This window comes from Styela clava, chromosome 4, assembly GCF_964204865.1.
Source record: "Styela clava chromosome 4, kaStyClav1.hap1.2, whole genome shotgun sequence".
Lineage (NCBI taxonomy): Eukaryota > Metazoa > Chordata > Ascidiacea > Stolidobranchia > Styelidae > Styela > Styela clava.
The window spans coordinates 20,786,942-20,859,030 of NC_135253.1; the positions used below are offsets into that span (position 1 = coordinate 20,786,942).

A 72,089-nucleotide genomic window follows, 5' to 3' on the forward strand; every position below is an offset into this window, starting at 1 on the left:
AAGTTTTGTACATTTCATTTCTGATGTTAATGCCCATCATATTAGAACTTAGGACTATCTTTTTTCAATAGTTTGGGGTTTTGAGCCATGCTCTACAAGGTGGTGGTCTTGAAATCCTGAAATTCTCAATAATAAAAATTAGGACTTAGGCCCATTCCATTCTTAACTTAAATAGTCCTGAGTCCAGCTAAAATTTTTATTATTAGGAAATTCAGGATTTCAAGACCACCACCTTGTAGAGCATGGCTCAAAACCCCAAAATATTGAAAAAAGTGAATTGTCCAAAAATGTCACTTAGGTCACTCACTTCTGTTCTCATCCGGCGCAGAGTTCCCCAAATTTAGGTCCGCGGACCCGTGGGGGTCCGTGCTGACAGCACAGGGGTCCGCAACGATGTGTAAAGAGTCTGGTAGATCCATAATGATTGTTTTAGTTTTTTGGTTGAGCGTTGACAAATATCCATTGCTGACAGAAAGCCAAATAAAATTTTATTGCTTTTTGCAACGACCCACGTGTGCGAGACATCATTTTCAGCTTTTACCAATATTCTCAAAAAGTTTAAGAAACCCTGTCCTATATTACCTATTTCACAAATAAACATAAACATGTTTTTGAGCAACTCTTCATCCGGGAAAATGAAATTTCAGAATGTAAAATTTTTCAAGGGGATTTACTCATAGCCAGGTCATTTGCTTGTCCTCGGAGGTAAAGAAGATTCATTTCTGAAGAAAGGACACCACAGAAATGCCCTGAAAATTGACTTACGACGTATCATAAGTAGGGCAAGGCATTTTCGAATATCTGATGTTTTCAGAACCGAATCGAAAATTTTTCCGAATCGAATCGAATCTCGAATACTTGGAAGATTGAACTTGTATTGACTATTTTATGGTAGTGAGTATTCCAGGCACATAAATTAGTGAAAATACGTGATGTATCAAAGCTGAGTGTTTACACACAGCAAGTATCATCAATACCTCCCCCAGAAGAAAGAGGGTACTACTCCCTTAGTATATGTACCAGGGCAAATACCATTATATATCTTATTTTTCATATATTTTTTTCATTGAGTTATAAAATTATTTCACGTCATGTTATGAGTAAGATTTAGTTGTTGCTAATTGTAAACATTTTATATATTTTATGAAATTTAGAGTTTTAATTTATTATATGAAGTTTTTGCACTTCACTTTACAAGGGCAATAAAATATATCAAGAAAATACGTCTAAAAGGCAGAGGAAGTCCTAAGCATTACAATACTCAGCAAAACCCTCAAACTTCCAATAAGAAGAGTGCCAGCATAAACCAGCACCATGGCGTGGCATTTGTTAGAAAAGATGATAGAGCACTCTGCTGCTCATTCCACACTTCTTGGGAAATGGTGGATCTCATTTATGTTCGTGTTCAGGATCATAGTTGTTGCAAGTATCGGAGACACAGTGTACAGCGATGAACAGGACGAGTTTACCTGCAATACTAAGCAACCGGGTAAGTTCAGGATCGCGAATTTGAATCTCCTCGAAGATGGGGAAAAATTTGAAATATCTTCCATAAACAATGAAAGAAATAAAATATACGAATATTTTCAGAAAAAAATATGTTGATACTTATTCTAATCATATCATATACCACTCTATCTTCCAGCATTTTTCCACAGGCAAGAATCGCTTATTTTTTGAAAATTGTTTTGTGTCTTATGCTCGCCCCGTAGTATTTTAAGTTTTAGTATCTCAGCTTATATTACATTTATTGTTTTTAGACATTGAAGTTGAAAAATTCCCTGAATTTTATATGTAGCGATTTTTTTGTTTAATAAATTGATGTAAAATGTTTAAGTAAGTGTCTGCGCACTTTTGTCCTGTACCAGACTATTCTGTAGGGCATAGGCAATTTCTCATAAAACGTGGTTTGGTATCTCAGCGCATATTACATATAATGTTTTAGACATTTAGGCTAAAAAAATCTAGAATTTCATAGGTACCGATTTTTTTTGTTCAATAATTGGGTTCAAGTATTTAAGTGCCTGTCTCTCTTTTGCGTTATACCAGACTATTCTAGACTAATTTCTTATAAAACGTTTAAACAATTTTCTTTTTTTCAAGGTTGTAAGCAAGTGTGCTACAACATGTTTGCGCCGATATCACACATTCGATTCTGGGCATTTCAGATATTGGCGACTGGGACACCAAGTGTGGTAAGTATTGGATTCATCAAATGAAGGAAAAAGGTTTTAAATCTGAAAAATGGAATAAAAAGAGTTACATAACGCTAAACAACTGATTGAATCATGCACTTGTTGGATTTCGGAATACATATCTCAAAAACATAGCTTTTGCGCAAAGAGTCCTATACTACTGGAACTTTTGGGCACAATCGTGCCCAAACAGAAGTGTTCAAATATTAAAAAAAATTTCTTTATTTTCGTGGAAGTAATTAGAATATATTTGTGTTCTTTTTCGTTGAGTCATCCAGTAAATTTTTTATTCTAGATTTTCATCATATTCGCAATGCATAAACTTGCGCAAGTTCCTAAAGCGCCAGAGGGAGACGACAAACACAAAGAAACTGGTAGTCAAACTGCTTGGAGATATGCTATTAAGAAAAAAGAGAAAGAACGAGAGAAGAGTAAAGATGATAAAAAATCAAGCGAAAAGAAGAAAAAAGAGTAAGTGTGGAAATGGAAACTTTTCGCGACTCCGAAGTAAAGGAGAGTAATTTATGAAGATTTAACTGGCTACCACTGAAATGCCAATAGCTATTGAAATCACAATATTGAATTAATATTACACCAGTAAATAATCATTAACAACAGTACAAGCCAATACCACTTAAAGAACAGCTATGGAATAAAATCCACATAACCTATTTCTTAAAAAAAATAATTTTGGCCTATGTAACAATTTGAAAATTCCAAAAAAGTTTTTATGTAAGTGTAAAGCGACTGGCTTCAAAAAGGGGTCAAACTTTTTTGAATCATTCCAATTATTATCAATGTTCTAAATCAAATATCTGTAACTTTCATAATTATAACGGCACTTGTTATTAGGTATCGGTATTGTTATTTGGGGCGACACACCACCGAGCCACTTTTTGAAATTTGTATTGGTAAAAGATTAATTTATCCTGGGAAAAATCTATGTTCATATTTCAACTTATTTTCCTGTACTCCCGTAGACCGATTATGCAGTCAACTTTTTTCGTTAAAAAGAATTGTGCCATTGGTTTAATTTATCACCGATTGGCTTTATCTGACTTTAGCTTTTGTTCTACCAGCAGCGGCTCTCGTGTCCAAAAAGATCTGTTTTTTGTCTACTTCAATACCTGCCTTATATAATTACATTGAACTATGTTTGATGTTATTTTTTATTTCATAGGAACATCTATGTCGATACCAATGGTGTTCCGAAAAAGGGCAGTGTAAGATCTAGTGAGATTGCGTTGTTGCATTCAAGAGAAGTGTGGCATGATAATACTTCGTCTATATTTCCAGAAGAAGTTGAAAAGGTAAGTGAACATTGCTTTAAAACGTGTAGGATAATAAACAGCATTTCAAGTAATGAATGTGCAAAATTTTTGGCGGCAGGCCATATAACCAACTTCGGACATCTAACCGGGATACACAAAAAATTTAGTTTAATAATGCTTGAAAAGCAAAACAGGGGACTGCGGCTATTGCTTAGCCTTGCAGTGATAAAGGCATTAGGCAAAAGACCAAATATTTAACGCAGCGAAAAGAGCAAACAAATTATGTATTTTTACCCGCGTGTGCGGCTTTGTAAATTGTCGGATTCGGATATTATGCTTGGTGGAGAAAGAGTCAGAGTGTCGAAAAGGGCCATACGAAATGGCTGGGCGGGCCGAATTGTGGCCCACGGGTCGCCTGTTGCACATTCCTGATTCGAACGTTTGGTCTGCAGTAGGTAAAAATATGTCGGTTGTTGATACAACAAGATGGCCACTAGTCTCGGTTTAGAAACTACCAACTAACTCGCATCACATTATATAGCACAATAATTTTTTTTAAATCTGTGACTTGTAGAATTTACTTTTCCCTTACATTTTAAATTGTGTCGAAACTATGATATATGACTTCGTTTTGAAATATTTAGGATGCCGTGCATTTTTCTCGAACTTTCGAGGAATTTATGACGTTATTTTATTATGACTTCATGATTTTGTAAACAATCATTTTAGTGAAGCAGAGTATTATAATACGGCGCCATTTTTCTTTTCCAGATCTCTCGTGAAACCAAAATGCGTCGAACAAAACGAATGGTCGTGCGCACTTATCTATGCAACGTCATATTTCGGACAATAATAGAAGGAGGATGTCTATTTCTCCAGGTTGGTATAAACTCTAGATATGTGAACGTTTTATCAATGCCACCTTTTTTTAATTGTCCTACAAGCCCATAAAAAAAAAATAGTTTGGCAAAAAAGGCATGATCAGATGGCAAACCACGGCCTCTCGATTACCAGTCTATGTCGGGTATGGGATTAGTTACCCAGTTACTTGTTTTCAGATGCATGGACTTGATGGTGCAGAAACCCACGCAGGGATATCAGAGGCGCAATGGCGAGTGTATTTTTAACGCTTAGCAAGCAACTCTGATTACCCTGTGTTGGTTCGCATGTTCGAATTCCATGTGAGGTTAAAAATTTGCGAGAGGATTGGTAGACTCCTTAATTTTGTGTGTCTGCTTGAGCTCCTTATAATAGACCTACGACCAGTGGCGTGTCAAACTTTTCTGCTGCCCGTGAATAGTTTCAGATTACGATGGCCTTTATATCTAACTTCAAAAATAATTTGGGGGTAAACAAATTATAGATGTTGTTATACATGAGAATAAACAAATTTGGGGTCAAATAAGATTAAAATGGTTTTAATATTATTTAAATCATCAAACTAAGCAACAAACTCACCCCCATAACGTGCTGCCCGGGGCGGCTGCCCCCTTGGCTCCCCTCTAGAAACGCTACTGCTTACGACGCCAAATAATTGACTTAAATTTTACCTTTATTTCAGTACTATCTATACCAGTGGTCGGTTCCCGAGTTCTACGAATGCATTCGTTACCCTTGTCCAAAAATTGTCGAATGTTACATCTCTCGTCCAATGGAGAAAACCATATTTCTACACTTCATGTTTGCGGTGGCCGTAGTGTGTATTTTCCTAAACATCTTGGAGCTGAAATTTCTTGGATATAAGAAAATAAAACGAGTTTTTACACCGGTACATGAAAAGTTTATTCCACCATCTGTCATCGAAGGTACCTACCCTGTTCATAGCCACAATGGCATTAATCACCGAGGATTACACAACCGCGAGAGGGTGATAGAGCGCAATCCAAAACATGCACCGCCTGGTTACTACATTCCAGATGTTAACCCTCCCGTGGAAAGATACCGCTCTCCCGCTTCCGGATTTCCACCAATCAGAGTGGGCGCAGCGAGCTTCAATACGTCAGAAACGGGTCTCACTTCGGACACAGATTCAATGAGCTCAGACCCCAGTTTATACCGACATGCTCATTAAGATATCACGATGACACAAAAGGCCAGCAATAGATTATCAAAAATTAGCAACAAACTGTCTCGCTAGTAATAAAAGTTAATTACGTGTACCAGGTTAGGGTTAGGCCCTTTTTTACGATTTGTCTTATTTTATTTTAGTTCTATTACGAGTCGGATACTGTCTGTGTTAGCCAAGTGAATATACAGGTTTCAGTCCCTTTACACAACTTGATGTAAAATGAGCGAACAAAATTAGTTACCTCCAAATTGGTACACATACTTCTGGAGCACGACTGAAGACATAGAAGTACATTATATTATGAAGATCCTCTTCAAATATTGGACACTGAGGATTATTTTTATGCAAGTTTCTTGAAAAGAGAATTTATCATCCCTCCGACGAAAGCGGAAGGAGTACTGGCAGACTAGTTGCCATAAACAGCTGACGTGCTTGTAGTCATAATATAAATATGCATTTGTTAGGCATAGTGTATATTTTATGTAAATATTTTCCTTTTTTGCGCTAGCGAAAACTGCCTTTTTATTGTTTGAATTATTTATCTTATTCAAATATTACAATTGTACCATATCGTATTTTTATGTGCAGCCTTGATTTCTGGTTCTGTTTTCAGTACAATATGCCATATATTTTGTTTTAATTTACCTTGTGCCAAACCATGCAGGTAGTATAGCACCTTTTCTATTCAATGCCCAGTCCTGCCACTGATACATGAGAAGCTGTTTTTTATTGGAAGAACAAGGAATATTTCTCATTCTCCGATTCTCCCCAATTTATTACACCCTTGGTGAGGTGGGGGCATAGGATTTGAACCTGAGACTAATCAACTGCGATGTTATCACAGTTATCGTATCTTACGAACCATGAGGCTTCAAACATTTTTCATTTAAGAATGGATCGTGCGTCTCTGTTTAGATCACGTAGTGCTTCGTTGCCTACAATCAAGAATGGAATACATTCACAACTACAGGTGTAGGAGCTAGAAAAACAGGAAATTTGTCCAACAGCCATTTACATAACGAAGAATAACTTTTACGAAGTTTTTCAAATGCATATGTTGTATTGCACAGAATATTACAGAAACCAAATAAAACTCAAGGTATCAACCTAAAACAACCTAGGACTTAAAAAAAATGAAAACGTATCGAAAAAAAAGTAAGCAGGCTTTTTATTCGTGATCTCATCTGATCTTCGAATGTTCTGATTTTCTAGTGCCACTCTATATTTATGGTTTGAAATAAAGCGAAGCATTTGACTATTTCATATATTGATATATTTATAACAGCAAAAAACATCGCTTTATTTGAATCCAGTCTTTAGAACGGTCGTGAAACGATCCATGTTTATAAATAGGTCATCATTAATAAAAGATATTGTAGTGCCTTCTGTATCTTTCATATTAATTAATTTTTTTTATGTTCTTCGTTATATATTTCCAAAACGGGAATTCAATAGCCATAACTATATTAAAGCTAAATAATTATCTTATTTGCCTAATCTGCTATATACACTTGATTTGCTTTCATTATTTTTCTTGCAATGACATTTTGCAAACAAAATGAATTCTCAGCAACCTGCTATTTTTATGCTACTAATAGCCAAATATACTTCTGTGCTGCATTTATATTTTTTTTAATTTAAAATGCGATTTTTCGTTGTGAAATAACTGTATCAACCTATTTGAGTTTGCGACTGACTGAATTAATTTGCCATGGTTAATACTTACTGTATTGTTGGCAACCGTCTATTTTTATGAAACTCGTATTTTATTTAAAAGTAAGACTTTTTCTGTTGTGACATAAAAGTATCAATTTATTAGTGGAATCCTTTCAACTTTTGAAGCAATTTTTAAAATTCAACTTTTTATGGAGCTAGAATGACTCACGCATATGTTTGAGTATTTTTTTCAGTCACTTTGTTCGCTAAATTTTATACTTTTAAAAACTATTCAAAAAAACCAGATGGAAATTATTAATGCTTATCAAATTAGTGTCAAATTTGTTTTATTCCCATAAATGTGCCTTTTGATGATTTTTTGCCAATGATAGCTATTTGTAACTACCGTGTAAGTTGGTCAGCTTTGCAACTTTTGCCAAAGATTGTGTTTACATATTATTATGTTTTCTTGTAATATTTTTCCTGAATAAAATATATTTGCTGCTTGTCATATCATGAACACGGAATTCCAGCAATTTCGCTCATCAAGGTGAGATTTCATATTCATGCGTGAGAAAGTAAATACATTGATAGTTAAAAAGACAATTAAAGACAGTTATGTTTAACACGATTTTGTTAATTTTTGGGGCGCACTTAGTAAATCGCCGCTCCGCCCCTTTATGGAATCATAACTGGACTCGTAACCACTAACGTAACTACTAATTTTTTATTTTAAAACGTGGCGGGGATGTTTTATTAAATCTCACATTTTTGCATTAGTGGTGGGGTCTTTGTACAGAATATATAATGTGGCTAATTGCTGGTCTTTAACTATCTTCAGCATTTTGCGTCGCATGATTTGAACCATTGGCACCTTGTGTTGTAATTTAAACAAATAATTTGTTGACAACCAGTATAAAGTAAACTATCCTTCAAGCACGTACTTCGTGTACTCTCGGCAGTGTCGTAGCCAGGAATTTTCAAAGGATGAGTTCTGAAATTGTTAATTGCCAAGTTTTACCGTATCAGTTAGCGGGGCCGATTTTGAGGGTCTAAAAAGCGTTTCAAGCCACGAAAATTGCTATGTATGATAATGATACAGACCTAAACCCCCCAATCTCCCCCACCCCATCCCTCCTGGCTACGCGCTGCCTCTCGGTCGATCTTCTTAGTGTTACATGTACATATAGCATCGGCGATTGTAGCCTGCAATATATTATTAGTTCGTGTAATCCAGTCATTTCCCTCGATCATAAGAACTCATTTACAACTGCTAAGGCCATTATATACACGTCATATTAGTGTCACGTTAGGGTTAGAGCTAGAAATGCAGATTGCGCTTCAAAATCAATCAATCAAATTCAAAATCATTCCTACCCCGAACCGTAACCCATCTGGATAATTACTAATTTGTTTTTCTGAAATGTGGCGGGGTCTCTGTACCGAAAGCGAAACAACTGCTTTTCTTAATTAAGTGATTTCTCTTCCGCCTCCATCTGGCCTGTTTGATAAGTGTTAATTGCACCGTCGACGTATTGGCGCCGAGTGTCACACTTTTCACTTTCTTGTTTCTGATGTGTCGCGAAAACGGTTTTTCTGCTTGCGCAAATGCTGCACCGAAACCAAAAAGACGGAACTACTTTTCTTAACAAAGCGATTTCTCTTCGACCGTCTACTGCCTGTTTAATAAGTGTTAATTGGATACTCCTGAAGTATGCGAACCAAGATGGCGGACACCGGAACGTAGTATGTGTACCAGGTTAGGGTTAGGCCATAACGTTATTCCAATTTTCCTTATTTTAGTTCTATTATGATTTCAGAAACTAGCCGAATGACTCCTGTAGTATATTTACCTAAAATTATGACCTAACCCTAACCTGGTACGTTCCGGTGTAGCGTACCTACGTACCATCTTGGTACGTATACTTCAGGGGCGCCGTTAATTGTACCAACGACGTCTTGGCTTCGAGTCATCACACTTTTTGCTTTCCTGGTTCCGATGCGTCGCAAAAGCACTTTGTGACATCTTGCAAGTGTCAAAAACCTGAAAATCTACACGCGTGTTCATGCACATCGACCCATTCGTTTGTGAACAAAGTTACAAGAGTATTATCGTACTTCGACAACAAAATGAATTTTAAGCGAGTTGTATTTTCAATATTGCCTTTTCCAAAATTTAAGCTACTATTGGATACTAATTTAGTTTCACATTTGAATTTAACAAATTGTAAGATGATATTTATGACGTCATTAAAAATGCTTTATTTATATCGCTTGGTGTCACTGTTGAGCTCCCTCTCTCTTTCTTGCTTGTGCTACATGCTGCATAGTGCTGTGATTTAGGATGTCTTTGTTATATCCTAATATACTCAAGTATCCTGAACAGTTGTGTGTTTATTCACGAACAAACGCAAATATTTCTAAAGTATTGAACTTTAAATGTCTTACCGAGCTTGCGAGTAAACTTCATAACATGGGCATCATTGAAACTGTTAACGAATTCGTTTTGTCTACGGGCAGAAATATTTAAAATTAATTACTCAATATAATTGATTTAATTGTATAATTTTTTGTTTGTAAATATTGTATATTTAACTATAATATGTTTGTATAGCACTTTAATTCGAATTGATCAATGACGCAAAAAACCACTGAAGTTATAAGCGCTATAAAACATATAACAACAGTAACAAACAGAGACTTATTTACCGTTTTTTTTCGTGTATAATATGCACACGTAGATAGTACGCATCTAGGTTTTAGTACATTTTTAACGAGAATTTTTCAAACTTCATGCATAATACGCTTATCAAAATTACGTCCTCTCTTGTCTTGTCTCTTGTTTTCTCTGGAGGTTTCAGGCATTCTTTCTGCTTGGCTTTTGGTAACTATATATATCTGGTAATATGTCTCATGTATTTGCCTGTGAAACATCTGCCAATCGTGATGTGATGTTATTTGACATTGAAGTTTCTTGTAAAGTTATTTGTCCCTCCCCCTTAAAGCTGACAAGGCTTGATATCAGAACGTGTTTTCAGACGCAGCCCTTCAGAGAGAAGAGTCAAAATTTGAAGCTTTGATTGAATTTTCATTTTGAGTACAACGCAACGATACTTGAAGCGACGTATCTATCGTATGTGAGCTATGGGCGCCGTTTGGATTGGGGTACTAAAACAAAGAAACGTTTACATGGTAAAATGTTTCAATAAAATAATTTCAAACTGGAAATAACGGCAACTCGTATTTTTACTAAAATCATAAGGTATAAGCTTTCAAGTTAACAATTGTCGATCGACGATCAAGAGACGCATTTTTTAATTTTGCCTTTTGCCGTTGGCGCCATTTGTAGTAGCTACGTCACTAGCTACGTGTCTGTTTGCTTTTTAATACGTTGATATTTAATTGTTATATGATTTTACAAACTCGTTTCAGAATGGATGATTTATTGGTGGCAAAACCCAAGACCACGTTGATGATTGAAAGACAAATTCTTATTAAATTACTATCAGGAATACGTTTACCATTTTTGAGAATGTTTTTTGTTCACAAGAAAAATGATAAGCAAAACATTTAATCCATATGCAAAAAAACTGTATATACCAATTTGCTACTTTCTTTTCCTATTTATAATTTCGAAGTGTTTCAAGTAGTCAAAATCAACACAAGGAAAACGGCACTAACTAAAATGATACTCCGTTAATATTTTTACATGAAACCCTTTAAAGGACCAAAACAGTCTCTGAGAACGCGGCCAAACACTGCTGAAGCAACAATTTCTTGTTACGGTAGTCTGTGATTTATCCGACCAGAAGAATTCGCCTTCAGTTGCTACAATTTCAATTGTTATGTCACACTCTGTGCTAATTGATGGTTGGTTTTACTCTAATTGGTATATGATATACCACAATGACCGATCGAGCAGATATCTTATAATGTATATGTAATAAATTAGCCGTAGACAACATTATTATAATTACTTATCGATCTTAAGATCGGTAAGTATATTGATAGGTATTTGTCTGTATGTCTGTCTGTCTGTCTGTGTGTCTGTGTGTGTGTCTGTTAGATGAACGCGATATCTCGCGAACGCGTTGTAGAATCTGCTCCAAATTTTGCATGTGCATGCATCTTACCTCGGACCAGAAGCCTATAGATTTTGGGTTAATTATGTCGTATAATTAGCGAGTTATTAACTAATTACCGATCTAAGATCGATAAGTCTTCGGTCTCCGACCGATATTCTCGTTATAAATTTTGCATTGTTTAGTCGAATCATGGTAGAATCATGGTAATACATTTTGACTTCTCTATCTATATATCGAAGCATTGATCCATAGTTACTCTATAACAGGGCTACTTATTAAAGATCCGTATACAAAACTTTAAAATTATTGTGGTCCGGTTTTTTCAGAAAAAATATTTCACATTGCGCCTAGATATATTTCAGTGCCTAGAACTTTCATTTCAACAGAAAATCACGTGAAAAACTATCCGCAAAAAAGTTTGACATCCTCAACGCCCGTTGTAATATGATTAAATTAACCTCTAAAAATATGAATAAAAGGTATTTATCAAAAATATTCTTTCACGTATTCAAAGTTATTGAGGTCAATGCTCCAAAATAAAGAAACTGGTGCTGTCCGAATGGAATATTCGGAAGGTCCGAATTCGTACCGCGATCCACCCAGTTGCGTATGCTCTATAGTCTATGAGATCCTGTTTGCAGAATAGCAATATTAAATAAGATCAAACTGTATCGTTTTTACAACGGGCATACAGAGCAGTATACTAAATGGTGAAGTCACTTTGTGATAAATATGAACCGAGTTATATGATTGACTAACGGCTTCAAGATTATAGATAAATAGTACAAAGTTTAACTTAAATATTTAGACAACGGGCAATGGGTTTAAGCGTTACAGTCACTCCGAGTTCTAATCAATGTGAAATCTATAAATATTGTAACATTGCCAAGACGTGATTCGCTTGCAAAAAATGTAAATTGGTAAACAACGATTCGGTAAATTAGGTATTAATAGCCCAGTTTTTTTTTTTTCTTCAAAATATCAACTAATAAAACATTTCGGTCCGTGTTTTGAGTTTAATTATATAGCTCAATAAATACCTTGTGGGTATTTAGGATATTGAGCCGATAGATTTTAGCGTTTTTTGGTAAATAGTACAATTGCAAACGCCTAGACATGAAGCAAGTTACGGTTCTGTTCGCTATTTTGATTATTTTGAATGTTTTCTCGGTTGACTTGAAGGGAAGAAGATTGGAAGATGGATCTAATGCGGTGAAATTAGAAGGGGTATGTAAACTTTTTATTTTTTATAATTTTAGATTGCAGACCACTGATATAATAAAAAATTTTGGTATTCTTATAGTGTGTGTACCAGATTAGGCCATAATTTTATTCTGATTTTCCGTATTTTAGTTCAATCATGAGTTCGTGAAATTTTTGTGTTAACCAAGTGAATATACCCACTACCTTTCAGCCACTTTACACAACTCGATGTGAAGTAGGCGAACAAAGTCATTTACCTCCGTATTGGTACACATACTTATGAAGCGAGAAAATTTATTTGTGCCTAAAATACTTATTCTATAATTTAGATCTAAAATCTATGAAAACATAGTTCATTAACATAAAAAATGAAGTATCGCCGAAATGAAAACACCTATACCGATTAATTTCTAGTGTAGGAGGTATCTACGTAAAATTGCAACCGTGGCAAGTTTTAAAGGCGCCCCCTTGATAGTTGACTAACAGTTTTCAACGACTGTTTTTTATTTGATATACTTTATACCAGGGGTGGGGGACGGTTTTTTAAAGCAGGGGCCAAAATATTTGCCTACTCAGGCTTGCGGGCCATGAATCTGTGATGTAAAAAGTTTCATTTTATGAACAATATTTACAGTATTACAAAGCTTGAGTGAAAAACAATATGCCTCGCACTAAAACTAATTTTAATCGCAATCTCAACAAGTTACTTGAGCTATTTATTACTAAAACATTACAATTAGGTTTCAATTTGGTTGTGGCAGCATCAGGCGGGCAAGATTGAATTATCCAACGGGCCGGATTTGGCCCATGTCTGTTTTATATGTTACTATTCAAAACAAACACTGGTTTGAAATATCTCCAATTTGAAATTATACGATGAAAACTTTACTCGTGCTGCGCCTAATTCAAACGGCGCCCATACCGATCTTGCACAAGGGCATATGAAGGCTAGTGAGGCTTGTGTAACCCCAACTTATCATTACTTTGTATCGTGAATTTTTAGCGTTTTTTAATTAAGTTATTATTTTTAAATAAAAAATTTTTTCAGCCTGCTGGAGTAAGGAATGTTCCGGAACCTCCGCCGTCAGGAAAAACTGGGCCAACAGACGAACATTTTCCTCCCAGCCCAATTGTAGGATAACAGAAAATCTTTTGTTTTATTGAGATGTACTACGACACAACTTCATAAATAAAAACCGTTATACAAAAAATTGCAGATAATAACTGTCTACATATTATGATTTCTTTGTGATTTATGACTCATGGTGACACGTTTTGTTAATTTTTATTGTTCCACATCCTCTTGACTATTGAATTATGTGACTGCTATTTTTAGCAATCTACTAACAGTTTTATAAAATAAGAGTGTTTTCACAAATTAGTCGTAAACATTGTATATATTTCCTGTGGACTAATTTAGCTCATTTTACATTAAATTTTGCTTACCGTATTTTGCGGACCATAAGACGCTCTACTATTTCTATACTCAAAAATCGACCGTTGCGCCTTACAGTCCGATGCTATTTATGTACGGATAGAGGCAATTTATTGACAGTGCGCCCTATAGTCCGTAAAATACGGGATTATTGCACTAATGTCACTATCTTCTTTAACTGGCTTAACAAGCTCGCACTTTATTGATGTGTTTACGTGATACCAAGTCACGGGCAATTCTGTCTTGTTGTTTAATTAACACACCGTTTTATATCGACCAAATGTTCACATAATACAGTAGCGAGCCTGATCCATTCTCTGTATTGAACGTCTTTTGAGTATTTTTTGTATCAATTTATTTTGGAAAGTGTACCGAAATAAAAAATGGTGATCAACTCGTTTGAGGTATATTTGTTCGATTCGACTCAATGTAGCTTACTATGGGTACTACCCAGGGTATTCCCGTAATGTACCAGGTTAGGTTATGCCACGATTTTATTCCGATTTTCCTTGATTTAGTTCTATTAGGAGTTTGCGAGTAAACTCAGATTTTTATTTAAATGCAAACAAGGACTAATTTAATTCAAGCAGTGTCGGATGGTTATCCTCTTATATTACATGGAAATGCTATATAAATGCACATTGTTTTGAAAAGTACGACACTTTGCTGAACAAGGGCCGACAGTTTTCAGAAAGAAATGATTTGGTCACTTCGAATGCTTCGGTTAAGAGTGAAAAATTGGTAGGTGTGAAAGCGCTAAAATTTTGGAACTTTGACTAAATTTTGATTTTGAGCATATCGCAACGATACTTGAAATACCATGTAAGGCAGCCATGTGCGCCGTTTGGATTGGGGCACTAAAATGGCGAAACGTTTTCACCGTTGAATGTTTCAATAAAATAATTTCAAACTGGAAATATCGGAAACTCGTATTTTTCTTAAAGCATGACGTATAAGCTTTCAAGTTAACAATTGTCGATCGACGATCAAGAGACCCATTTTTTAATTTTGCCGTTGGCGCCATTTGACGTAGATACGTCACTGGCTACTTGTCTGTTTGCTTTTTAATACGTTGATATTCAATCGTTATAGGATTTTACAAACTCCTTTCAGAATGGATGATTTATTGGCGGAAAAACCTAGGACCCCGTTGATGTTTTGGAGACAAATTAAATTACTATGTGAAATGCGTTCACCATTATTGAGGATGTTTTTTGTTCACAAGAAAAATATGGGGCAAAACATTTTAATCCATATGCAGAAAACTATAACAATTTGCTATTCACTTGTCCTATTTATAATTTTGTTTAACGTAGGCAAAAGCAACACAAGGAAAACGGCACTTACTAAAATGATACTCCGTTAATATTTGTATATGAAATCCCTTATAAGACCAAAACAGTCTATGCTCTATGGGAACGCGCCAAACACTGCTGAAGCAACAATTTCTTGTTACGGTAGTCTGTGATTCATCCGATCAGAAGAATTCGCCTTCAGCTGCTACAATTTCAATTGTTATGTCACACTCCGTGCTGATTGATGGCCGATTTTACTCAAATTGGTATATGCCACAATGACCGTTCGAGCAGATATCTTATAATGTATCTGTAATAAATTAACAGTAGAAAACATTACTATAAATTTTGTATTGTTTAGTCGAATCAAGGAAGGTTTTACTTTTTGCTTTGTTTCGCATTATTTGGAACGAATTGTACATATGAATCTTTTCAAATAGCTGTATAAATGCTTGCAATTGTTGTTGCTCTTAAAAATCGCCTTCCCCCGCAACTGATAGTGCAGATAATTTTGAATATTCATTGATTAATTGATTGAACATAAAGAAATCGCTGGTGCTGATATCCATTTTGATTCATGGTAATACTTTTTGACTTCCCTATCCATATATCGGAGCATTGGTCCATCGTTACTCTATAACAGGGCTACATTTCATGATACAAACAATTGAAAATATATTTCAACAACAAGGATAAATCCGTATACAAAACTTTAAAATTATTGTGGTCCGGTCTTTATAAAAAAAATATTTCACATTGCGCCTAGATATATTTCAGTGTCTAGAACTTTCATTTCCACAGAAAATCCCGTGAAAAAATATTCGCAAAAAGATTTGACATTCTCAACGCCCGTTGTAATATGATGAAATTAACATCTAAAAATATGAATAAAAGGTATTTATCAAAAATAAACTTTTACGTATCCAAAGCTATTGATGTCAATGCTCCTAAATATAAAAAAAAAAACTGGTGCTGCCCGAATGGAACATTCGAAAGGTCCGAACTCGGACCGCGATCCACTCAATTGCGTATGCCCTATGAGATCCTATGCAAACAAGCAATATTAAATAAGATCAAACTGTATCGTTTTTACAGCGGGCATATCCAAGTACAAAGCAGTACACTAAATGGTAAAGACACTTTGTGATAAATATGAACCGAGTTATGTAATTGACTAACGGCCTCCAGAGTGTAGATAAACAGTACAAAGTTTAACTTAAATATTTAGGCAACGGGCAATGGGTTTAAGCGTTACAGTCACTCCGAGTTCTAATCAATGTTCAATCTATAAATATTGTAACATTGCGAAAACACGATTCTCTTGCAAAAAATTGTAAATTGCTAAACAACGATTTGTAAAATTATGCAATAATAGCCCAGGGGTTTGTTCTTCTGAAAATTTCAACAAATGAAACATTTCGGTCCGTGTTTTGAGTTTAATTATATAGCTCATTAAATACCTTGTGGGTATTTAAGATATTGAGCAGATAGATTTTAGTTTTTTTTGGTAAATAGTACGATTGCAAACTCCAAGACATGAAGCAAGTTACGGTTCTGTTCGCTATTTTGATTTTTTTGAATGCTTTCTCGGTTGACTTGAAGGGAAGAAGATTAGAAGATGTATCCAATGCTGTGAAATTAGAAGGGGTATGTACACTTTTTATTTTCTAACTCTAGATCAGGGCTACTCAACTATTTTTACCAAAGATCCGAAACTTCAAAACATAAGGAACTTAAAAATTATTTCCGGTGTTTTCCAGAAATTATATTTCGGCATCCTTAAACGCGCACTTTCTCAGGCGGCTAATGACTATTAGCTAATCAAGATTATTTATTATGGTGTTATAAGGCCAAACTTGCTTTCCAGTAGTGAATGCGTCTCCAGAATAAATGTACTTTTTTACATTCTGTTTGTATTTACTGGAGTCACGTCTTCATTTCAACGCAAATTTGATCTTCATAATGCTGTAACGTACTGTCTGACCAAGGTCCGACTTCTTCAGACACGCTTATTTCATCTATGATAAGGAAAGCGTAGCATGCACATAAGTAATGGTTATTAATTAATATTTTTTTTGACAATAGGAGATAAAATTGAGTTTAAATTGAATACACTATAAGAACAATAAAAAGTCAATATAAACTCTCAATTAATGAATATTCTGCCGTTCAGCGGAATTAAATTAAAAGTAAATTGAAGACTCTCACGCAATACCTATCCACTTGCGCAAAGGCGTAGGGCAGTGGTTCTCAAACTCTCAAGCTGTGTACTCATTTTAGAATTTGTCAAGTCTCGCGTCCCACCTCGAAAATATCTAGCTAACAATACGCTACAACAACAGATAGTAAGGCGAATGTATGTTTTTATTCAAAAAACAAGTTGAAAATACGTGGATGGAACCGTAAATATCCAAAATAAAGAAATGTAAATATTTAAAATTAGGCGGCTATGATCGAATATCGAATTTTTATTTATTTTTATTTAGCTTCCCACCCCGTGAAAAATTGCCTATTTCCCTCTTGTGGAGCGAGCCCCACCGTTTGAGATGGCGTAGAGCAGGCCTGCCCGACCTTTTTCATCTCGCGGGCCCATTTCACATAACGAAATTCGTTGCGGGCCGCAAACGTTAATACCAAACTTTAATACCAGCCAATTTCGTTAGAATTTACATAATATATAATAGGCAAGATTATTAACATAAAATCACTCAAGGGAATAATTATTTACTGGTTACTGATTAGTGCTGATGAAATATTCGAATATGAAGTCGAATATTAGAATAGCAGTTTACTATTCAAATATCTAGTAACACGGGGCGTGGACATGACACTCGCTGGTCGCTGATTTAAAAAATCGAACATTACACAACGCACTTGTGGATTTTTGACGACCACCCGAGAATCTGCACAGAGTTTTCATTAACAAACGAAGACGTATTTTCAATGGCTATGACAGTGTCTCAATGAGCGTAATGGGCACCAAAGTCGCGGAAACTTCAAGTTTTAGTGGGCCGTTTCGTAAAATTTGAAACATCAATACAAGTATTTAGTGAAAAAAACATTACAATAACTTCTGGACGAATATATAAACTAATTTAAAAACGTAGAATTACCATTAAGTCTACTTTATCAGAATTATTGACAGATACGCAGTGACGATATTCCTGGCATCTTATTTAACGCAAACATAACATAAACAAAAATACAAACATAAAAAAACGAGTCCCGGAGTCAGCAGCAAATATATTGTTCACTATTTATTTTACTTTAGTAATAAAAACGATCAAAGCCAACACGAAATAAAGTATTCAGAATGAAACTAATTTGGAAATTTAAGTTCCAAATTCCTTCCTATAATTGCGCTCAGCGTTCGTCGCCAATGATTGCACATATCTTTGTAGTTCGTCGAACATAACGCACAGTACTGCGAAAAATGAAAAAAAAAACTTAACGTCGATGTCCATTAGGTAGCAAGACTTGATGCACACGTAGAAATAAGAATCGGCATCCGGATGTAGATATAGATAGCGGGAATAATCACACCAAATTCACGGAACATATTTGAGCCTATCTATATTAGATAGTGAAAATTTGAAAAGTCTGCTTGCAAAAATTATTGGGCGGGCCGCAAAAATCAGTCAGGCGGCCCTGTGCGGCCCGCGAGTTGGGCACCCTTGGCGTAGAGCAAGGGAAGGTAGTTGGTCTTATGTAACACCAACTGGTTATTACTTTGTGTTGTGAGTCTTTAGTTTTTTTTTCTATATTGAAGTATTTTTTTTCTAGCCTCCATATGCAGAACCTACGCCAACATTCCGTAAACGGAGAACCGTACCGCCAAAAGAACCTTTACCTCCTGGCCAAAGGAAGTGATAACAGGATTCTTTTGCCTCGTTGAGATGTACGACAAGACAACTTTATAAATAAAAACTGGTATATAAATAATAGCAGATATGGACTGTTTAAATATTGGGATTTTATTGTTATTCGAGCTCATGTTGACCTATTTCGTTATATTTTTATTGTTCCACATTTTGTTTTTGACTGCAGAATCAATTGAATAGATATTTTTAGCGATTAAAAATAAAAATTTTCCTTCTCAAAAAAGACGTCAAGATTTTGTATATTCATTTACGCTGGACTAATTTTACTCTTATATTCAAGTTTTACTTACCGTATTTTGGGGACCATAAAGCACACTTTGTATGAATAAATAAGATGAGTGTTATGGCCTGTAAAACGCGGTATTTTCATGCTAATATAACTTTCTTCTTTATCTGGTTTGACAAGCTCGTACTATATTTGTGTGTTTACTCGATATCTAGCTGCAGGCAATTTGTAAGCATTACTGTCTTGTTATTTCATGCACAGTTTTATATCGGACGAATGTTCGGGCCACATATTAAAGTAGCGAGCCTGATTCAGTTTCTATATTCAACGCTCTTTTTTGTATCAGGATTTTTTTTGGAAATTATAACATAATAAAATATGGTGATCATTTCTTTTGAGTTATATCTGTTGGACTATATCAGGGGTGTGCAGCCTTTTTCGCAAGCGGGCCAAATATCAATAACCGGGTGAAACCGCGGGCCGTGCGTACATTTACCACAGGCTTTCTATTAGTTGCAGGCACAAAATGATGTCTTTTTGTTATTGATCTCATGTCATCATTAGGGATCCTTGCAGAATGATGAGTTGAAATGCATAAATTCCTTAAAACTGTAATTCAAATATACTGTCACACCCAATTTAAACGAATTCAGTGAGAAATTAGCTGCTGGGTTCTTTTCCCGACTACTTTTATCCAAATCTGCTTAAATGAAAGTGCTTGCAATTCGAAATGACGCCCATTTTAGAAAAAAAATATGTTACCGAAAAGTGCCATATTTGAAGCCATGACTTTTTTTAAATGTGGAAAGATTGAGATGTTTTCAGTAAAATACGCCAAGATTCATTTCAAATAAGTTGCCGTTAAATCTTCTTCTAGGTTTGATTTAGACAAAATCAACCGATTGGCTGGAACCAAAACTCAGTCAGCTTTTGTATCTTTTAATATTATTTTCTTTAAACTGCTCTCCAGTACACATATAGTTTTACTCAAATCATAACGTATAAGCATCTCAAGTTAACAACTGTGAAGTTAACTTAGGTTACAAATTGTCGATCGGCGACTAAGAGACGCATTTTTTAATTTTGCGTGGGCGCCATTTGACGTAGATACGCCACTGGCTGCTTGTGTGTTTGCTTTTTGATATGTTGGTATTCAATCGTTATATAATTTTACAAACTCGTTTCAGAAGGGATGATTTATTGGTGGAAAAACCTAAGACCACGTTGATGTTTCAGAGACAAATTACTATGTGGAATGCGTTCACCATGCGTTATTGAGGATGTGTTTTATTCACAAGAAAAATAATAAGCAAATCCTTTTAATTCATATGCAGAAAACTATAGCAATTTGCTATTCTCTTGTCCTATTTATAATTTTGATTACCGTAGTCAAAAGCAACAAAATGAAAACGCCACTTACTGAAATGATACTCCGTTAATATTTTTATATGAAAACCCCTTATAAGACCAAAACAGTTTCGGGGAACGCGGTCAAACACTGCTGAAGCAACAATTTCTTGTTACGGTAGTCTGTGATTCATCGAACCAGAAGAATTTGCCTTCAGCTGCTACATATTTAATTGTTATGTCACACTCCGTGCTAATTGATGGCCGGTTTTACTCTAATTCGTATATACCACAATGACCGATCGAGCAGATATCTTATAATGTATCTGTAATAAATTAGCCGTAGACAACATTATTATAAATTTTGTATTGTTTAGTCGAATCAAGGTAGGTTTCACTTTTTGCTTTGTGTCGCAATATTAAGAACGAATTGTACATATATATGAATCTTTTCAAATAGCTGTATAAATGCTTGCAATTGTTGTTGCTCATAAAAATCGCCTTCTTTCGCAACTGATAGTGCAGTTAATTTTTATATATTCATTGATTAATGATGAAGAAATCTCTGAAACGGGTTTCGATATTTATTTTGATTCACGGTAATACTTTTTGACTTCCCTGTTCATATATTGGAGCATTGCTCTCATGTTACTCTATAACAGAGGCGCAGTTCTTACCACTTCGTGGCAGCACCCTAACCCTAACCCCATGTATCCATAAGAAAAACGTTTCAACTTACCCAATATTTGTCACCAGAAGGGACAGCCCTGTCTTTACGCCCACCTGCCGAGGTTACGGCAGCAAAATTTTACCTGCCATTGGTTTCAATTTGCCGCGCGGTAAGGGCAGCTCGTCGTTGGTTTGTGGCAGCTAAAAAGTCAGTCGCCATAGGTTTGGCCGTAGCGGCCATGGTATGGAAATACCGCCATGGTTTTGCGGCAGCTGCAGACGCCACAGAATACCTAAAACTGCACTTGCTACAACAGGGCTACTCAAATATTTTTACCGAAGATCCGTGTACAAAACTTTAAAATTATTGGTGTCCGGTGAAAAATCCCGTGAAAAACTATCCGCAAAAAAATTGAGATCCTCAACACCCGTTGTAATATGAAATTAACCTCTAACGATATAAATAAAAGTTATTTATCAAAAATAAGCTTTCACGTATCCAAAGTTAATGAGGTCAATGCTTCAAAATAAAGAAACTGGTGCGGTCCGAATTGAATATTCGAAAGGTCCGAACTCGGACCGCGATCCACTCAATTGTGTATGCCCCATGAGATCCTATGCAAAATAGCAATATTAAATAAGATCAAACTGTATCGATTTTACAACGGGCATATCCAAGTACAAAGCAGTACACTAAATGGTAAAGACACTTTGTGATTAATATGAACCGAGTTATATAATTGACTAACGGACTCCAGATTATAGATAAATAGTACAAAGTTTAACTTAAATATTTAGACAATGGAAATGGGTTTAAGCGTTACAGTCACTGTTTACAATCAATGTTAAATCTATAAATATTGTAACATTGCCAAGACATGATTCTCTTGCAAAAAATGTAAATTGCTAAACAACGATTTTCTAAATTATGCAATAATAGCCCAGGGGTTTGTTCTTTTGAAAATTGTAACAAATGAAACATTTCGGTCCGTATTTTGAGTTTAATTATATAGCTCATTAAATACCTTGTGGGTATTTAAGATATTGAGCCAATAAATTTTAGCTTTTTTTGGTAAATAGTACGATTGCAAACTCCAAGACATGAAGCAAGTTACGGTTCTGTTCGCTATTTTAATTTTTTTAAATGCTTTCTCGGTTGACTTGAAGGGAAAAAGATTAGAAGATGTATCCAATGCGGTGAAATTAGAAGGGGTATGTACACTTTTTATTTTCTAACTCTAGATCAGGGCTACTCAACTATTTTTACCAAAGATCCAAACCTTCAAAACATAAGAAACTTAAAAATTATTTCCGGTGTTTTCCAGAAATTATATTTCGGCATCCTTTTTAAACGCGCACTTTCTCGGGCGGCTAATAACTATTAGCTAATCAAGATTGTTTATTATGGTGTTATAAGGCCAAAATTGCTTTCCAGTAATGAATGCGTCTCCAGAATAAATGTACTTTTTTACATTCTGTTTGTATTTACTGGAGTCACGTCTTCATTTCAACGCAAATTTGATCTTCATAATGCTGTAACGTACTGTCTGACCAAGGTCCGACTTCTTCAAACTGTTAAATAATGAATATCCTGCCGTTCAGTGGAATTAAATTGAAAGTAAATTAAAGACTCTTACGCAATTCCGATCCACTTGCGCAAAGACGTAGAGCGACTTTTCAAGCCATTCCCCATTTTAGAATTTGTCAAGTCTCGCATCCAATCTCGAAAATAACTAGCTAACAATCGCTACAAATAACAAATAGTAAGGCGAAAGTATGTTTTATTCAAGAACACGTTGGAAATACGTGGATGGAACCGTAAATATCCAAAATAAAGAAATGTGAATATCTAAAATAAAGCGGCCAAGATCGATTATAGAAAATAGTTTTATTTTTAATTTGTTTCGCGCCTCGTGAAAAATTGCTCATTCACCTCTTGTGGGGCGAGCCCCACCGTTTGAGATGGCGTAGAGCAAGGTAAGTTAGTTAGTCTTGTGTAACTCAAACTGATTATTACTTTGTGTTGAGTTTTTAGTGTTTATTTATTAAAGTAAATTTTTTTCTAGCCTCCATATGCAGAACCTACCCCAAAATTCCGTATACGGAGAACCGTACCGCCAAAAGAACCTTTACCTCCTGGCCAAAGGAAGTGATAACAGGATTCTTTTGCCTCGTTGAGATGTACGACAAGACAACTTTATAATAGAAACTGGTATACAAATAATAGAAGATATTGACTGTTTAAATAATGGGATTTCTTTGTGATGCGAGCTTATGTTGACCTATTTCGTTATATTTTTATTGTTCCACATTTTGGTCTTGACTGCAGAATCAATTGAATAGATATTTTTAGCGATTAAAAATAAAAATTTTCTTTCCCAAAAAGACGTCAAGATTTTGTATATTCATTTACGCTGGACTAATTTTACTCTTATATTCAAGTTTTACTTACCGTATTTTGGGGACCATAAAGCACACTTTGTATGAATAAATAAGATGAGTGTTATGGCCTGTAAAACGCGGTATTTTGTGCTAATATAACTTTCTTCTTTATCTGGTTTGACAAGCTCGTACTATATTTGTGTGTTTATGTGATGTAATGCTGCAGGCAACTTGTAAGCATTACTGTCTTGTTATTTCATGCACAGTTTTATATCGGACGAATGTTCGGGCCACATATTAAAGTAGCGAGCCTGATTCAGTTTCTATATTCAACGCTCTTTTTTGTATCAGGATTTTTTTTGGAAATTATAACATAATAAAATATGGTGATCATTTCGTTCGAGTTATGTCTGTTGGACTGAATATAATGTAACTTATGAGCTGACTATGGGTTTAAATCTAGTATAGGAGGCGCAGTTGTCTAGTTATCGCATGTCCATCTATACAAGTTAAAAGTATTTGATTTTTGAAGAAAATCGTGTTTTCATAAATTCCAACCTGTACAGCCGAACCAAAAAAAAAAAATGAGTCAATATAAAATCAAAACTGGTACAGGCTTGTGATCCAGTCCAAAAGATGGTCGCTGGTCCATAATGAGAGAAGATAAAAAAAAGTCTACTTCTGAAAAATGTTACCTAAAAAAATAAATGGGTTTACTACGGCGACTTTTATCCCGCTTGAAGCAATATATATCACTTTCCCCAAACATCTTTCACACTCATTTATCATATACTTGCATCTATGATACATTTTCAGCTCCTACCAATACTATGACAAAATACAAGTCGAGAGTCGGACATGCGAGTATTCTTGTTGCAAATTGCTCCGAGAATTGATAAATTGTGCAGTGAAAAGTAATCTCATTCGTCACATTAATGTGTCGTTTGCGTTTTAAATGAAACATTATCTTTCCTCATTAGTTAGGCACACATATTGATACAGCATAGTATGGGTGTCCGTCAAAACTAAGATTCACAAATAGGGGTCCGCGGCCCAAAGAGTTTGGGAAACTCTCTTTTATCATATACATCGATATATTTTAAATTCCCTTTATTCACATTTACATTTAGTTTCTGATGTCTTTATAAATATATTTAACAAAAGTTATTCAACTCAAAAATATCTTCATATCACTGGATGGCGCATTCTTCATTTCTCGGATTTTCGGGTTGCTGTTGTTGACGACGTCTGTCATTTTGATTCTGTAAAACAAATAATAATCAACTTACCAAAAGATAATTCAAATAAAAGTTTGTTTCTGTAAATTTTTGTGTGTTACTAGGGCCCCATTTATAGATTTTTTTTAATATGGGTGTTCTATTTCTGGCTCAGAACAGGGGTGTGCAACCTTCAATACAGGAGGGACAGATACAATTAACTGGGTAAACCTAGCTTTCTAGTAGTTGCAGGCAGAAACTTTTGAGTTATTGGTCTTATGACATGCGTTGTTCGCTTCGCACAAGCTAGTTACCTATCGATTTCAAGCGGTAAGTATGTTGATGGGTATTTGTCTGTATGTCTGTTAGATACACGCGATATCTCACGAAAGCAAGATTGAATCTGCTCCAGATTTTGCATGTGCATTCATCATATCTCGGACCAGAAGCTCATTGATTTTGGATGAATTAGGTCGTATAATTAGCGAGTTATTAATTAATTAGTGATGGGACACAAGGTGTCACTATGGAGTAAGAGCGCTGATTGGGGAATCCCCTAACTTTCGATCGATAAGTCGTCGGTCTCTGACCGATATTCTCGTTATGGTATTGTAATGTCATAGATAATAAATTGGACTACGGTATAGAAAAGTCGCAAAGGTATTGAAATCACTTGCATAAATATCGGGCCGAACATCATTCAAAATTGACACTACTCCGCGAGCCGCACAATTTTTCTTTGCAGGACGCAGGTTGCACACCCTGGCTTAGAACACACAACCTCATTTTGCCGGCCAGTGCATTTCGCTTTAGCGGTCAACACTATATTATTCTGTACGTACGTACGATTTATATATATTTCGGTTGTTTCTATCCTAGGATTCGGACCTCCGACATCTTCACTCATCTCATTCGGAATTGCAAACAGCTACAAAGTATGAGTTGAGCATAAAGTTTATCAAACTATAAATGATTCGCGATGATCGTCTTTTTTGTAACGGTTTTAGTTTTTGAACATTCAAATTTTAATTACATAAATTTGTTCGACTTTTTTTTTATTCCACCTGTATCAAAGTCAGACTTCACGGATGTCGCTGTTCGATAACCAACATTGGTTTTATTCGCGCCACCTTTCAGCATGCCTTTTTTGTGTTTTTGTATGTTCATTTTGGTGAAAAGTAAACTATTGACTGACTGACGCCAATACTTATTTTCGTTCATGGGTATGGTGTATATGTGAACTCATCATGTTTATCATGCACTATTTTGGGATTTTTATGTGGAATTTGCTTACCCGTCCTGTATTCGTCCAGCATGAATAGTAACAAAGAAATGAAAAAAATTTGTGGCAAATGACGCCTCATTAAGTTGGCTGAGACTGAAATTGCAAATGGCAATTACTGTGAACTCATGATGTTCATCATGCACTGTCTTTGGATTTTTGCTGGATTTGTTTACCCATCCTGTAGTCTTTCAACATGAATAGTAACAAAATACAAAATATATATCTTGGCAAATGACGTCTCTTTAATCTGTTTTTGGGTACTCCCGTAGTACGTGTTTCAGGTTAGGGTTAGGCCCTATTTTGATTTTCCCTATTTTAGTTCTATTACGAGTTCGGGAACTGTGTGTGTTAGCCAAGTGAATATACTCACTTTTCAGTTCCTTTACACAACCTGATGTAAAGTAGGCGAACAAAATTAGTTACTTTCATATTGATATACACATACTTCTGGTTTTAGTGTATTGCTAATACATATCGCGGTTTATACTTACATTTTCTCTGTTAGATGCACTAGATGCCGCCATGACTGCAGCCGCTCCAGCTAAAAGTGCTCCCCCGGTCATCAAGGCAGAACCCCAGCCAGAGCTGTAAAAACAAATACAGTATATTTAACAGTGGCAGTATATTTAACAGTTAGATGCACGCGACATCTCACGAAAGCGAAATTGAATCTGCTTCAGATTTTGCATGTGCATTCATCATATCTCGGACCAGAAGCCTATTTATTTTGGGCGAATTATGTCGTATAATTAGCGAGGTATTAATTAATTAGTGATGGGACACAAGGTGTCAAAATCTGTTATTTGTAGCTTACTGTTAAGTAGGTATTTTTGAGGCGGGCCGCGAGACTTGACAAATCCTAAAAAGGGGGCGCGGATCAAGAAGTTTGAGAACCACTGGACTAATATAAATCAATATAGGAGTGAGGGAAAGTCAATGAGACGGTTTGAATATATGATGAACCAGGGTCTTTCGTCTGATTACCAATTTAATATGGATCGTCATTATTCAAATCGTTCCGGCACTTGATATCGCAGTTGAGCAGAGGATTTAAAAGCAATAAACCAGTATTATCAGAAATACTGCGGATTGTGAAGAGTTGAATTTTATACCCAGAATATTCAAACCCACTTCGACCTCGCAGCACAATAAGTAGCCGATAATTAATTGAATCTTGCTCTCCTGTATCAAAGGTTGCACACCCATCCATGCCCTAGAGCAGGGCTACTCAACTGGCGGACCGCGGTCCGAATCCGGACCTTTCGGGTATTCGATTCGGACCGCGCATATTCTTGTATTTTGTATCATTAACCCCACTTTTGAATAATCTTTATAAAATCACTTTTATAAATTCAAAAATATCTATGAAAAGAAATATAACACCTTAACAGACAATCTTGATTAGCTAATAATCATTAGTCGGCGGAGGAATTGCGTGTTCAAGGATGCCGAAATATAATTTCTGGAAAGTCCGGACCCAAATATTTTTAAAGTTTTGTATGCGGACCTTCGGTAAAAATAGTTGAGTAGCCCTACCCTAGAGTGCCACGGAACCCTGGTTAAAACCACTGCTTTATTGTGTATATATACATCGCTTTATTCCATTTTCTTTCCTCCAAACAATTCGCACTTACCCCTGATCACTCGTAGCGACATCCTGCCCTCTCCGATGATCTCCTCTGCTCCCGGGACTTTGGTATACAGACTGTGTCCTGCCCCTTGCAGCCTCATATATCTGAAACGAATGACATAATAATTTTAGATTAATATTGAAACGAGAATATCGGTCAGAGACCAAAGACTTATCGATCGAAAGTTAGGGGTTCACCAAAACAGCGCTCTTACTCCATAGTGACACCTTGTGTTCCATCACTGATTAATTAATAACTTGCTAATTATACAACATAATTCATCCAAAAACAATAGGCTTCTGGTCCGACATATGATGAATGCACATGCAAAATCTGGAGCAGATTCAATCTCGCTTTCGTGAGATATCGCGTGCATCTAACAGACAGACAGACAAATACCTATCAACATACTTACCGATCAAAATCGATAAGTAACAAGGAAATCTTTAATAGCTAAAAGAACATCGTTCATCGAGGGATTTTTATACAAAAGAGCGCATGTTGGGTTTGAAAAAATTTTAATTAAAGAAATTACAAAAAAGGCTGTTTTTGAGCTGGTTTACTAATCAAAGTTTGAAGAAGTATTTACCAAAATATTTCAATAAATAGTTAGAGAATAAAAGTTTTGTTCTTTGCATCGTTTGATAACATCAGCTTTGACAGAAGTTGTGGCAAAAATTGTCTGATCAGGATTTTACGCTTGATGGGGAAAAACCCGAGTGTCTAAAATGGTCATATTAAATGGCTTGTCGGGCCGGGTTGTAGCTCATGAGCCGCCTGCTGCACAACTCTGGTTTTAGGGCGACAGAAATATTTTAGGTCTTATACTCCCGCATGTTCGAAACCTGCCAACAAAGTCATAAAGCAACTCACGATAAATATTGTTGCACTACACACCAGTAAACACCAGTTAACTGCGGAAGTTGAAGTCCATTTGAGACAAAAAAAAAACAGCTTAATAGATTCAACTTAATTGAGCAGGCAAACGATTTTTTATCTACGTGTTTTGAGAGAACGGTTGCTGCAACAATAAGGTATTTTATTTAGCAAAAAATGCATGATACTCACATCTTCAATGCTGTGATGATATGTCTTCACTCCTCCACGTAATCGAATACTGACTCCATCATTATCTGACGTATTTGGGCGCCATCCTGGGGGCGATGTCTAGCAAGAAAATAATATAGTTATGAAAATATTTTGCTTTGTGTTCGCTGTAGTATTACTAAAACTCTTATTACTATTATACTTACACATGAACACGTGCATAACAAACTACTTTGGCTGGCACAAATACGATTTGCATATACCACTGTCTCAGGACCCTCTAAAGATTAGACAAAAGAAGCAGTGGTATGCATAGGTAGGGATGAATGAAAGGTTCCAAAACAGGCGAAGGGAAGTGCATATCGAGAAATATAGCTCAATCCAAAGGTGTGCAAACTGTGGACTGTGGAAAATTTGAACGGACCCGCGGAAAATATAAAATGGTGCCGGTGAAACGAGTTTTTAATTTAGTTTAATCTGGCACGTGCGAGTAATCCCTAGGGATGGCGGAATCAAGTTCGGGTTCGATTACAGAATCGATTCTTCGTGGAATCGACTTGAATCGATTCCGATGCATCGAAAATTTAGGAATCGGATATGAATCGAATACTTGTAAGTACTCCCAATCTCGTTGTTTTGCAAAGCCTATACCCGAGTCCAATGTATTTATTATCTATGCCTATGAAGTCACAATGCCCTAACAGCTAATTATGGCGAAACACACAACGCATGTATTAAGATCAATAACCAAAATTGTGTGCCTGCATTACTAGAAATCCTATTTTAAATAAGCTTGAGCGGTTTTAACCAGTTATTTGTATTAAAGGTTGCACACCCCTGGCTTAACTGATTCTGGTATTACCGGTACTATAAATTTACCATAAAATTAGAAGTATCCCCGAACGTAGAAAATTGTTTACCTCTTCTACACATATATCATTTACTTTCCCTTCATATTCCAAGACTCGAAACATGTAAAGTCGACGATTATTTTCAGAATACCATGAACCGTTTTCGTACCAAACAGAGATCGGCTGGAAAGGGTAAACAGAAGTCTCTCCGCGCAAGATTTCACCGATAACTTCATGAATATTCTCGCCATTAGTAAAGTTAGGCGCAATATCGTCTTGACTGAAGCGTATTTCTGAAGGCTTCATGTTAGATTGATGATAAAACTAGCCAAGCTATAAATCTTTTCCTCTAGAATACACACTAATATAAATTAAATACGAGGGAAATATAAAAATTTATTCAAATAACATATTGATAAAATAAATGATGATGAGTCTACAAATGAATTTAATGTAAATAAAAATACACCATGAAGTTATTACTGGTATTACTGGCGAGTAACACCGAAGTATTAGGATTTGGTGTAAAACAGTTGTTCACAAACGGTGGGGCGCGCCTCGCAAAGTGGGCGTAGACAATTGAAAATAAACGTATTTGGGTGCTCCCGAAGTATGCGAACCAAGATGGCGGACATCGAAACGTAACATGGGAACAGGTTAGGGTTAGGCGATAATTTTTTTCCAATTCTCCTTATTTTAGTCCTATTATTAGTTCGAAGACTAGCCAAGAGCCTCCCGTAGTATTTATACCTAAAATTATGGCCTAACCCTAACCTAGTACACATGTTACATTCCGATGTCCGCCATCTTGGTTCGCATTCTTCGGGAGCCACCGTATTTGGTAGATTTCGTCTTTCTCGCCTTATTTTAGACATTTACATTTCTTTATTTTGAATATTTACGTTCTATCCACGTACTTTCAACGTGTTTTTTGAATGAAATATAATTTTGCCTTACTATCTGTTATTTGTAGCTTGTTGTTAGCTATAGATAGATATGGGGCGCAAGACTTGACAACTTCTGGAACGGGGGCGCGATTTAAGAAGTTTGAGAGCCACTGGTGTAGAATATGGGTTAAATACAGAAAACTAACACAAAAATATGATAACTTTTAATAAAAAATTGCTCTCGATTTGATTTATGTGACATTAAATTTTTCTATAACTTATCCACATAATGAGATAATAGAAATACCACCACTAGTCTTTATTTTAAAGGTACTACATATTCTACTGCCCGAATGCAGCGCCACGTATAGTTATTAGATCACTGTTATTTGGGGAATGCGCATACTGTATTTGCCAGCTTAAAATCATTACACAAAAGCGTAAAATATCAAAAAATACAGGCACTATACAAATACGATTAAACGACTCATACAATTCAAGCAATAAAAATTTTATCAGTCACAAACTATAGTCGAACATACGGCGAGATGCTGTATGTTTAATTCCCCTAATGTAAAGTCAATTAATTCAAAGCCAACACTATGTTTACCTATGTGACTGCAAAGTAATTTGATGCGACTGCAACGTCAATCGAAATTCAGCTCTCGGTTAGGGGAAATTCCCTGAACAAGAAATACAACTCAATTTATGAATCCCAAGTGTCTCTCTATCTGCATATGCGAGACTTTCACGGTTTAGGCAGGCAGCCTTTCATCCCTTCTGTCTGGTAATGATAATGCCACACCACGCATTCCTAATGTGCAATTATGAAATGGGAACACGAATTTGAAAATAATAAGATACTGTCTATATCCAACTTTATGTTTTGGGTACTAGGAACCAAATATGTCATATTCTATATATTTAAATACAGTGATACTTGAGTTCGGAATTACAGTGTGGAATCGCCTCTCACAATCGGGGAGGAGTGTTTGAAATTTCAGGGGGGACACCACAGGCATACCTTCCAGTTCAAAATTAAATATGGTAATAATACTGATTACACCAAAAATAAATATTTCTAATAAAACAGCAAGTAACTTATCTTGCATATCTTCAATAAACACTTTGGGGTTAATAAAACTTCGAATAAAAATTCAGGGGTCTACAGGGAAAAAGGTTGGGAAACCCTGGCCTTAGAGGTCAATTTACAGAAACATAACTCTTGTGCATATCGTCATAGATTTCTGAAACTTTTTGGTATAATCCCACACAAACAGACGTCAAGAGTAAACATAATTAAATAATTCACTAGAAGTAATTTTGGAGTTCTGTTTTTTTTTTGGGTAACCCTATGTGTGGATAATATAGCTTTTGTTTCCAAACACCCAAATAACAACAAAACTTGCTCACAGGTAACATAACCAGAAAAAAATATCTCTTGCAGTGCAATCAGTTGCCTACATGCATACATATTCGTCGAAAAATTCGCTTCCATCAATAAACTAACTATTCTCAAAGTATATAAGAATACCATAATCCAATTCCACGGAATAATTCGTGTCAAAGAAATGCTCGGTTCTTATATATTTTTAAATACTATATCGTTTTAGCACTCTTGTAAAAACGGGCACATATGGATTCGAGTAGGTGGGAAATAGACAAGAAGAATGAATATGCAGTTCAATAAACCCCCTGTATTTTTTATTAAAAAGGAATCTGTGCACATTTAGTGCGTAATTTACACTATACTAATGCAATGCAAATTAAAGACACTTTTCTAACATACTTTACCTTTGTGGTCAAGCAAGTGTTCGAATTTAAAATGATTGAATTCAGGATATAGGTAATAATATGAACGGTTAATAGATTTAAATACTTATTCCCTATTGACTAATATAGCCCATGGTGCACAGCACGGCCGCGGTTGCTTACGAACAGGCCGGATTTACCATTGGGCTAAGTATAGGCTGAATCCTAAAGGGTCCTTGGCATTCAATTTCGAACTACAATTCATTTTAGGTCGTGTTTAAACAGTGAAGGCTTGTACCAGATTCAAAATCGAATTAATACAGATATTTCTTTGATTTTAAATCAGGGTAACAATTCTTGTTCTTATTATTTACCGTTAACAAATTACATAAGGTACTCCCTAAAACTTAAAACGAAATCGATTTTTTTCAAGTGCGTAGCCGAGGCCCTCTCAATGTCTAAATCCGACTCTACGTACGTATCCTACATACAAATGTGCTTGATTCTTTACTTTCCTGACTATCTCATCGGCATAACTGCTATTGCCTGATCATTGCGAACGTACTTACTGACCGCAGTCTGACAGAAATGCGAACAACAAATGTGAACTTGAACGATTTCTCGTTAAAGGGGAAGTCCCTCACGTCACAATTACGGCATCATGTAAATTTACATCAGTTGGGGTTACACGAGACTAGGCTAGTCATAAAGCTACCTTTCCTTTGTCTACGGGTGCCGTTGCGCTTGTGCTTTTTTAATGATTTGGAGCGAACCCTTGAGGAGCTGTTCCAGGGTTTTGACGAAGGTCCTTGGAAATATTTCGAGCTCTTGGATTTCCAAATTTGCAATTTCGTACTTTCCAAAAAGTTTGTACTCTTGTCTATCGAAGGCGGTTTGATGTTCAACGAAAGCGTATAGTGACGTAGGGAATCGGCAGGCTCGCAAAGAACCACTGCGCTGGTGGATCGTTATGATGCACGCATACTGTAATAAGAATAAAAATGACTGTACTATTTAATTCAAGAATCTTGCTTCACACTGACACAAATGTTTTTCTGTAACGTTCCATCTGTGAGATGTTAGACTTTTCTAGACAAGCATATCTCAACTATCAACCTTGGTCAGACGTTAGTTCTCAGAAATACATCTGTGGTACTACCGTAGTGTGTGTACCAGGTTATGGTTATCTAGGCCATGATTTTATTCTGATTTTCCGTATTTTAGTCCTATTACAACTTCGGGGACTGTCTGACTATGCCCCCTTCCCATAGGCTCCAGTCCCTTTATACAACTTGATGTAAAGTAGACGAACAAAATTAGTTACCTCCAGTGGTGGGATTCAGCCGGTTCGCACCGGTTCTATAGAACCTTTTCCCGGAATTTTATGAGATGAGCGAACCGGTTAGCATTACTGGTTACTGTCAATGTTCTGTTTGTAACAGAACCGGATAAAAATTATAACTTTTGTGAAGGAACCGGCTGACAAAAAATTTGAATCCCACCACTGGTTACCTCCATATTGGTACACACACTTCTGAAGCGCCAATTTGTGTTAGTGTGCAGCTAGACTTTTTAATTGCATATTTATTATTCTCTCGTGGTCGATCTTTACAAACTTAATTAGATATCTAAGCTTGGGTGTCGCTTCTCGATAACCGGTTTTTGTTCTCCACAATCTCTCTTCCCCAGTAGAAATGTGTGTTGAATTTTATTTATTTTTACTCAATTTCGTATGTTAATTTTTACTGAATAAAAAAAGTACCATAACTATCTATCGCGCAAAGTGTTCACTCACTTTTCTCCGTAAATGAAGCTGTGAACGAGTGGTCACGGTAAACAGAAAAAATGAAATATTTTTGAGCTATGCAATCATGTGAAACGAAGTCATATCCACAATTTATGAGCTATCAATAAAAAATTGTGCCACTGTCTTTTTTAGCAACAAACCGAAGTACTCCATGGTTATCGTACGGTGTTTCTCCAAAAATAAGACCTACCCCGAAAAGAAGACCTAGCCTGAATTTTAAAAAAGAATTCTAATATAAGCCCTCCTTTCCCCTAAAACAAGACTTAGTCAATGACGCGAATTTTTTTTTCGACCTAGGTAATAGCAAGAAATTGGTACTCTCGAATTTTCGGGTGATGTCTTATATTTTCATTTATCAAAAATAAAATTACAACTTAGAAAATTACGAGATTTTCAAATATACAAAATATGAAAACCGAGATCATTTACTTATAAATAAATCGTATTCATAATTTAAAACGTGTAGGTGAAATTTTTTGGACCTCCTGAAGTATGCGCACCAAGATGGCGCATAACCTGAACTCAGGTTCTGTACCAGGTTAGTATTCAGGTTGTGCAACTAATACGGCTCACGGGCCGGATCAGGCCCGCGGAGTAATATAATCCGGCCCGCGACGCTTCACTGAGTTATAGTAACAAAACAGCTGTTTTGGCAATTATATTCTTTACGTAACAGAATTTATTGTGAGGCACGTGTAGACTAAATTACATTATAACCCAACAAGTATAAAATTCTGAGCCTATAATTTGAATATATATAATTAGAAAAAATGGCAACCAAACGCAGAAATGTTGATGCTAAGTGCAAAGGGTTTAATGGCGCCGAAATTATTCAAATGTTTTTTCTTTAAATGCAATGCGATGACGAAATAAATTTATATTCTATTTAAGAGATGTATCACTGATTGATTTTTATTATGAAAAGTATCATCTGTTCGGATATCAACTTTCTGAAAATATGTGCGGCCCGCCAATAACTTGCAACCCTTATCTGGCCCGCGAGCGACAAAAGGTTGCCGACCCCTGAGGTATCTCATAAATATGATATGAATAATTTAACATCTAACGTTAGCCCTGCTGTTGATAAATTATACAAAATACCGAACTGAAAGTGCACGTTTTTCTAAGCTTCAAATAGTACTAAGCCCCGGAATCGACGCAAGTTTTGTCCAATCCGCCTGTTTTTTGCTCCATATTTATGCTATGTCTACCAAGTATGTTACCCAGCTTTACATTTTAGGGATGGTGTTTCCAAATTTAGGTGTTGATAGATATTTACAGGGTCTATATAAAAAAGCAGTGGGTCTTGGAATTCATCTGTTTATTTCCCGCAATTAGTTTTAACAGCAATCTATGGGGGAAAACAAAATGTTTTGTGAGTATATACAAGCTGATTTTGCGGTTCTGTACTGATTGGTAATTGTTTCCAGTCCCAGATATCATATTATGTGTGAGATGCCACCATTTAACAAAATATAACAAAGAGCCTATGCATTATTATATCGCTTTAGTATTCGATTAATCATCATAATATCATCCGTATGTCAGTAAAAAAATCTCCCGGTTATCCGAATATCCGCTATCCGGGTATTCCAATCTTGAAGAGCTTTGGCTCAAGATAAGTTTTAGGGGCCAAGATAGCGGACACTGCACGTAGTATGTGTACCAGGTTACGGTTAGGCCATAATTTAATTTCAATTTTCCTTGTTATAATTCTATTATGCGTTCGTAGACTAGCCAATTGACTCCCTCAGTGTTTGTATCTGAAATTATGGCATGGCCATAACCTGGTACACATATTACTTTCCGGTGTCCGCCATCTTAAGAAGCACCAAACTTGAAGGAATGGATGTTACCCCGACACTTGACCCCGAAAACATGATTCCTATACTTGATTATTAAACGTTCGACGCTCGATTTGAGATTGCTTTGGGGAGTTAGTTCTTACGACCTGGTTTACCTGTTCAAAACTATTATTTTTTTAGACCAAGTTCAACAACATGATGCTTACACGTACCGATAGCTAATTTTGACCACGGTGTCTATTGCAGCATTTGCGAGAAGATATTTTGAATATTGCAATTAAACTAAAGCTCCTCGAAAGATATACAAAAAATCAATTTGCAACTGATTATTTATTGGAAACACAACTGAAACTTACAAATAACACAAGAAACGTCTTAAAATAAAGGCAAACATCGGGAAAATTTTTTAACAGGGTAACTCCGAGTCGAAATTTTAAATCTATCAAGTGCTCCAGAAGTTATTTTTAAACCTTTTCGAATCATGTTTGGCTATACTGTGGATGAAGCGTTCTCGGTATGAAGAAATGAGTTTAAAAGGTATACACATACATAAGTATGTTTGTATACATATTCTAATGCTGTTTTATACTCGTTTAAATACTATTTTATTAATCAAATATTATTTTAGAATAGTTCATTATTACTTATCGATCTTTATATCGGTAAGTATGTTGATAGGTATTTGTCTGTCTGTCTGTTTGTCTGTCTGTTAGATGCATGCGATATCTCACGAAGGCGTGGTTGAATCTGCGTGGTTGAAATTTTGCATGTGCATTCATCATATCTCGGACCAGAAGCCTATATTGATTTTGGATGAATTATGTCGTATAATTACCGAGGTATTATTTAATTAGTGATGGGACATGCGGTGTCACTATAGAGTCATAGATCGAAACAGCAGTTTCGATCGATAAGTCTTCGGTCTCCGACCGATGTTCTCGTTTCATATTCAGCAACCTTTCTTTTTGCAAAACCTGACTCTTGAATGCAACTCATTTTCATCAACGTCATTTACCTGTGCAAATTCATATTACAAATTAGGAAGAAAAATGGCAAAACAATTCAAAATAAATCAAAATCTTTTTCATAGAAAATACCGATGTATCGTTAAAATAGAATAAGATAATTTAAAACTGTCTTGTAGCACGTATTAAAATAAATCACATACCTCTTCGTGATAAATTAGAATTCTTCTCTTTCCCATTGAAATATGACTATTTTTAGTGTTTGTTATACTTCATTATTTTCATGCATAATATAGAATTATTTGAATGCATTTGTTTGTATGACATAATACAATACGATATGCAGGGGCGGATTAAGCCCCTTTGGTGTCAAAAGCGCTGAAGATTTTGGTTCCCCCTCATATGTAATTTAATTATAAAATTAAAAAACCACATAAGTTTATTATCCATCAAAAATAACCACAACCAACAGTAAATAAATCGATGATATATAATCGATATGATATATCGGCAAGCACGCAATATTGGACCGATATATCGGTTGAGCTCTAATCCTGAGAAAGTGTGAGAATAAAGATTCATGCCTCCAGTCTCAACGTGAATCGAAATACCAAAATATATAAGTCACAACAGTAGTTTGAAATTTTACCGATACCTAGTAGTCTACCTCAGGGTGGTTCAAGGTTGCTGGGTTGAAGGACCGCAAAAATTTTTGAGGAGGTCTCGCGGGCCACAAGTCGGAGAAAACTCAAAAGTGATCGAAATATCGCGAGTTTACTTACTTTAAATTTAATAAACAACGAGAGTTTACTGCTCTAATCAGACCATTATTATGTTGCATGGGCGGCGTTCTTTTAAAGAAGATTTATAAATCCTTCAGTTATTTTAAAGTTAATTTCCGAGAATTACCGTTGTATTTTGCGCATATCGCGTTTAATGTCGCTTCAAATTATATTCTTTCGTGACAAATATTACATGAAATCAAACCAGACACTGTGTGGTGGGCGAGGAAATACGTTTTCGCAGTGTTTTTCCTTATGTCACCTTTCTTGCGACACTCATTTTATTACGGATTGTTATATTAAGTAATTTTAAAACTTGCAGCGTGAGAAAGCTTAGTGCCATCGTCAAATACCAACCAAGTCCGTCTAAGTTGGTATTTCGGGAGCTAGCTATGAAAAAAATGGATAGCGCAGCGTTAAGTCGGCTCTGCGTTTTGTCACTACTGTCACAGGGCCGACGTTTAAAAACAGAGGAGTGTTTTTACTAAAATAAAGGCACAAAACGTTAGAAAAAGGGTTTGAATCTCGGGATCCCAACCCCAGTTGGAATAGCTAAATAAAACTCAATAACGTTCCTCCATTAAATACAAATATACGCTAAAATTGTTCGGTGAGCCGCACGGAATGTATCAGCATGACAGAGTTTGGACCACTCTGATCTACCTTATGAAAAAACTCCCGAATTTGCTGACTACTAGATCGTTGAAATGCGATCGTGGAACCGCCACATAGTATAAATAGTTCATCGGTCCAAATGTTGAAAAGAAAAGAAATTTTTTTAAAACAAAAATGCAGCAACAAGGAGAATACTAGGAAGAAAAAACAACAACAATTTAGGAAAACGACTCATAGGCCAACTTCGAGTCCAAAAAAAAGTTTTAGTGGTTATTTTTAAATAATAAAGAAGGTTGATATGATAATTGAAGACGAAAAATAAGCGAACATATTGAAGTTTGAGTCGTCTGGTGAACTCGTAATATTCTAATGAACACCGATAAACTATATAAAATTCTGCTCAAAAATTTCTGTGGTGCCCCTCTTTGCTTGGTACCCTAACCACGTGCTTATAATGTAATGAGTAATCCGGAGCTCGATATTTTTAATGCCAGACGGAACAAAGTGAAGTAGTCAGGATCGGCTGGGGGCCAATGGTATCTGTAGATCAGGGGTCGGCAAACTTTTGTGGTTCGCGAACCAAAAGGTTGCAAGTCATTGGTGGGCCCCACATATTTTTAATTAAAAAGTTAAAAACCGAAGAAACGGCCAATGAATCATATTTTTTCACACAGATTTCAGTCAGTGCGCAAAGACTGATCATTTGATTATTTTCTGCGTGGTTTAATTAACCATTTGCACTCAGCATCAACTTTTTTACGTTCTGTTGCCATTTGTCTAATATTACTCAAATATAGGCTCATTAAACGGGTAATTGTGAATTATACACTTGTTAGGTTATAATATAAATTAGTGTCTCAAAACAAATATTGTTCTGTTCTTAAATATAATCGTCAATAAAGCTGTTTTGTTAATATAATTCAGTGAAGCGTCGCGAGGCGGATTATATTGCTCCACGGGCCGGCCGTAGTTTGCCGACCCTTGTTGTAGATAATACTAATAAATATTGGAAATTTACCTTCAACAAAAAAGCAATGCCGCCAAGACTGGTCACAATTTCGTCCAGCTTCACAATCGTCGTCTACTTCGCATTCTGAACAAAGAACAAACGAGAATATCGGTCAGAGACCGAAGACTTATCGATCGAAAGTTAGGGGATCCCCCAAAACAGCGCTCTTACTCCATAGTGACACCTTGTGTCCCATCACTAATTTATTTATACCTCGCTAATTATACGACATAATTCATCCAAAATCAATAGATATCGCGTGCATCTAACAGACGAACAGACAAATACCTATCAACATACTTACCGATTAAAATCGATAAGTAATTAGAAATACAATGTAAGTAAATCATTCTTAACAAAGAACTATAGTTCATCCAGGATAATTGATGATCAATTCAATCAGTTACATCTGAATAAATCTTGCCAAATATGGGAATCAATTCATCCCCAAAAACAGGAATGGGTCGAACTATGGTTGCTAAACGTGATATTGATCTCAATAACATACAATTGGTGTCACTTTGGTATACGTTTATGCTCATAGATTTCAGTTCCTAACCCGAACTAAAATTATCGAAATCGCTCAACCGTTTATAGTGGCTGGGACCATTGGCTTCTGTAGTAATGAGATATTGCTGCAAAAAAATAGAAATTTACCTTTATCATAGCATTCCCACCATTCATTGTCACAAAACTGGTCCATAATCGTCATGTTTTTCACAGACTGCACAAAAAAAATAGTAAAAAATGTAAGTAAATCATTGATAACAATCGGGTAAGCCAAATGAAAACCATGCAAAAAATGCCGACTATATTTTCTGTTATGTTTTTAAGCCATACGCAACTATTTGTAAAAAGCAATGATTACGAGAACGAAACCTATATCCCAAGATTCGTCGCCACATTGTGCAGGAGCTCGACCATTGTCTACAATACAACCTACACAAGAGACAAAGTAGAGATATACTTCAACTGAGTTATTTACAACAATTTAGTAAGACAAATATAGTTTAACCAGGAAAATTTATTATCGATATATTTAGTTAAATCTGATTATGTATATCATGCCAAATAGTTCAATCAGTCCATCCCTGATAAAAGTAATGGGTCCAACTTTGCTTGCTTAATTAACGTGATACTGATCTCAAAACCATACAACTGGTGTCACTTTGGTATGCGTTTATTCTCATAGATTTCAGTTCCTAACACGAACGAACATCACCGAAATCTCACAACCGCGAGATCATATTGGCTGTGACCATTGGTTCCTGTAGAAATGAGATATTGCTGCAAAATATTGGGAATTTACCTTTATTACCGCATTCATCCGAATAAATGTCACAAAATTGTTTAGGTCCACAATCGTTGTCTTTTTCACATTCTGCATAAAAAAAACAAATTGAAAATACAATGTTACTACGTCAATTACAACAAAAAATTCATCAAACACCCGTTCGGTTTTTAACTTTCTTAAAAAGATATGTGTGGCCCGCCAAAATTTCCAACACTTACGGTAATTTTGGCCCGCGAGCAACAAAAGGTTGCCAACCCCAGTAGTATGTGATATGAGTTGTGCTCAATGCTATCAGTGTTTCTTATGCCGATTTGGTAAATTGGTTACTTTTGTACCACATTGTATATGACATATATTGTCCTATAAGCCTTTTATAAACTGCATTAATTCCAGTTATAATATCCATGGGTCATCTTTACTATGCAATATACATTGGATAATTGTATACTTTAGATAATTTCGGCAGTGAAATAAGTCAGTAGAGAGATTCTTGTTAGATTTATATCTTAGGTATTGTTAGATGACAATGACTGCTTTATCTAGCCTTGTTCGGAGCAAAAGCGACGCATTATGTCATTATAAAAAAAATTGACTACACATTATTAGTGAATTCTTGCCTTCGCATTATTCAATTTGTAATGTGAAGATTACAGTTCTTCCAAGAATGACTCTTTATGCATAAGTAGTTTATATTTAACAGCCCGCCCTTACCCGTAGCGGAGGTCTGACATTGCTCATAAAACTATAGTGACTGGCTTGTATTGTATGGAAAGCTTGTATTCAGGGCGTAACAGGTTCTAAAAAATTTATGACATTGAAGATGAAAGGTAGAATTTTATAATAGTTTTACATTCTTGTTATAGATCAGCAGATACTCAGAACGTTTAGCCAGGTTGATTCTTCGAGAATGTTTCTCAAGGAGATTAAAAAATGTGTCAGCAGTTAGCACATTGTAGAATTCCAGGCAGAAACAGTAATATCAAATCGACGATTTGAGTCTGTGGATATGAAATAATAATCAATCTAGTAAAGGGGTGGGCAACATACGGCCCGCGGGCCGGATCCACCCGCGACGAGATTTTGACCGGCCCGCTGACTGTATCCAACCACACGCTGTTATGCGGTCCGACGCATCATTCCTGAAAGTTGCCGATCGCTCTACTCTCACCGCACTGTCAGTGTCAGTACGAGCTGGTGAAATAAACAATTGCTTTAGTGAACAAACAATTGCGTTAGCACAGTTGTTAAACAAACAATATAAGGTCAAAGCAGCGAGCGTTGTAAATATTCCCCACTACTGTTATATTTAGATAATAAATATAATTAGATTTTTGAAATTAGATTTTATATTAGGTTTTATTAACCATGGAATATCCCAAGAAACGTAAAGTTGACAGAGAGTGTCCAGCATTTAACAAAGATTGGATACCAAAGTATTTTTTGTAATAATCCGGCCCGCCGAGGACTTCATTTTCTCATATCCGGCCCGCCGACTGGAAAAGTTGCCCACCCCTGATCTAGTAGGAACAAGAATCCAGCTTAAGTGAGCCATCAACACTTTCTAAAACTTACGAAATTTGAAACTTTTTACCACAACACAGCTTTCTTCTGGAAACTTTCTGTTACTCCTAAAAATCAATCCCAGAGATACTCGCTGAGTTACCAAGGATCCATAGCGTTTGTCTCTCGAATCCTTGATTACTTCACAGATTTTGCAGAATTGGTACTTGGCGATGTTGATTCTATGCCATATCATACTCCCGAATACTCGAATTTGCCGACAACCCTTCCCATTACTTTTCTCAGTATTATCGAATTGGATTGCTTCAGTTCCCGTTTTAACTGAAATTTGCTTATAACTGTTCAACTTTTCGTGTTTTCAAGTTGAGTGATAAAGATGATTGGGTGCTCCCGAAGTATGCGAACCAATTTTCCTTATTTTAGTCCTATTATCAGTTCGAAGACTAGCCAAGAGCCTCCCGTAGTATTTATACCTAAAATTATGGCCTAACCCTAACCTAGTACACATATTACATTCCGATGTCCGCCATCTTGGTTCGCATACTTCAGGAGCCCCGATGATTGTACCAACTCCATTGTGATATCTTTGAATGTTTACTCTTGACGAGTTGTGACATTGTATTGATTCTGTTGGATCATTTTCACATTTAAAAAAAAACTTATTTCAGTTAAACAAGGTCAAAGTAGTAGATTAATATTAAACATAATATAAATGACCGCTCGGTAACATTTACTCAAAATATTATAGAATCTAGATAGATCTGCATCTTGCTCTCATTTATGCCTATTATTAAAGTTTTACCATATCTGAGATTCACAATATGGACGATTTCAGAAAATCTGCAAAGATTACCCATTCATTGAATGTGCTTACGTCATTTAATGAATTAAAGCAATCTGACTGCATTTGTAATTTCACAATCAAAGTCGGTGACAAATCTTTCAAAGTCCATCGAGACCTGCTTGCCGCAGTATCAAAGTACTTCAAAAGCATGTTTTCAATTAACATGGTTGAGGCTCAGAATGGTTCTGTCATCATGAAAGACATCTGTGCAGATGCTGTAGGGCAGTGTGTAGATTTCATGTATACTGGTGAAGCAAATCCATCTATGGAATCTGTTGAAAATACTTTGTATGCTTCTCAGTTTATGCAGCTTGATGTATTATCAAGTATATGCTTTGATTTCATGGAAAATAATCTGTCAGTGCAGCATTGCTTTCAAGTGGTCAGGTTGGCAAGACATTATGATTGCACGAAGCTAGAAAACATTGCTGAGCAATTCATTGTAGATAATTTTGAGTCTCTGATTTTGGTTGAAGATTTTCTACAACTGAACGAAGAAGAACTCGTATTTTATCTGCAAAGATTGAAAGTGAAACATGAAGTAGTTTGGCATGCTGTGAGAAGATGGTTTTTAAACAAAGGTAAAAAGATTGGATCAGAATTGATGAAGACTTTGCATTTTGGAGAGTTTCCTTATAAATTTATGATTACTGATCTGCTAAATGATTATTTGGTAGAAAATTCTCCCGTTGCAAAAAGTTTTGTCATCAAAAAATTGCTTTTGAATATCGATGGGTTGAAAGAGAATTTGTCTCTCGACACTTTATTCATTTTGAGGAAAATTAATCGGATTGAAAGCCAAGTTTTCTCAGAGAATGCCAGAAAAATAATAAATGAATTTATGGCTCAGAATTTTGAACAAATAGTAGCAATGGATGAATTTATCGAGTTGAAAAAAGACGAAATTTTTTTCTTGTTCAAATCTCAGGAAACAAAATATTCTTCAGAGAAAATTAAATGGGAAGCTGCACTGAAATGGACCAAACAAAGTCGTCGTCATAATAAATTATTTCCAGACTTGTTTGAGTTGCTAAAACTTCAGGATTTTCCCGAGAATTTTATTGGACAAACAGTCAGAAATGAACCTTTGGTTAAAGAGTCGCATAAGTGTAAAGATTTATTGCTTGGTCTTGTCCATGCCAGAACCCCAATGGCTAAACTTGTCCCACATATTGCTGTCTCAACAAAGACTGGTATAAAGGCTCTGAATCTTCAAACAAATCAATGGTCTAGTTTACAGTCAGATCATAAAGTTGGCATTCATCTTGTCAATGTTGAGGGACGATTGTATGCTTCTGATGGGAATGAATTATCTTTGCTACTAAATGGTCAATGGATCAAGAAGTCCAAGATTGAAAGGAAGAGTGATGAGAACGATAAGATGGTTTATTTCAAGGGTGGAATTTATATTATCGGCCGTGATCATCATACATTGCGATATGACATTGCCAAAGACAGATGGGATAAGGATTTGCCTTCATGTCGTCTTGATTATGGTTTTCAAGCCGCTGCCTCTGATAGGTTTATTTATGCGATGGGAGGTTCGTTAACAGAAAAAGAAGTAAAAGTATACGATCCTGGAACGAAAAAATGGTCTTCCTTGCCACAGATGATTTATGAAACAGCAGATGGTGCAGCAGTCGTTTTTCAACGTATGGTTTATGTACTGGGTGGTTTTGATGGAGAGGGTTTTAACAACCTTGTTCAATGTTATAACCCTGTTGTTCGCTCATGGACGAAAATTGCAAAAATGAAGATGAATAGAAGTTGGTTCAGTGCATGTGTTGTTGATAATAAAATGTATGCAGTCGGTGGTACTCAAGGTGGAGGCCTGACTAAGGATTCTATTGAAACATTCAATGAGGAAACTGGTGAATGGGAAATAGTCTGTGAAATGAATTGGACTGAGCTGGACTGTGTTTATTGCTGTAACTATGCTCAATAGATGTGTAATCATTGGTAAAAGTTGACAATAAGAAAATATATTTGTTTCTTGTAAATACTGACTGTATTAACTTTTCTATTGGGTCATTGGCGGGAATTCAATGGTAGATTCATTTTGGAGCATATTTTAATATCATCATTCCAACCACAAACCGAGTTTTAATTTGTCAGAGATAACAGTGTTTTTAAAACTTAATTTCCGACTTTACAAACTTAATTACATATAGAACCTTGGTTGTCACTGCTCAATAATGTATTGAGAAAAAAAAACTTGACTTTGAATATTCTAGCTTTACTCATTATTCTACAATCCGGTAAGTGCATGATGAAATGCATCGACTAAATAAATGTACTTCTAGGTAAAGTTCATCTTATCAAGTCATTGGCATTGATATAACTGTAACAAACCCCTTCTGAACAAAATGTTGGTGTTTTATTTCTTTCTTATCAAGTTTGCACTTTTAAGGTTGAATTTCACTATTTTATATAATATACATACGTATATGCATTGTCATTTATTAAATTATTTTGCTTCATGTCACTAAAATGGAATACTAAATTTCAGTTTTTGTGAGGTATTTCTCGTTATTATATTAGCTTTCTATCACTATTCATTATATTTATTTATGAGATAGTTGCCAATAAACAACTTTGAATTTTTTGTATGCGATTGCAAATGTTTCTTTTCCTCGACATATTGTAGGTTAACTGTATTGAATAAAGTTCCATGCTTAAATTCCATGCACGTCAAACTCCTAGCTATGTACAAGAAGCCCTGACACTTCACTCTTTGAACTCAAAGTTGAAAAAACTTTTTGGGTAAAAATTTTTAAAATTTTTTGTTGGGAATGGTAAGATGTTGTATATTGTGACTATTTTCATCGTTAGAATCTAAAATTCTGACTCTATGAAGTTTGAAAATACGACTCGACAGCTCTGTGTTATATGTATAGATAGCTACCTGCTTTTATTGCAATCATCTCGCCTCACCATGTCATGCTTACCTGTACAAGTTCCATGATCTATGCTTTGCAATTTTTATTCACTAACTTATATTAAAAAAGATTCATGACAGAATGTATTTGTACGAAACCAATGTGGCCAATTGTTGTTTCAAATGGAGTAGGGCAGGGCTACTCATATATTTTTACCGGAGATCCGCATACAAAACTTATTTTGGTCCGGTCTTTCCAGAAATTATATTTCGGCATCCTTAAACACGAATATTCTCGGCCGATTAATGATTATTAGCTAATCAAAATTGTTTATTATGGCCTTATAGTTCTTCTCATACATATTTAATTCTATAAAAGTGATTTTTTAAACGGAAATTTCAAAAGTGGGGCTAATGATCTAAAATAAACAATTAGGCGCGGTCCGAATCGAATACTCGAAAGATCCGGATTCGGAACGCGGTCCGCCAGTTGAGTAGGCCTGGAGTAGGAAATTGAGCGTGTGCTAAAATATATATAAAAGCTAGTAGGCTTGTTCCTCTTGCTTGTCTGAGATAATGTGACGGAATCTCAGTACTGTTGTGAATTGGTGTAGAATTATGTGTGCGAATCTGTGGTAGAATAATTATTCAAGAAGGATGAGTAAGAGGCTGATGCTTTTTGCTTTAAACAAGGCTCTATACACGCAGCCCTGATAGATAAAGTGCCATAATTTGAAAGACAGAATCTGTTTCTATGAAGTGAAAACCTATTTTATCTCTCATCGTAATTTCTGTAAATTAATGGATAGGATAATACCAACAAATTCATCCCAAGAGAACAAGGGAAAAGCTGATAAAAAGGCTTGATCCTATGGCGAACCACGGCCTCTCATACGTTCCTCTGAAGTCGATGCTGATATGAGAATAGTTGGCCAGTTATTTGTTTCAGATGCATGGACTTGATGGTGGAGGAAGGCCTATGTTTCAATGAAATCCTTTTCGGTTGGAACATAGAGCGTTTTTGTGTTTATTTTTCCCGACTACAAAAGATCACAAACTAAGTACCGTGTCTCCACGGAAATAAGAATTTTACAAATGGTTTTAATATAAGCCCCTCATCCCTAAAATAAAGAAAACCTAGTCGTTTTCTCAGTAAAAGCGTTTTATTTATAAGAAAATTGATATCGGTTTTCATATTCCGTATATGTGATAATCTAGTTATTATCTACTTTGTAATTTTGTTTTTGATAAATCAAAATAAAAGGCATCTCCGAAAAATAGGCCCTAGTGTTATTTTTCGAAAAGAACATTTGGGGAAATACAGTAGGTGTAGCACAGGGGTCTCAAAATCGCAGGATGATGGTTTGTGGTCTCCTGATATGAAAGTTCAATGTTAGTGCGGTCCGCAAGTCACTCAGCTCAGTTAGCATAATTTTTTTATTTAATATAACATATGATTACGTAGTCAGAACAAAATATTTTATCATTCATCCCCCGAAAGGCATAAGCGGTAACTAACCAGTACCGTACCTGTGGGCCTGATGTTCGATCGCGGAAAGCTTGAAATAAGTTAAAAATAATGTTTCATGATTTTTGACGTCACAAATATTAATTCTTAACATCTCCAGTTATTTTTATTTGTTCATTTATGTTTTCGACTTGTTTTGTGTTTAAAAGAAATTTCAGAATTATTCACATGCTCAAAGCATGTTGTAGTCTTATCAACTTCTCAAATTCAATTTGTAAAAGAATTTTTTTGCCAACTCACCTCGAATATATCCAGTGATGAGCTGGAAAATCGTATCAACCGGAACGACCCTAATTCGCAAAAATGTAATATATTTAAGTGTACTTATGAAACAACACGACGCGGGCGTTTACAGAAATTTGTGCCTGTTTCAAGATCGAGCCGAAGAATTGCTGCAATGAAATATGAAGAAATGATCTGAAATATGTCTGTGTAAATTACAATAATATTCATAGCAACCCAATATAAATTATATTATTAGAAAGATAGAGGATGAATTTTCATGAAGTCAAAATTCAAGGAAACATCTATTACATGTTTCTACTGTCCTAATTGCGTGATGTGATGTGAAAAGAATTACGAATTATGCTGTAACAAAACATAAATTATTAACTAAGTTTACTAGAGAAACTAGACTTCTTGTACCATAATTTGATTTCAACAACAGGAACGCAAATGCAATAAAATAACCAACAACCGGAACGCCGTTCCGACTATATCCCACCACTGGGTTTATTCTTTTCTATCAGATAATTCCATTGTTTTTACTCAGAGTAACGACTACGAGTAATATGATATGGTAATTAAGCGAGGTGGTGGCTCAAAGCCCATATGAAAAAATATATTTTTCTCAGAGCGAAATTCCCCCACAAACTGTATTGAAGCCATGAAAAAAATTCCATACTCCCTGACGACGTATTTGGGTAATTTATACCCAAGCGAAATCGTGTTTTTTAATACTGACACATTTAGAAAACACTCGAGAGCCAGAAATCGCCTTAGTCCTGATATATATAACTGCTAAACGTGTAGGCTCAAACTACACAATACCATCACAGGACTAAAAAACTTGTTATAGACAACAGTTTCACGATGATTTGATGGCGATAAAATAGAATTTACTTATTTATTTCGGGGGAGGGAAAGCCAATAATACGGCTCAGTCGTATGGCGAACCACGGGTTTGCGTCCGTCTCAAAATCATGTCGAGTGTGAGATTAGTTAGCCAGTTATTTGTTTCACCTGCGTATGCTTGGTGGTAGAAGAAGCCATTTTTGTCCAAAGGTTCCACGCACTAGTTTCCACAAATATTGAGCCATCAATGTGGCATTACATCTGCGAGTCTTTCTTTTTTCCAGAGGACACATTTCAATTTTATTGCCGAAGCCAAGAGAGGGCGGTAGAGAACCACCTAAAAAAAGCATTAATTGCACGAAGTCGCCGATATTCGATCAAAAGCTGTTATTTTCGGTTAAATAGTATTTTGCGACACAAAATGACATAGATAATAGAAGTATACAATGCCCGACTGCCAATATAGTATAAAAAGCACATATTAATTAAAAATGACTTACCATATATATATCAACAACAATGAAAACAGACAACCAAACAGCTCAGCACAAAAACGCAACCCGACTTACCTATGGGGCACAAGTGTTCTTATGAAGTCAGTTCTCAATATATTTCATCCAGGTTTGTTTTATTCTGATCAGTGTTCAATTAAGTCTTTCCCTTCATTCAGTACATCTGTGAGGTACAACAAACTATATGTAGTATCAATATATCCACCTTGAAATTCAATTTTCAACAAATTCAGAAACATCAGGATGCAATATGATAGTGCATTGATCTCGTATGACTTTTAAATCTTTTTGAATATTATTTTTCTAAACTTCTATAACCAATTAATTCAATTACAAAGCGATAATTACCGGGCAATATCCCGAAGGAGATAATTAATTTACATTCTGCCGTTTATGTAATCGCTTTCACAACTATGACGAAATAAGTGCGACCCACGTGTGTTATTCGCGCCTTTTTATCGCTTCAAAGATCCCGATGTCACTAAAATCAGCAAGGTGTATTGTATCGCATTCCGTGAGCAGACACCGTTGTTTTATTACTTCCAATTTATACAATAGCGATGTAAGTTAGGTGACGAAATGTGTATTGAATTTCACGCGCGATAAATAAAATATTTACGTACCAGAATACTTCACTTTATCAGCGTAAATGAAGCAATATCTTCCGCAGGATTTTTTTTTATGTTGGTTAGCTTGTAGCTTGAATTCGTCTTATAGGACAGGACTATGCAGCTCGATACAGGAGACAGGTGTTGAGACGGCGAATCAGACTGCGGACTACGCAATTAGATTGTCAGTTATCCTTAGACGCATGGACTTATTGTTATTTGTAGCTTGATTATTTCTTAAGATTGAATATAGGGCTTTTCATCCCGATGCAGGAGACAAGCGATGAAACGGTGTATGACATTGCGGGCCACGGTCTTGTCGTTAGATATATTCAAATGCATATAACTATCGTTGCTTACATCGTGAACGAGTCTTATAGGATAGAATAATGCTTTTTATCCCGATTCAAGAGACAGACAATAAATCGGCCTTTCGTCCAAGTACCGAGAAATAGATTTTAATTTCATATTTTCGAATGTATGAACCTGATGCTGCTTGTGAGTTGAATATGTACAGGATAGTGATTTCTATTCCGATATAGAGGACAATAAAACGGCAAATTTAATTGCGGACCACAGTCATTCGTCTAATTCTAATAGACAAGGGAAAAGATTTTCGGTTATACTTTGGCGCATAGACTTGTTACGTTCAGCTCGAATATGTCTTAGCATAGGATAGGGTTTTTCACCTCGATACAGGAGACAGACGATAAGATGGTGAAACATATCTATATATTATACTACTTTTCATACCAGTTCAAAAGACAGACAAGAAAACGTCGAATCAGATTACGGGCTTCTCGTCTAATAGTCAAGGGATTAATATAGATTGCCCGTTATCCTCAGACGCATCGTCCCTGTTGTTGGTTGCAGCTTGAATATGTATTAGGATAGGGAGGACGTCTCATCTCAGAGACAGACGATAAAATGAGGTATGTGATTGTGTGAGCCATGGCGTCTCATTCTATAACTATTAGCTTGTCGGTTATCTCCAGACGTTGGAGTTATCGTTATCTAGCATTCCCCTCTCTGGAGTTTGGAATTTCCTATTAATATTATACTTTACAAACCTATTAGCTTGTCGGTTATCTCCAGACGTTGGAGTTATCGTTATCTAGCATTCCCCTCTCTGGAGTTTGGAATTTCCTATTAATATTATACTTTACAAACATGGTCTCCTAAGTCTTTAACAAGTAATTTAGTCGTTGCAAAATTATGCTACGTACCTGAGCAAGAATGTCTTCCGGTACCTAGCTTCGTTTGTAGCAATATAAATATATATGAGAAGGATTGAATTATGGCGCTCCCGTAGTATTCGTACAAAGATGGCGCACAACCTGCCAATTCTAACCTGGTACACATACTATATTCAGGTTGTTTGCTATCTTGGTACGAATACTACGAAAGCAGCTAAATTAGTTATTACGATCACATGATTTCAAAAAGATAGGAAGGACTTTAGATACTTTTTCATTTTTTTGATTTATTTGTTATCATATTATGTTAGGCCCTTGCGCATGTGGCTTCTTGTTGTCACTTAGTGAGCTCGATCAAACCAACAAACAAAAATTTCGTTTAGATCAGTCTTATTTATTGTAGAAGATAGTGAATTTTGTATAAAATTTTTTGTGTCGCTACCTATTCTCAATCTCCAGAGTGTATTTTCAGTGTGATAATAAAAATAGGAGAGAATTTTGATACTTATCCCGGAGGAGAGGAAAGGTACGGCAACACTAAATAAACTAATCATTGCTCATCTCTAATTAACGTTAACTTAATAGTTCTTAATTGATGTTACCTAAATGATGAGCACGGAGTCCTTCGCTGATCTTAGTTTTCAGTTTGTCAAATCCAACATCAGTTTTTTAAGCAAGGCCCAAATATTAAAATGAAAAAGGTTTTAAGATCCAACAATTTTATTTTGAATTTTAAATTTAACCACGCAATAAACTTATTAAGGGACATTTAATTCGTTTAGTTAACATATATGATCGCTTGATATATGAATGAGAGTCATTTGGCAAAAAAGTTATATGCACTGTTGAATTTATAGAACGTATATGTGTATTTAAAATTTATTGGAAGCTCACTATTGAATATGCTCGGTTTTCTATGATTCAACCGCGCCTACAGTCTGCCGACCACTAGTCTAGTCGGGGCCCAGTTACGATGTGGTGTAATTTAAATATAGTCTGTAAAATTTTCAACAACCCAATTTTAATGGTTGGTACAAAACAACAGTTCTTAAAGACTTTTGTTCTATACCTTTGAACTCCGACGTTATAAATTGTTTTGTTCTCTTCAGTTTCGAAAAATAGATGGCCTGGAACTATACATACTAATACGACCATATCATTTATTTACTTGAACGTCGGCACATTTAAAGTTTTACAAGTACGAGATGACAAATATTATGGTTATTCAATTGCGTGTGTACAAATTTAATTTGTTCTGGCGCGCCAGTCTGTATGTAAATGAATCGCCTTTTCCTTTAAAGTGGTTTCATATCTGTTAGGTATCTCAGTTGGCATATCGGGACATTACCAAGTTCTGTAGTCGTTATAAAAATATGTTATGGGGCAACAGGCCAACTGACATAAATGGAAAGACTTAGATCGTTGCGAAATAACTGCGACTTACAGTACGTGAGTACTCCTTATGCGAAGTTCGTAGTAAAATTTAAAATATCTTAAGCAACGACTCTTTCTTTAAATCTATTTTAATCCTTCTCTCTTATATATAAACTTATCTTAGTAAAATTGAACTATGCTTGTTAAATATATGGAATGCGGATTGTGTAACGTTAGTGTAGTTACGGTAATATAAATTTCGCTATCCCACTCCTATGTCTATACAACGCTAACTAGCGCCTTCGCTCAGAACAAGAACCTGTGCAGGTAACTAGATAATAATATGGAACTATATATACTAATTAGGCCATATCATTTATTTACTTGGACGTCGGCACATCTGAAACCGATCAAGTTTCTCAAGTAAGAAATCGAGTGAAACTATACATACTAACACAGCCGTAACATTTATTCACTTGAACGTCGGCAAATCTAAAACCGTTTTACAAGTACGAGATTACAAATATTATGTTTATTCAATTGCGTGTGTACAAATTTTGTTTGTTCTGGCGCGCCAGGCTGTATGTAAATAAATTGTTCTTTCGTTTAAAGTGGTTTCATACCTGTTAGGTATCTAAGTTGGCATATTGGCACAATCTGGATATTAGCAAGTCGTTATAAAAATATGTTTTGGGGCCATGGGCCAACTGACCTAAATGGATCAACTCAGATCGATGCAATTATTGCCGGCCTACAGTGCGTGAGTGCTCTTTATTCAGAGCAAAATTTGAAGCATCTCAAGCAACGACTCTTTCCTAAAATCTATCTTGATTCTTCCTTTTTATATATAAATTGCTCTTGGTCGAATAGCACTATACTTGTTAATATATGAGAGGCGGGGTGAAACACATTGGAGCAGTTCTTTCAGATCGCCCACACTGGCGTAGGTCATGCCACTAAAGTCTCACCCTTTGTTTATACAACGCTTCAGGATGATTTAACCCAGGGGTCGGCAACCTACGGCCCGCAGGCCGGATACGGAGCTCTATAATCCGGCCCACGACGCTTCACTAAATTATAGTAACAAAATATTCGTTTTGACGAATATATTCTTTAGACTAAATTATATTATAACCTAACAATTATAGAATTCACAATTACTCGTTTAATGAGCATATAATTTAATTATAATTAAGCAAATGGCAACAAAACGCAGAAAAGCTGAAAACATTCAAATGGAATTTTATGAGATGCAATGTTGAAATAAATTTATATTCTATTCAAGAGATGTATCACTGCTTGATTTTCCTTATAAAAAGTACCATCCGATCGAATTTCCAACTTTCTAAAAATATGTGCGGCCCGCTAATGACTTGCAAACTTAATTCTGGTCCACGAGCTACAAAAGGTTGCCGACCCCTGAGTTAAGCACTAGTTAAAGTTGAGGAATAAATGTTCACAGTTTGCTCAAGAATAGAAAAATGATCCTTCCCATGTAGTAATAAAGAACTAAGAAATATAACTAATACTACAGAATATACAATATTCCTTCCCAAGAACGACAAAATACCTTCCAGGTTGTTAAAAAGGATGTGATATTTGATTATTCGTTCATATTAGGTTTAAACGATGTGATTTCAGTCTTTTCGATATTTTTGCAATGTAATTCCTTTACGTTTATGTTTTATACGTATTTCACTCCGAAGAAGGCAATTGTTTGACAAATAATTACTGCTCTTGCCAACCCAATTCATTTCACTCCGGATGAAATCGCGTGCATGAGATTTGGTCTGCAATAGTAGCATTGCTGAGCGCATATACTACAATGTCATGACGCCCACCTTTGCTGCAATTAGTAACGATTGGTGACACACATTCGATATACACATAGGACGCACGTATATGATGTATTTTTAAGGGGTCATATAGGGTTGGATTACGTGATTCATTACTGTCCTTCCTGTTTGACCTTTCCTACTCTCTAATCATATTGTGCTGTCATAAAAAAGGTATTTTCATATATTCTCTCCATGTCCGGTGATTAGAACTCCTATTTCACAGCTTCACCTCAATAGGACATGTTCTGGCTCTGGTTTAATGGGAGTTTTATCACCATGTTGAGTGAGACTTATGTATTCAAATACTTTTAATAGTTCATGCATATAGTGTGCATGTAATTTGGATTACTCGGAATTCGGGTGACGCAATGGCTTAGAGAGAATAGTTAAAGCGTTCGATCTGAACCAGGGCTTCCCAAACTGGGGGTCACGACCCGACACTGCGACGCCTGACGAGTTTTATGAGTCTCCAAGTGTTCAGCGATTTCACACAGAGTACGATATCTATTGTACTTTTTTATACTTTTGATTCGAAACTCATATTAAAACTAGTGCAAAACATAAATTTCACAATTTCGAGAGAATACATAGAATGCGCGCTTGCAAAATGGTGCCGACTTAAGAGGGGTCGTATGCCTATAATGCAAGGGTGCTGTAGCAAGAGTAAAGATAACTATCCTAAGTTATTGAAGAGTCTTGCTGACAATAACACAAATGTATTTCTGTAACGTTTCGTTTGAATAAGGTCAGACTTCCTCAGACATACATAGTTCATGCGTAACTTCCATAGTTTCACACTGATTGTTTTTGCATGCAACCTCATTTCTTGTTATAGTTGAACTATGTATGTCTGGGGCAGTCTGACCTAGGCCAGACGAAACGTTACAGAAATATACTTGTGTTGGTGTGCAGCAGGACTCTTCAATCACACAGGATTGTTTAGGTATTTGGTATTATGGTAATGTGTATTTATGGATGTATACGGTATTACAAACTATCCAAACTGCGCAAAAATCACGTTGCCCAAGAATCCCTTAATAATCGAATAATTAACTGAAACTTAGTTTTTATGCGTAGTGGTGATGGGATAATATTATTCAAAATAGACAAAGGGAAGAGTTTATTGAAAAAGTTTGGAAACCACTGATGAAAAGTGACTGCATTTGAAATTTTGAATGGCAAATAATCTATTAATATGTCTTGCAAATAATACGCAATATATTCTAAACTGAAAGAAACACCAAAATCACCGGCGCTTTAGAAGTTTGTGTACCAACTACCAATATGGCGGTAACTAATCTTGTTCGCCTATTTTACATCAAGTTGTGTAAAGGGACCGAAACCAATGGGCAGGGGTATATTCATTTGGCTAACACAGACAGTCCACGAACTCGAAAAAGAACTAAAATATGAAAAAAAAAAAAAGGAATAAAAATATAGCCTAACCCTAACCTGGTACACGTACTACGTACACGTATTACGGTCTTATCGAGTAGAAGTAAGACACAGATTCTGAAATAAATTAAAAAATATCGTATTTTACAAAATTAAATAATAATAAAAAATGACATTTTTGACATCGAAATTCGGAATTTCAAGAATATTATACCGCCGTGATGTCTCTTGTTGCAGCGTAAATGTCGTATTAATGTATTTTCGCCTCTTTAGGGAGCGAGATAGTAAATAATAACGTGGAATCGTTAACTTTCAACAATATTCAGAAGGTTCGCTCGCATATTTCAGTAATAACAGTCGCTGCCACTTTGGTATGCGATCTCGGCGTCGTAATACTACTTTGACCGTCTTTGCTACTGCTACGTTTAATTACTGCTAAATACAAACTAATTTTACAACTTTTTTTATTATTGAACAACAGGCAGTAAGTGACAATTAATAATCGCAAGCGGATCATGATGGACTCCGATTTTAAACGCCCTCGTTTGCGGTAATCTCTCAAGAGAATTTAGCTGTTTGGTTCTTGACCTAACAATGTTTTAGTTTAGCATTGTGTACTCTATAGTAAGTATAGTATAGTAGTATACATAGTAATGCATACTGTAATGCAGGGGTCGGCAACTCGCGGGCCGGATCCGTCCCGCGGAGCACTATAATCAGGCCCGCGACGCTTCACTAAATTTTGGTAACAAAACATCCGTTTTGCCAAACATTTTTTATACTAAATTATACTATAACCTAACAATTATATATTTCGCAATTACTCGTTTAATGAGAATATAATTTAATTATAATTAAGCAAATGGCAACAAAACGCAGAAAAGTTGATGCTGAGTGCAAAGGGTTCAACGGCGATGAAAATATTCAAATAGAATTTTATGAGATGCAATGAGGAAATAAATCTATATTCTATTCAAGAGATGTATCACTGCTTGATTTTTATTATAAAAAGCGCCATCCGTTCGGTTTTTTGAACTTTCTAAAAATATGTGCGGCCCACCAATGACTTTCAACCTTAATTTTGGCCCACGAGCGACAAAAGGTTGCCGACCCCTGCTGTAATGTATAGTGTAAAGAATGGATACAGGAGAGAATTACAGCAGAGAATTTAGTGTAAAGAAAGCCAGTCCGCCAAGTCTTATAGTGTCACCCTTGTCAACACTCAATTTTTTTCCCATCAAGAATAAAATCCGATTTCGACAGTTTAAGTTTAAAAAGTTGATCACATGGGTAAAAATACATAGTGCTTTTTGATCTTGATGCTGTGTTAATCCTTTCGCCTCATATTACTACGGGGCTAAGCAATAGCCGCACTCTCTTCTCCTGCCTTTCCCACATTGATTACCTAATTTTTTTTTTTCGTGGTCCGGCGAGATGTCTGAAGTTAGTTATATGTAGGCTCAACATACGTCCCGCTTTAGGCGGGACAGTCCCGCTTTTTAGCGTCTTGTCCCGCCGTCCCGACAAGTCAGCCAAAAGTCCCGCTTTGGCGTTCAGCTAACCAGCATAATACACGAACATATTCTCGTTACTGTTGTTGCTGTGTAGCGCAACGCTAGCCTACTTACTGTAGGTGAATGCGTTATTTTTTTTGTTTCGTTGTTTCCCGCTAACATTGTTAGCGAACGCATCACATGTAAAATCAATTCTATTTGGTCCTGTTCGGACGTTCACGTGAATGTAACATTGAACAACGTCTTTTTGACGATATTATCTGCAGAAAAGCATGCGAATAAAAAAATTCTCAATGCTTGAAAACGGCAGACTATATCATTACTCTTTATTCTTTTGCTGTACATAAAAATCTAAATTCGGATCATTTATATCGTTAGCGTATACACCTTTCTATTTTTCGAACTGAACCCGATATTTAGACAGAGAATATGCGCATAAACTCTCGAAGACAATATGGTCAATGAAGACAGCCGGGATGGCTTTAAATGTAGGCCCATGTAGTAAAATCGGAAAATGTAAAGATACAGGATCGCAGCTAAGGGGTCGTGTCTTTGGAGGCGTCCCGCTTTGTAGTCAAAAAAATATGGTAACCCTAGTTATATGTATAGTGTATAAATGTACTGCATAGTATAGTAATGTATGGTGTACAGCTGAAAAGGCAAAGGTAAATCGAAGTATTCTGGAATGGCTCGCAACCCCCAACAACCCCCTTTTGAAATATAAAAAAAAATTCTTCCGTATCACACATAGCAATGTTTTGTGGCTTGATACGTTTTTTAGACTCTCAAAACTCTTGAAAACCCTGTTAGCTGTTTCGGTCTAATTGGCAATTATAAAATTCAGATCTCGCTCCTTTTCTTTTACTTCTTCTTGTGTCATGATAGTTTAGCAGGGGTATGCAACTTTTTTTGTCGATTGGCCATATAACCAACTTGGCAACAAGCACATAATGGCTTGGCTTAGTGTTTGCTCGTATAGAGCCGTGTTCGGAGCCATAGACATAGAAAGAGTGGAGGTATGAAAATATTTCTCAAAAACTCTATTTAATAGCCAACGTTGATATGAGATGTACACTGCACGGCGCTCCAGAAGTGTGTGTACCAATATGGAGGTATATACTATATTTGTTCGCCTACTTTACATCAAGTTGTGTAAAGGGACTGAAACCTATGGGCAGGGGCATATTCACTTGGCTAACACACACACAAATTCCCCGAGCTTGTAATAAAACTAAAATAAGGAAAATCGGAATAAAATTATGGCCTAACCGTAATCTGGTACACACACTGCGGGAGTATCAGGCACACCTGTTCGAATCTATGGAATGACATGTATTGATTGCGTGTTTACATGAAATTCGAGATAAATAATTGTTTGGGGAATTTTTGTTTTCACTAAACAATGGTTGACTACATCTGTCCCACATTCTCCTTTTAATAGAAAGTGTTGAAGGCAGTATGTTCCCTCGCCTTTCATTTTAGGAGGGGCGTTTCGAAACTTAAGAGGTGGTAAATGTTTTGCTTTCACCGATAAAACTATTTGTAACCTAAAAAAATGTGTTATGTATTTGATAGAACCATCTGCAATGATAAATATGCCACTTTCTGACATTCAAATACAATAATATGGATCTAAGCTAATTTTCAAAGTTTGGTACACACCTCAAAATTATGAGGGGTGTTTAGGGGGGGGATTCAACTTCTATAGGGGTGTAGGTAAATCACTAGTTGAAGAGAATGTGCCACGTACTAATAGTGAAACCGTGATTGGGACGAAATTTCGTATTTTGTGTTAGTGCTAGTGTTGTACTTAAATACGCGGGTTCGATATTACCATTATATGAGATGAGAAATAGCAAGAAGAAAGATAAGATCCCTCACTTCCCACATAATATCCAATGAAAAATGTTCCATTTTATTTATTATATCATTATGCTATTTTGAACATGATAGCATGTATGGCGGAACTTGCGGTGGTTTAGGTTATGAGTTGTAACATGTTTTCAGTTCACCGTTGACGCCTTTTGGTATGTAGGATTTGTGAAATTGTCGGTGTTGATCTTCGATAATCTGTTTAGGAAATAATAAATTCGAGAGGCAACGCGATTATATCAGTGTTTCTTAACCTTGGTTAGGGTAACCCTAGAGTTCGATGGATCTGTTCCAGAAGCTTAACGAAGGACCTTTCACGCCATGAAGTTAGGGTTAAGAATCACTACTTTATGTAGTATTTGTAGAAATATCCTCGAAAACTCGAAATGCGATACTACTTCTCGACAAAACGCGAACGTTCACAAACAAGGCCGTATACAAACAGATATTTTTTTAGATTTCCGCAGATTTTTTCCCCTCAAGGTCCCTGATATTTCTTGTCCACACAGATGTTCAACCCATAATCTAACCACTGCTCCGGCCAGCTATACTTTAGGTGACTTATCTAGGGTATGGCAACCAATAGAGGATAGAGGCGCAAAACGGCGAAGATTTTCGGTTTCAAATGTTTCAATAAATCTGTATTTCTATTTAAATAATAACGTACAAGTATCTCATTTTAACAGAAGCTGTTAATAAAAATGGCAACAAAGTTGAAGGGGGCGCAGTTTCAAACTTTAGCATGGGCGTCTCTATATGTAGATCAGGGGTCTCCAACACGCGGGCCGCGGGCCGCATGCGACGCAATGCCCAGGAAGTGTATATGTTCGGTAAAGCAGAGAATATTGTGAAATTATAATATCAAGGTTCAGTGCCTCATGTGTTGTGCAATTATTGCTGTTCAAAAGAAATACAACATCCGGCGATATTACGACTCATTACACAGGGGAAAATACCATCATGTCTATATATACTGAAACAAATCGTCACGAAAAGGTATCGCAATTAAAATTTTCACTTTTGAAACAGAGATTTTTTTTTCTCGGACGAACAAAACTTTGTGAAGCTTCGGTGAAAGCAATCTTTGCCATAAGTGAGATGATTTCAAAATCGTCGCGTTCTTTCGTTGAAGGAAGCTTTAATAAAGAGTGTATGTTGAAGGCTTGTGAAGTAACAGCAGCATTTTTTTCAACAATGAAAGTTAACAGATCAGCCTTTCGCACACGACTATCGAACAAGAGTTTGTATGCTGTCTCAAGACTAGCAAACCAACGCTAAATCTCACCTTTACAAAATGGTGACAAATGTCCATCACAACTAATTTTTTTTCCATTTTTTTATGTGTACCTAATTTGTTGTTTTGCGGCCCGCGTCGTCAACAAATTTCAAAAAGTGGCCCGCGACATGTTTTGAGTTGGAGACTCCTGATGTAGATACACCCGTGTATAATTATTATTATAAATCACCATTTTGTATGAGAAATCGTTTCAAACTTAGCAATCTATTGTTAAATAATAAGAGGATTGCTGAACGTTTTATCGTCGTATAGTGGTTCACGTAACTGCTAGTCGATTACGGCTTCCTCCGCCAACAAGTACATGCATTTAAAAAAAATAAATGTCTAACTAATCCCATACCTGGCATGGTCTGGTAACCGGGCGAGGGGCCTTGGTTCACCATATGTTTACGCCATCTTATCGGCGGGATAAATATGAAATCCTATCTTAATTAATAATATCCATACCTTCAATGGGGACTAGAAAAGCTGAATGCTTTTGCCGCCTTTTTCATTTGAAGAATTTTCACACCACAGACCGATTATGACGTCACTGACAAAAATATTCAGCTGTTGCACGCCTGGATTACTTCCTATACATCCGCTATTACTCTCATTTTTGTATGTTTTGATAGATTCTCTCGAATTTAGCTCAGAACTAATGAGTCGAATGGACGATTTTATCATGAGTGTACATGGGTGGGCACCATAGCCGGGTCATTCATTTTAATTCCTGAGTGAGTTCTCGTGATCTTCCTTTGAGCAAATATTCAAATAAATGGAAAGGTTGATGCAGTCTCCCTACATTCGGTATTCAGTATTTTAGTTCATATACCATTGAAGGTATGGAATTCGTAGAAAGCCTCTGCACAGTCATAATACGCCGCGAATAGAGCCATGAAATGCTTGAAGTAAAACGTAAGTAATTAAATTTGACTATTAAGTAATTAAAATAACTAAATTTACTATTAAATTTTACTAATCTAGATTTAATGTAATTGGTAACACCAGAAAACTCTGAATGAGTTTGCCGTATTCGGAGGCAGCATACTCGGCGGAATAAAAACGACTACTCGATGTCATTCGTTGGACCAAATAGCTTTGTGAAAGCCGTGTCAGTACTTCATTGAATGAATTTTGTGGATGGCTTTGTAGATTTTACCTGATGGAAGATATCAACCATATATATTCAACTCTATAGAAATCTATGGAAAAATCTTTTTCTAGACAGCGGTATGAAAGGTGGAAGATGCAAAGAATTGGGTGAAATAACAAATAGAAAGCGGATTTACGCTCGGAGTAGCAGTTGGCGACAATTTGTTTAAACGTTCTGCACTGAGTTTTTATACCATATTAGTTTAGTTTTTATACCATATTAGTTTAGTTTTTATACCATATTAGTTTTAGTGAGTGTTGTATTGAAATAGTAATTAATTGATTAATATTAGTTACTATATCCATTGCGTATTTGTCTTTCTGTAATCAGTTAATTGCTTATTAAACTCGATTCCCAGATAATTACAAAAAAGTGTTATCTACATCTTTAGATCTGTGGATTAACACATGCGAGCATAATACGATACCGTACCGTTATTTTAATGAAGCATACTTAATGTTTGGAAGTATTCTTATAATTGAGATTATCTGCATATATTTCAACCAGTTAAAAACACATTTCAACACATTTGTTAATTTACTGATCTAACGTTGACGAATGGGCGTTATAGAAAGTAGTTTACTCTAAAAGCTTACTCTAAGGGTGTACATTCATGTAGTGCATGAAAAGGAGTAGGTGTTGACGATTCTTCATAAAGCAATAATCAACGAACGTAACCATTGCACGCTGCGTTCAATTTCCTTTTTTGAGAGATCCTTGCTGTTAAAATTCTTTGGACAGTGCAGTTGATTATTATATTGATGGATTTCTAATGTTTAGAAAGTTTTTCAAATATTGAGATTCTCTGTTCATATATTTCAACAAGATTGTGTGCTTTTCAACACATTTCTAAATTTACTAAGCGGATGATGACTAATGGATTTTTGAGAGAGTAGTTTATTCTAAGAGCAAAAGGCAAACACGTTTATAGTGCACGAAAAGTTCAAGCTTTTAAAGGTTCTGTGGAGCAATAATATAATGTATGTAACCACATTGCTTGTAATTTAGTTAAACGATCTCAACCGGTATCAGTATACAGAATTGAGAGTAACTGAGCTTTTCGTCCATGTTTGGGAAAAGTTTGGGTTAAATATGAATTAGGTCAAAAATATTTTCCACAAATTCTATTTCAGTAAACGCTATAGAACAGATAATTTTGCGCGGGTAAAAATAAATAACGGTTTTAGAATATAAATTTTTCATTTATCCAGTGAAGAGGAAAGCCTATAAGACGGATTAATCATATTGCGAATCACGTCAAGTCGCTTGGTTACAAGTCCATGTTGGTTATAAGATTAGTTAGCCAGTTATTCGTTACAGATGAACGAACTTGTCGGTGACGTAATTTTTTTCCTCTGCGTGTCACTAAACTAAATGAGGTCCGCATACCTTCATATCATACAGAGTGATTGCTGTTATTTCTAAATTCCTATTGCGGTACATAACCCAAAGTGCGTTTTTTTCATATATCGCTGCCGGGAACAAAATTAGCGTATATCACAATTTAATTATTTTGGAAGATTCTGTATTTTTGTAATCTTCTGCTCTATCATCTAATTCTAAACCTAAAAAGAACATAAGGCACTGACTAAGACTAAAACAGGTACACCTCTTTGAAAACCAAACTAAAAATGGCTCCTGGTTCCTAATGACAAAAGATCAAAAATGTGACATAAATTACTTCGGTTTGGCGGCGCATGTGTCAGCATTAAGATTTTCGTCGTTTCCAAATCCATACCGAGATATCCTCGTATATTAGAAAAGTCGGTAACGCAGATACGGTTCATTATTCGAGGCTAAGTTTACTCAGAGGACACGTGTTTGAAATACTTTTGCTTTACCATGATTAGTGCAGTATCAATCATCAATAGCGCTTTGAATACTTAGTGATCCCTTGGGTATTTCTTATAAATATTGATGAAGTGCAGAGAAGCGGTTTTGCTTTCACGGGTAAAGTGATTTAAATGTGCTTGCTTTTGTCTGTTTTAATTTTTTAGCGTGTATACGTGTATACTGGTAATACCAGAGTTAGCAAAACAGCGTCAAAACTCTTGAATTAAATATAATAATTATCGGTATTCGTGCTACAGTATACATGCACTATTGGACACAAAGTGGGCCACCTATGAATCGGTTTCTTAACATGTTGTTGTTGATCTTGTTTTTGTTGGTATTCTTGGTAATTTTCTTCTTATGGTTATGAAAAATCGCTTTTTTCAACTACTAGACCAATTGCTTTGAAAACTTCAGTAGGTAAAGATTGTAATTTTCACTAGAAGGCTATTACTTTTTCGTGTCCATATTTGAGCATAGCGCTTTTGCGTGTATCCTTTCACGCAAATACACGCAAAAAAGATAGTTAGTCTCGCGTAACCCCAACTCATAAGTATATTTATTGTGAAGGGGTCGATATATTACAAGGAACTCAATGGTGGGTGCTGAGATAGAAACAACCGCAGGAACTGTGAGAAGTCAGAAGAAACGCCCGCTGCCTACTTTCATGAAATGCTTTCAAAACAAGATCGCGTGGTCCTTACTGAAGTGACAAGAATTGACGCAGAAATTTTTGCTCAGAAACTTTTACAAAACGATATCGTTTAAAGGCAGAGTAACCTTTGTACGATAAAAATACACAAATTTGGTGCTCCCGTAGTATTCGTACCAAGATGGTGAAAAACAACCCCAACATAGTATGTATACCAGGTTAGGATTGGCAGGTTGTGCGCCATCTTGGTACGAATACTACGGGAGTGCCCAAATTTGTGCTGCTATAGCGTGAGGACTATACCGCCATATATACCTTATCTACGTTTGAGTTAGGGATAAAAATAAATCAATCAGCGGCAGACCTCGCGAAATAGTACTACCTTGAGGTATACCTCACTCTACAGTGTGGTAAACCTCGCGTTATTGTACTAGCTTAAGGAGATATCACGCTAGAGTAACACTAGGAATTGTGTTTAATTTAGTGGTCGACCTAAAGTGTATCTTTCAATATTTAATAGGTAGTGTAAATATTTGCGATGAAATTTAATTTTATTGTGTATTACGCAAGGGTGTAGCCACTGCAAATAAAATTGGAAATTTATACGATCCAGAAGTGTGTGTACTGATATGGAGGTAACCATTTTTTTTCGCCTACTGTACATCAAGTTGTGTTAGGGACTGAAACCTATCGGCGCTAGGTATATTCACTTGGCTAATACAGACAGTCCCCGGAACTCGTAAATAAACTGAAATAGGGAAAATCGGAATAAAATTGGGACCTTACCATAACCTGGTACACACACTGCGGGAGTACCAAATTTTATATGTAATGAAAATCGTATGAAGTACAGGATTAGAACAGCGGAGATCCAATGTGAAATCAATTTTTTTCAGGCAGGCTTCGATATTCTTCCATGCGGCATTTTGTAGTCAATTTTAAATCTCAATCCCTTGAATGTTTAGTAGCAAAACCATTACTGTGTAAAACTTTGCTAGTTAATTTAAATGTATATATCACAAGTTGAATTAAAGTTAAAAAATGATTTTTAAATAAGAATGATAATTTTAATTATCAGATTGAAAACAACTTTTTTTTCGATGTGATAAGTTTTGTTTAATAAATAATTTTTTGATGATTTCTTGTCACGGGAGTTCTCTAATCTCTATACTTTTAAACAAATATTTGAAAACCTTTGGTTCGTGTCCCGAGATAATGATTCACTCCATTGTGTATTTAATGAAAAGATATTACTGTCTTTCCCATGTCTCCTTTATGCGAAGTACAATTGAAACGAGTAATGACTATTGTGCCAATCATTGCTATGTTCCGTTAGTATGATTGTGTTGACATGTGTGTTTGTATGTATTTTTATTTGCCTCAAAAATGTGACAGCATCTGCATAATAATTAAACAGTATAACAATCAAACAGTATAACAGAGACGGGATACATGTTCAAGACCTTACTGATCTAAGACACAATTGTGCGACATGCACCTCTAACAAGTAATGTGGCAGTTTAGGATTATTTATTGTAATATGGCATGTTTGGAATTTGTCGTAGGATCTTGTGGAGATTGGCACAAAAATCTAACATAGGCAGGAATTCGCAGGGGCCGCATGGCTTTTAGTTCTTTATGTAGTTTGGAGTAATTTGGAAAGCTTCTATTACTGTATATTTCTATGTACCGTATGTAAGAGTTCTGCTGCACCCTAACACAAAAGCATTTTGGTACCGTTTTGTCTGGCCAAAGTCAGCCATGCAGTTTACAACAATGACCAATGTTCAGAAATACATTTATGTTAGTGTGTAGCAGGACTCTTAAATTACATTGTATAGTCATGTTTATTCCTGTTACAGCATCCTTCCATTATACGCATACGGAGCCACTAGCATAAAGACATTGAGGAAGGATAGGAGGTTAGTCTCGCGCAGCTCAAAATTACTGTACTTTTGCTGTTAATTTATCATTTTTTTAATTGTGGTCGTCATTAACAGAATATAATCGAAACTAACTCATCATCTATGATTAACACATCAATGTCCATCAGTGATCTGATATGTCGTGACGCATCATTTCCTGTGTCGTCATTATTTCCGCTATCTTGTCATTACCTTTCACCCGAGTCACGTGATGATTTCATCACTATTCGTGATCAGATCTGATGCATTGCAATGTGACTGTTAGATTGGCATGATATAACTACATGATAAACGTTTTCCCTTCATTCCGAATAGTGTGAGGTCGTGAGGATTGCAGAGCGGCCGGCGAGTTGCGTTGCAACTAAAAGCGTTTGAGATTAGCAGACATTTGCTTTTCGCGTTAGCACTAGAGAAGTACTTTTGCGAGACAAGAAATAATAGTGCTTGATTCGATCTGCTTTGCTTGTAGGTACATTAAATTTATTTCTTACATTTATGTTTAGTATTTGTATAACCCTTTAGATGGCGGAGTAAATCTGGAGCATTACCATTTTGCGTTAGCTCTAATTGGAGTGTTACATTGGCTAAAAAAGGGGTGATAGTGCTTGATTTAATATGTTTGTAAGTACAATAAATTTATTCTTATATTTTTGGCAAGGATTTGTATAAAACTTAAGGTAAATGATGGAATAAATCTGGAAAATCTGATTGGTAATTTGTGTAGTAGTTCCTGCCCCATTGAGTGGAAATTCATAACATTTTGCCCGTATTATCAATTGCTATACATAGAACCATACATAAAAAATGAACCAACCGTCGATATAATCATAGTTCTTGTCAGACTGCATTCTACTTAGTTTACCAATAATCAACTTTTGTCTTCTTCGGGCAAAGTTCAGAATTATAATTTACATATTAGACCGAAATTTTTCATTTTGTGTAGTTTTGTCATTTCTTTATACTTAGCAGTGCTTCTGGCCTCCTTGACAAAACAGTATAATCGTAAATGCAAATAAAACTTTACAATGTGTTAGAACTGTAGCTTAAATCTATCAGTATAGCTTCCTTTCTGGAATCTTGTTCGTAGAAAAATGTATTCAATTTCGCTTCTCAGATCGTTCAAAATTCTCTGTCTGTATAAGTTAAGTAATAGATAGAATGTTTATGTGAACAGCTTGAGCACTTTGTAACCTTGGACGTTCCGAGTAGTTCATGCACGTTTTATTATTTGCTCATCATTGTAGTGTGTCATAACAATACTTTGAATATCTGAAATTGCACGAATGGAATGCGCTTCTTCATTTTTAAGAAAGCAGTTATTTTGAATTATTTCTACAGACACAGCAGTTAGTGTTTAAGCGTTAATCGGATATATTTTAAAATTAAACCCACTCGCTCAATCGATGTTTAGGGAATTGGATAGCCTAGGCCAAAAATACCACTACCGCCCTATTAGTTACCTGTACGTTGAAGGGCTGGAGGAAGATATAATAGTTCCCACAAAGACACGTAGTCGTATAAAACCGAAATAAATTTATCGTTTGAATTTCATTTTATTCGGCGCTCCTGTAGTATTCGTACCAAGATGGCGCAAACCTGCTAACCCTAACTTGGTATGCATAATATATTCAGGTTGTGCGCTATCTTGGTACGAATACTACGGGAACACCTTTTATTCAATTCTCATAAAGTCGCTTTTGATTCACTGATTAAGTAATTAAAACAATGAATAGAACTTATTACTAAATAACTCTCAATCAGTATTATCCTGCGGTTGGAACACCCATCAAACAAATGTTTATTCAATCAATCCCACCTGGCACACCTTGAAAAAAAAACGTATTCTGATTTAAATATAGAAAGGTATGAACGGGGTACGCCTTACTTTGTACGCCTCAAAAACTGTGAACATCAGATAAATGTGGTACGGTTATATACTCTCAAATATGCAACTAGTATAACATATTCAAATCTGTATTTGAAGCATGCGAAGTCGACTATTCGACGAACGTTTAATAGTTATTTTATGGCATATTTATGCAGTCTCAACATGTGGATTAGAAAGAATTTGAGATATAGGAGGAAGGAAAACAAGTAGTTCATTTTATTGTCAGTTGGGGTTACATGAGACTCACTATTTCTGTGCTTTTGTTCTGTGGTAAAGGATATTGTAGCAATAATAAAAATGACGGGTCCTTTGTACAAAGGCCCGCCCAGAAAACACCTGTGCCAACGATAAAAATGAGAAAATTAGTAATTATCTATTTAGGGATGCAGAATGCGCTGGAAATTCATATTTTCAATTTATTTCTAATCCCAAATGGATAGTTACTAATTTGTTATTTCGAAACTGTGACGTTTTTTTTCTCAAAATTCACATTTTTGCAATAATGGAGGGGGCTTTCTACAGAAATCCAAAATGACTATTCTTAATAATTAGATTTTTTAAACGTGATTATTGAGTAAAATGATTTATGAATTGAACGCGTTTAAATTCTTACGAATGACTCACGAAGAGTGAAATTGGCACGATCACCTTTCACGATGCATGGAAGAGCAATTATTAACTCGTGAATCAATTATAGGTGACGATACTTAATTCTATTAACATTAAATCACCATCCGTGTGAGCAGATGTTTGTAGCATTAAAGGCGATAATCTTAGTCGCAGTCACGGTAACGCTATAATTACCGGTGGTAATCGGTTATCCACGGTCATGAATTTGAACGACCAACTATCTATTTGGTTAATCCCGTAAGCTCGATGGCCCTAGCGGTTAAATTAAACATGGTCAAACTACGACCCGCGGGCTAAATCCAGCCCGTTGCGTTATTCAATCTGGCCTACCTGATGCTGGCACAACCAAACCAAACTCACATTTTTATGTTTTAGCTAAATAATAGCTCCAGTTATTTATTGAGCTTGTGATCAAATTTAGTTTTTGGTATACGAGGTTTATTGTTTTCCACTTTTATAACACTGTAAATATTGTTTATAAAATGTCACTTTTTACGTCACACTTACATAGCCCGCCCGACTAAGTGCCATGGGCAAAAATTGTGGGCTCTAGTCCAAAAACTTTGCCAACCCCCGGGTCAAATAGTTATACTTATCTGTCTTGGCATCCCTGGTACAAATCTTATGCCCTAACTTCACCCAAGTTTCAATGTCAAACCAGAAAAATATTGTTAGATAGTAATGGGTTCTTGTTTAAGGCCTTATTCGAAGCTGAAGTCATGCGGATAACCATCGCTGTGCCCTGTGCGGGTCTTTTGTACAAATCCCCCGCAACCGCTCAAAATAAAATATTAATAATCCAGTTGCAGTTTGGGTTAAGGTTAGAAATGCAGATTGTGCCGACAATTCAAATTTCCAAAACATTTCAAAAGCATTAATAACATGCTTGTCATATCCCTAATAGTTATGATGCGCAATTTTTCGGTTTCAAAATTCATAGTGAGGCGATTGTATGTCAAAAAACATTGAATTTCTCGCTTCTCTTAACGGTTCAAGTAATTATTGGGGGATCATAACACCTTCCATCAAGCCCATGCATCTGAGAGGTGACCGTACATTTGAACCCTCGTACATTTGAAACCATGTGTGAATCCGCGGGTTCAATCTGTATGCGGGTTCTAAAACCCATGGGTTAGGGTTAGTATGGGTTCAAATATCCGTAAAACAAAAAAAAATTCATAGGTGCAATATATGCAGGAGCAATTGTCGTGGATTCAAATTTACGGGAACCATCTGAGATAATAGCTTTCTAGCACATTAGCTATTTTTGAAATTGGTTACAAATTGAGTATTCTTATATTTGTACCCCGCTGGCTATACATGAGACAACTGTATTTTAATAATTCCCAATGGTAGAAAATTGGAGGTACAAATGTTATTGCACTTAAATGTATCATTTAAATAACCTGCCTTATTGGCTGTCCTTCAGATAACAAATTTAGTGATATGACAAACATATTTTGGTGGTTTAACTATTCTGGCACGCGAATGTATCCCGTATCTTTGATACTTTGATAACGCAAGTGTATCATTTGAGTTTGTTACTGAATACACCATGAAATCGTTCATTAGGTTACTTCATTCATCGTGCGGATGTAAAACGAACACGTAACGGGAAGCGGGGATGTAATGTCGAAAGTACGTGATGTGCATGGAACACAACAAGCATTGAATCATGTTTCGGTTCTCGAATACGTGACATAAAGCCGAACGATCACGTAATATTATATATTACAAGTCCAATGGTAAAAATTGGGAAATAATTAGCCTTGAATGAGCTAGCGACATTTTATCATCTCCACATGCAGACTCCCGCTTTTCTCACAACTTCAGCCTATATTAGTTTAGGATAAATTAACTTCGGCTATTTGCCCATCTTTTCATATTTATCATATCGTCACGCTAATAACCGAATTGCGTAAGTCATTTTTGGCGATTTTGAGTTTTTTATAAAATAGGTATTTATGTAATGCTGCGCACCTGTCTGTTAACTCAGATTTTATTTTTAGAATTCCGAAACCCATAAAAATGGAGATTTAGTATGACATGCACATTTGTGCAATTATTTCGTCATAATGAATCACCATTGTTACCGCAGGACTATTGTGACGTCACAAAAGCAAAATAACCTCTGCGAAGTATTTTCGAGTTTTTGCATCTCGGATTTTAGCTTAGCGCGAATTAATTTGAATTTATAGTACAGTATAGGAAGACGTGCACTTGTGATATTCACTGTCCGATACCAATTCACCTTGGTTGGCTTTTATATTGGGTGCATTGCTGTTTAATTCTTTATATTTGATCTTAGTCTTATTTCGGTGGGTGTGCAGAACGTGTTATATTGATGAAATATATATTTTTAAACATAAAAAATAATGTAATTGAAACTGATTAGCTATTTTTGGGATTAGACACTGTATATTCTGAGAATTACATTCGTTTTTGGAATGTTTAGTTTTCAGGACTGGTGCATATAGTAAAGTTGCAAAATTGCGTATGTCCCCAAGTCATAGACACATTTCTGCCTAAGTCACAGTGCGCCATTATGACGTCACTTAACTGCGTCATACAAATTAACCTAAATCCGGCTACGATCAAAAAATTGAACCATGGCAAATTATTGACTCTCAATGGCATATCAATATCACTGGAAAGTTTTTCACGTTTTTCTCAAAACTGCTAAAAATGACTTACGCAATTCGGTTATTAGCGTGACGATATTATTTTTGGAAAACCGATTCACGTATTAGGGAATTCAACTAAACTAACTTATCCCAACCTATGAACTGAATCTAAGAAAAGAAATGGGAAATTCTGAGGTTGGCAATAATATCATCACAAATACATAACAAGTGATAACCGTTACATCACAACTGACGTCACAAAATCGGTACGTTAGATGTCGAAATGCGGACATTTCACTCTGTCCAGTTAGGAAGTCGAGTTTTTTATACAATCATCCCACTATGCATTGGACGTTAACACAACACAATGAAATATCTCAAATGGTTCCATTACATTTGAACCCACGTACATTTGAACCCATGACAATTGCACCTGTATGCTATTGCATCTATGGAATTTTTTTTTGTTTCACGGATAGTTAAACCCATACTAACCCTAACCCATGGGTTTTAGCACCCGCATATAGATTGAACCCGTGGATATACGCATGGGTTCAAATGTACATGGGTTCAAATGTACGGTCACCATCTCAAATGTATATTTTAAAAACTACTCAGAGACACGCATACCACACATGCTTTTCACAAACTATTTTTGCATCACATATTTACGACTTTCCAATCGTTACTCCTCTAACAGGCGGTGGGATTCTATATTTACCTTCGTAGAATATCATATTAAAAATGAATGCTTGTTATTTATTTATTCATCTCCTTACCAAACAGAAATACCAAATATTTTGATCAGACCCGCAACGACGATGGAGCTTATATATAGAATAATCTTATTAAAAAGTACGTGTATAGCCGTGTGTATTTCTGGTAAAGCTATTTTTTTATAAGTCCTATTATATATATGTTGAAATTTCGGTGGGTGGCCGAGTAAACAATTCCTTTGCGAAATTTGATTGTTCGATTTTATAACATTCATTAAAGAGATATATAAATATGTAACAATTGCTTTCACAAAATGCTACTATAAAAATTCTGCAATGAATTGCTATGTAGAATGTTAAATAGGTAACGCGGACCGTAGAAATTGCTACTGTCAAACAAATACGTTTCCATAAAAGAGCTATTTTGTGTCTTTGCCTGAAGTCAAATATTGCTTGAAATATTAGACAAGGAAAAACACAAATTATTTAATTTCAGCGTAATATTTAATTTGGATTGGCGTATAGTTAATGCTTGGTGCGCAGGATCTTTCTATCTATGTTGGTGTCGCATAGTT

The 72,089-nt window shown here is 35.8% G+C and overlaps 3 protein-coding genes and 3 long non-coding RNA genes across 6 annotated transcripts; 5 read left to right on the forward strand and 1 right to left on the reverse strand.

Annotated features, from left to right (window-relative positions):
* Window positions 1-1,147: 1,147 nt before the first annotated feature.
* On the forward strand, window positions 1,148-7,698 carry LOC120326933 (gap junction delta-2 protein-like). The gene is made up of 6 exons (XM_039393289.2): window positions 1,148-1,489; window positions 2,104-2,195; window positions 2,491-2,666; window positions 3,376-3,505; window positions 4,238-4,345; window positions 5,028-7,698. The coding sequence occupies exons 1-6, from the start codon at window positions 1,315-1,317 to the stop codon at window positions 5,535-5,537; spliced, it is 1,191 nt and encodes a 396-aa protein (XP_039249223.2). The 5' UTR covers window positions 1,148-1,314; the 3' UTR covers window positions 5,538-7,698.
* Window positions 7,699-12,322: 4,624 nt separating this feature from the next.
* LOC120326836 (uncharacterized) lies at window positions 12,323-14,311 on the forward strand. Its single transcript, XR_013475170.1, has 2 exons — window positions 12,323-12,502; window positions 13,527-14,311. It is a non-coding gene; the product is annotated as an uncharacterized LOC120326836 (long non-coding RNA).
* Window positions 14,312-16,634: 2,323 nt separating this feature from the next.
* Window positions 16,635-19,295, forward strand: LOC120326835 (uncharacterized). Its single transcript, XR_005567466.2, has 2 exons — window positions 16,635-16,855; window positions 18,992-19,295. It is a non-coding gene; the product is annotated as an uncharacterized LOC120326835 (long non-coding RNA).
* A 2,993-nt stretch (window positions 19,296-22,288) lies between these two features.
* LOC120326834 (uncharacterized) lies at window positions 22,289-23,534 on the forward strand. Its single transcript, XR_005567465.2, has 2 exons — window positions 22,289-22,543; window positions 23,398-23,534. It is a non-coding gene; the product is annotated as an uncharacterized LOC120326834 (long non-coding RNA).
* Window positions 23,535-24,538: 1,004 nt separating this feature from the next.
* On the reverse strand, window positions 24,539-30,101 carry LOC120326874 (uncharacterized). The gene is made up of 5 exons (XM_039393228.2): window positions 29,814-30,101; window positions 28,915-29,013; window positions 27,850-27,950; window positions 26,707-26,800; window positions 24,539-24,975 (listed from the first exon to the last, which is right to left on the reverse strand). Exons 1-5 carry the CDS (start codon window positions 30,048-30,050, stop codon window positions 24,904-24,906), a joined length of 603 nt encoding a protein of 200 aa, XP_039249162.2. The 5' UTR covers window positions 30,051-30,101; the 3' UTR covers window positions 24,539-24,903.
* A 12,901-nt stretch (window positions 30,102-43,002) lies between these two features.
* On the forward strand, window positions 43,003-44,970 carry LOC120326608 (kelch-like protein 26). Its single transcript, XM_039392928.2, has one exon. It carries the CDS (start codon window positions 43,003-43,005, stop codon window positions 44,968-44,970), a length of 1,968 nt encoding a protein of 655 aa, XP_039248862.2.
* Window positions 44,971-72,089: the final 27,119 nt, after the last annotated feature.

What these genes read in the sequence shown, in the direction of transcription:
- LOC120326608 (XM_039392928.2), top strand. Translation starts at nt 43,003, where the DNA reads ATGGACGATTTCAGAAAATCTGCAAAGATTACCCATTCATTGAATGTG.
- LOC120326933 (XM_039393289.2), top strand. Translation starts at nt 1,315, where the DNA reads ATGGCGTGGCATTTGTTAGAAAAGATGATAGAGCACTCTGCTGCTCAT. An exon ending in CGACTGGGACACCAAGTGTG is followed by an intron (nt 2,196 to 2,490) that starts GTAAGTATTGGA and finishes TTTTTATTCTAG; the next exon opens with ATTTTCATCATATTCGCAAT. An exon ending in AGCGAAAAGAAGAAAAAAGA is followed by an intron (nt 2,667 to 3,375) that starts GTAAGTGTGGAA and finishes TTTATTTCATAG; the next exon opens with GAACATCTATGTCGATACCA.
- LOC120326874 (XM_039393228.2), bottom strand. Translation starts at nt 30,050, where the DNA reads ATGAAGCCTTCAGAAATACGCTTCAGTCAAGACGATATTGCGCCTAAC. An exon ending in ATGATATATGTGTAGAAGAG is followed by an intron (nt 29,014 to 29,813) that starts GTAAACAATTTT and finishes TTTTCTTGCTAG; the next exon opens with ACATCGCCCCCAGGATGGCG. An exon ending in ATCATCACAGCATTGAAGAT is followed by an intron (nt 27,951 to 28,914) that starts GTGAGTATCATG and finishes CATTCGTTTCAG; the next exon opens with ATATATGAGGCTGCAAGGGG.